Consider the following 72089-nt stretch of genomic DNA (forward strand, 5'->3'; position numbering starts at 1 on the left):
ATTAAGGAAATCACATTATAAGAATTGGCTATTGCTCTTAAATTTCAAGGGAATTAAATCACTTGTAAATAATTTTATTTCCGCGGAAACGTTAAAAAGCTTGGTGATAAACCAAGACAATCCTTAACAGATCATGGAAATGAGATAGGATCTCTAAGGCATGTAATATTTTTATCATTGTCAAACCAAATAAATCGCTACAGAATGCAAGAAATGTATGACCTACCGCCCTCCCAAGGAGCCTTTGCAAGCTGATGGAACGATTTATTCATCAAAAATCATGGAGGTCGTCATAAAAAAACGAGAAGATGAATTTTTATCAGACTACCTATAGAAATCAACATTATACGGAAGTCCAATTATTCTATCTCAATCAATCTATCATCGATGGTTTCCAAGAACAACTACCAAAATGGTCATCGCTGTTTTTTATATGACTTCTGCATCTAGAAATAGGGCCGCCGAGTGGGTATTAGGTGCCCTTCTTCAAACTGAAAATTTGGCGCCCCTTTATGGAGTTTTGTTGCACATTTATAAAGTGCTGCAAATTATATGTGAAATACTCTCTTATAGTATTCAAAATTTGACTTTCGAATTGAAAAGTTTAAAAATTATAATATTAATACACGTTTGTTTATTGTTTTTTATTATTTTTATTATTTCATTAATTATAATAACCCGTTAATTTTTTTCCTAATTCTTTACAATGTTTTAAAATTTCGTTTTCACTCCAGTGTTTGTAAATTAGGTATATAGTGAACCTTGAAGAAAATGTAATTTTCTTTTAATTAAATGAATCTTTCAGTAATTGAAGAAATAGCAGTGTCTAATATTATATTGTAAAATTCAACCTTAAATTTTTGTCTTGTATTGTTGATTGGTTCGTCCGTTTGTTCATCTTGAAATAGTTTCTTTTTAAACCTGTTTCGACTTTGTGGAAAATCAGTATCTACCCCCAAATCATCAGCAATGATACTTGCATTGGCAATTGCATGTTCATCCGCTTCACCTGATCTACGATTATTTAGTTCTGATATAAGATTTTCTATATTATCAGTCACGATTTGTAAATCACTTTTAGAATTTTGCGTTATTTCATTTACCACAGTTACTAAATTTAAAATATCGTGCCAGATGTTAATGGAATAAAAGAATTTAAACCAGAAAACCTTCTGAATCAAATTGTTTGCTTCAGTTCTTGATTCCATGTCTCTTGTTTTATCTTGAATATTTATTAACGCTCTCAAAATTCCCTTCAAATCGTTCTTCAATGGTCTTAAAGCTTGAATTTTATTTTCCAATCTGGTGTTGGAGAGTGCCTTTTAAGTTAGATTTTCAACATACTGCTACAAAATAGACCAACGTTTAACAGATGAAGAAAAGTACTTGTAAAGCTCCTGCACTACTCCGAAGAAATTAACTGTTTCGAAGCAAATTTTAGCTGCGTCATTTACAACTAAGTTTAGAGAATCAGAAGAGCATTGGATATACAGTGCCTTGAAATATTTTCAATAATTATTTGTTGCAGTCCCTTGTGCTTTCCTCTCATATTGGCACCATTATCGTAAGATTGGCCTAGTAAATCTGATAAATTTAGTTCTAACGATTATAAATGTCCATTTATGAATTCAAACAGACCTTGTCCAGTAGTGTCGTCGACAGATTGAAATCGTAAAAAATGTTCTTCAGTTTGGGCTTTATTGCTTTCCTCGTTTTTATAAGCAAATCGAATTACAACAGTCAACTGTTCGGTATTACTGACATCCGGTGTAATATCCAGAATTAGTGAGTAATATTTTGACGATTTAATCATATGTAATAAATGCTTTCTAACTCCGTCTAAAGATATCCCACTACTTTACTTATGATAAAGCACTAATTTAAGAAATGTTTATTTAATTTCTTCGTAATAATAACAAATATTTACACCAATAGTAAGCAGGCATATTTGGCACCAAGATTGAATATACATTTATGGAAAAAGGCATTTACATCGCATCCTTATTACGGGAGGAAGATTATTTCAGTGGTTATAGGAACAGCAGTATTACAGTAATATCTAGGATATATTAAATTTAACAGATGTGTTAATTTTCTTTCTACTACGATCTCGAATCAATGTGTATGAAGGAAAGGCGAGGAAGTTATACTTCACACTGCAGACACACCTTCTTATACACCAGCTGAACATTCGCATTTATACCGTTAGGGAAGCCTTACTTGTCATTTTTGTTTCTATTCCAGTACACCTGAAATAATATACATCCTAAGCATAAATTTCTTGTCTAACCAAAATTCTTGTCGTTTTCCCAAAGTTAAGTATAGTTGATTTAAATGGATTTCTTGTTAATATTTTGAAAGTTAGAGCTTCATTGAAAGACTTCGTGAAGCTCTGCTAAAAGCCTTTGACAGTATTTTTAAAAGAATATTAATTACTCTTATTCGCATAGTTAATAACATCCTCATAAATTGAGCTAGATCAATTAGGTTATGATTGTGCACAAATGAAAGTAAATTAAGCTAACAAATCATTTAAATGCAGGAGTTAGGTATTTAATTATCTATTGATTTTATAGAAAACGTAATTACAATATATGTATATTATCCTAAAACTGAAAGACAAATTGTTTCGTTTTCGATTATTCACGGAAGATTAAACCGTAAACACTTTAATTCTGATTAAATAGGCTTGCATAACTAATTAATGTATCTATATACACATGTCAGCAACATTGCTTTCGTGTCTGAGGTTTCACAAAGTCGATGAGGATCACTACAGAGCGTTTTACACGGGAGCATTAAAAAAGATTAATGAAATTTGTGTAATCAATTGATTATAACGTCTGAAAAACTTTTCAAGTTTTATGTCAACATATGAACGCTTTGAGCTCTCTCCTCATTGGCATGAGAAGAACAGATCTGCTATTATGCTTGAGCTGTTGTTGCATGTCCTCTGGATGAGAAAATCTGCTATCTGTGCACCACGATCAATGCCCGTAAGAGAAGCACAAGTAATATAACTTAAATAAATGTTGTTGAGTTAGATGGACATACAAAACCCTTTTAGGAAATACTTTGGAATCACGTGTTGCTATAAGTGAACAGCATGTCATCAGCTTAAAGTCTCACTGCATAGATTATAGGATTATTTGCATCAGTTTCATAGAATCACGTACTGTGCCAGATATAGAAATGTTTCATAGAATATGTGCATGTATCAATATTGTTGCGTGCGTACGGGTTCGTTACGAAATGAATGCACAAGTCTGATGAAAAAAATGAACAAAAATGTATTATTATCACAACAAAAATGCTTAAATTTCCTCAAATTATCATGCAGTATTACAATATCTCACAGTAGTTATCTTCTAACTACTCAAATGTCCAATAGAACGTAATTCAAAACAGCTAAAGAAAGCTAATCCGCGAATTCGCTACAATCAACAAGAGCAGTTTTCTAAACAACAACAAACTAAGCAACTACTACAAACTGAGATGTTTTCCTCCTTTTATAAGATTTTAAAATCACGAGCTAGAATTTTCCAGTACTTTCTCGAAATCAAAAAGAGATATCTTTTTATTTAATGCACGCGCTCTTGTATTTTCAATTTTCCGGCTTAGCTTTCTTTTAATATACGTCACGCGCTGCACTACGCGAGAAATAAAACCATTTAATTTATTATTGAACTATCATTAGCTTTTTAAATACCAAATTCGTAACAATATAATAATAATACTTGGCAGGAATATTTACAAACTATCGGGTCAGTCCATAAGTTCGTGCGCATTAAGAGTATGCGTGGAATTCACTATGACGCATTTACCAAAACAATACAATTACAATGAACCTCAACCTGTTGAAATTTTTCATTATTTGACTAACATATTATTCAGTTCATCACCAAATTTCGTAAATATCGAACGCGTTTAAGTACCCATAGAAGATGAATATACATAATCAGTACAAATGTGCCGTGCTACATTTTTTTTATTTTTTATTTTCGTGTGGTGAATCTGCCAGGTTTGCAGCGATAAAAAGTAATAGTGTACATGGTGAACACACTATTAGCACTATTAGTCTAAGGACTGTTCATAAATGGTTTAAAAAATTTAAAGTTGGAAAAAGCAGCATTGATGATGAACCCCGTTTCAGGACGTTTTGAACTGTTAGAACCAAATCAAACGATTAATTCAGAAGTTTATAATGAACAACTTTGCAGTCTAAACTCAGAAAGTGTTGTTTCATCATGATAATGCTAGACCGCATACGGCTCGAATAATGCTGCAAAAAATGAGTGAATTTAATTGGGAGCTTTTGCCACATCCTGCTTACTTCCCAGATATTATCTCAAATGATTTTCACTTATTTCGTGCTTTAGAATCTTTTTTACAGTGAAACAAATTAAATTCTAAACAGGATGTACACAATGAACGTTCAAGTTTTTGTTGCATCAAAACCAGAATCTTTCTACAGCAATGGCATAAAGCTGCTTGTAAGATGACGAGAGATTGTAGGTAATGGAGGAAAATATATAATTGGTTAAAATGTTAAATTGTCTCTTTTATATTATTTAAAATACCAAAAAATGCGCACTAATTAAAGTACTGACCCAATATTTACAATATAATGGTATGGACAACGTGAGGGAAATACATGCTTTGCAGATTAAACGTTATCTGAGACTGAACAACGTACTTTGTAGTAGACAGTTCAGTATTAAGAGTAAAGTTCTTTCCGATATATTATCAAAGATACTAAATATTATCAACATTAGCTTTATGTGCAATTGCTTTGAGGGTTTTGGTTACACCCTTTTCATTTTCTGCTAGTCATGCTCTCAAGGTCTGAAGTTTATTTTCCGAGGGTTCTGAAATATATGTAATGTCTCAAATTGCCTACTTTACCGCAGAAGCACTAGTCTTAATCCCTAAGGCCGGCTGCTATCGAAGGAAAGAATACAGAATGAAATGTATGGAACTTTGCCGTTGCCATTGCAGGCTTGTACTCCAAAGCTATGTGAATAGAGTAAGTTGGGAAAATCTCTCCTTTAACACTGTCAGTAACTTAAGTTTACCAGCCGACAGTTGGTGGCGCTTCGGTATTCTGAAATTTCCGGTTTCAATCTTTAAAGTAAGTTATTTAGTGGTTAATTCAACATACTGCAGCTATCGGATATAAGTAGCAATGTAAATTTCAATATTTAGCTGTCAATACATTTGATTTAAAGTATAACCAGTAGAAATTTCTTGCAAGTATCAACATTTAGACTTCAGATAAGAACTAAATGTAACTTTTTCTTTTGCATTATTATTATTATTATTGTTTATGTAAGCTATGATAAGTATTCAGTAAATGGAATTTACAATTTAGTCAATTTTTCTATTCTGTTTTGTTAAAAATATTTTAAAATTTTCTTTAAAAAATGCCATGGATTTCAACTGCTTTCAGATCGAGCATTCGACCCGCATACAATTTGACTTCGAGACGACAGTCTTAAATCATACTTAAAAGCAAAGTAATTTGATTCTCAGATAAAATAACAGTTCATTACTAATTGTATATTCAGAATACTATACCCATTATGTGCTGTTTAGTTGACATGCAGCGTACTATTAATTACACTTTACTCATCGTTTAACCATCTAAGCTTAGGGCCCACCAGCGACCGAGCGGTAAAAGTCGCTGAATACTGGTAGTTCGGTCCGAGGCTCAAATCTCGCGAATGGGCTGGCTGCATGGCCGTTTTCATACTTTTCCCTTTGTGCAACTCGTAGTCTCTCTACGATAAGAAAAGCTCTCGCCAGTTAGTCTGCAGCTGTCTGTTGCCGTAGAAACGAGCCTTGACCCATTTTGTGTACGGATGTCTTCAAACCAAATGATAAACTGTTTTCCCATCAGCCAACAGGCGCCAAAACCAAAATAACAGTAAAGCAACCATTGATTCGCCCCTATTTCAAATATACTAGCACTGTTGCTAGCGACTGCCACCCGCCAGACACTGTGGCGGGATCTGTTCTTCTCGTAGACAGACAGTATACGAGCCAGTTTCACTTACAAAGTCCTCTACGAAGGCATCCTTCCCCCTAGGCAGATAGCCCTCGAGGCTTTGCCATCACAGCATAAATAAAAAAATCTTATGTGTACACCACATGACTTCCTTGTACGGAATATTAAATTATGCGCATTTTTTCTTGCATTTCGTTTAAACTTATTGGATTGAATTAAACCTACTTCGCCGACAGCGCATAAACCACAATAAAATAAATGCATTCTTTAAAATTCACTTTGTTTACCATAGCGACACTCTGGTCGCTAGGTTTACTTAACAGTATTATATTTCATTCATATTCTAACTCAGAATGAACAAAATTCATGTCATTTAAAGAATGATCTAATCGTACTATAACTCAGAATGCACTAAATTTATATCATTTAAAGAACTATCTAATCGTACTATAGCTCAGAATGCACAAAATTTATATCATTTAAAGAATTATCTAATCGTTGCCACATGTTCTATTCAAATACTATAATAAAGCTAGAACGATGTATAAAAGAAATTAAGTAAACAAAGCAAAAAAGAAACAGTTTTTCACTGAAGATTGAGTATTTTACATTCAATTAATTCAGTTCTCACTTCGCGACAAGGCAAAAATATATAAAATTTCAAATCTGTATTAAAAATTACGAAGGAAATCTTAAACACTTATTTCCTCGAAAAAATTCCAGAAAGCATTAAGCATGATTTAATTGGCAAAACAAAATCTGTTGAGGAATATACAAATATATTACTTTAGAATTAGCCACTGAACCTTGAAAACTGCTCCTTTTCACTTCCTTGTACGAAATAAAGGAATTACTTTACTTTTATTTTAATTTTAAAACCTAAAATGGATTCAGAAGAGATTTTCTCAAGATATCTGTACGTACGTATGTATGTATCTCGCATAACTCAAAAACACGTACCCTCAGAACATTGAAATTTTGATATAGTAGCTATAATATGTAGTTGTGCACCTGGCTTTTTGGTTAAAATCAGACGCACCAAAAGTATATATATAGTATATATATGTGTGATGTACCAGCTTTAGTCGTAGCTTAAATTATCAGACGATAAGTTTAAAAAAAAAAAACAGGATCCATTTATTATTATTCAGGAGAAATAGCAGTTACAAAATCAGATATCCGGAGTAAATAAAAAGAATTACTAATAACTTTTTGTATGAAGGTTACTGCATCGTGACATTTAAGAAAAAGCCCCGATATTCTTTTGCGAGTCCTTTTATAGCCTCTGGAAAGGCGGAGCTTCCAAGAAATGACGTCAGCCTCGTCAGCCAATCCAGTTCGCTTTAAATATTTTCAGAACATTCTATAACTGTACGTGTAGAAAAGGCGGGAAAAACAACTTGACTACGGGGCTGTAGATTTAATTCCACGTACTTTCAAATAAGAGAACGTCGCCATTAAAAATGAAAAGAACATACAGTTAGAAATTTAAGTGTATTCTTGACTATGGAATTTTATTATTACATATATATATATACTTGCTCTGTTACTCGGCTCCGTGAGCTCAGGTTTTTTTATATATATATTAGTAAACTGTGCATTTTTTTCTTTAAAGATGATTGAATTACGTTGTTCTTATCTTCCGGTTATGCTTTTATGCCTGTGGGTAATTTGCATGCAATAGTTTAGAATTATCAACAATTTAAAAGTTTTAATTTAGAAATCATACAACAAAACTCAGCGTTCTATTTTCAAATTTTCACAGGACTGTTTTCGATGTTTTTACGGAAACATCATCCTCAGCTGCAAAAGAGCTAATGAATGCGCTTATTATTCGTAAACACATTAGCAATTAAATCAGCCCCACGGAAGCACTCTAAGAGCTCGCCGTGGATGTATGCCCTTTTTGCATTAAAATTGCGCCCACGGCGCCAGAGTCCCTAGTCGGCATCAGCATTCATTTGCGCTTTTGCAGATGAGGATGATTGCTCGGTAAACCCATCGAAACTAGTCCTGTGAAAATTTGAAAATATAACGCTGATGTTTGTTATTTGACTTCTAAATTAATACTTGTTCGGGTGTTATTGTATTTTAGTTTAAAAGTTGTTTAAGTCTTTCTAAGCCTAATTCTTTTCACCATTGCTACCATATTTTTTTACTTATTAAACTTTAAAGAAGAGTAAATTAAGTAAGCTTCTGCACCTTTAATGCCTTTTTGCCGAGTGCGACTAAAAGGAACTTTCAGTTTTGTACACGTAAAAATCTGCGTTCTTACTCGCTGGCCGAATTGCTTGTTTTTGCATTGAAAGTCTAATTTTAATTGTAAAAATTGTTTTTTAATTTCTTAAACTGTATTTGACGTTTTATATTTTTCTATAGTCTTCAATTTTCGATAAAGATATTTTGAGGTTTTATGTACTTTTTGCCTTGCCACGAAGTGAGAACTGAATTAATTGAATTAGGAACTATATCTCTAATGAAATTCAAGGAAATAAGTTTAAATGAAATGCAGGAAAAAATGCGTATAATTTAACATTCCGTGCAAGGAAGTCATGTGGTATACACATCAGTCTTTTAATTTATAGATTATTCTGAAATCCAATAGTTTCACGAGGAGTTATTATCTCAAGTTTAAATATTATAAACCAACTTTTACTATTCAGGAGAGTAATATTCGTTAAAAAAGAAAAGTAATGAAAGAGATTTCTCGCACTTAGATGGAAAAAAAATTGCTTTTATCTTTTACGTTTCCAGAAAAACATTTTCTAGTTTTCCACTATTTATTTCATGATTTTGCTGTCCAAAATAGGAAGCCTTAGAATCTCTCATCAATCAAACACATGAACATTCGTAACATCTTGAGATTGCAAGAGAATTGTGGATTGCCGTCGGGCGTGAGAAATTCGCTGCAAGTGTCGTAAATAAAAATTTATGACAACTTATCTGATCATATATAACTGCTGCACACTCTTTTGACTACATTTAGTACTCCATTTAACTCTGATCTTGAAGAATTTTGAGGTTTTCGTAAAAACCTAGGATTTCGGTATTATGGTGTACTAGTAGGTATTGCTTACTAGTTAATGTATTTTAATAATGCCCATATATATACATGCAATTATTTATAGCATCGGTAACAAAATTCGGTATCTGTATGCCTGTATTAGTGATGTCTTCATCAATATATTTAGAACTAGTTTATGCACTTTTTTAAAAAGAGTGTTTTACAGACATGTACTTATGTACAAATCTATAGTGTCTGGTTTGCTACATGTGATTATAGCAAAGCTTCGAGGGTTATCTGCCTAATTGGAGGGATGTCTTCGTCGAGGATTTTCTAAGGTGAATTGGCTCGTATACACGTTTCGCATGGAGAAAACTACGAAAACGCCCATGCAGCCAGCCCTTTCGCGGAGACTGAACCTCGGATCGAACAGCCAGTGTTCAGCGACTTTCCCGCTCGGCCGCTGGTGGGCTGTGTAGGGTCTTGACCGAAATTCGTTAACATGAAGAATTCTTCATTTGAATGATTAATCGGTTTGCAACAATGATAACGTTTCGTAGGCAGTACATTTGCTCCCATTTCCCCCCCTCTATTATAATCTTTATAGTTTGTCTTTCAATATTTATTTAGGCAGTACATTTGCTCCCATTTCCCCCCCCCTCTATTATAATCTTTATAGTTTGTCTTTCAATATTTATTACTTTTGTTCATTTTGTCTTGCAAAGACAGACTTTAGGGAACATGACCTAAGATTATTAGAAATAATTATAATCGTCAACAGGAATTAAACAGGCGAACAAGGTATATTTAATTATAGAAACTTTATGGCAAAGCACTCGAGGACTCGACTTAACTTTATGGTAAATCCCATGAGGGATGCCTTCATGGCCTGCTTAAGAGAAGGGATGCCTTCGTGGCCTGCTTAAGAGAAGGGATGCCTTCGTGGCCTTTCTAAGACAAGGGATGCCTTCGTGGATTTCTAAGAAAAAAAGGCTCGTATAAACGTTACACATTGATAGTTAGAAATAATTATAATATTAATTACAGTTATAAATAATTATAATCGTCGACAGGAATTAAACAGGCCGACAAGGTATATTTAATTATAGAAAGTTTGTGGCAAAGCATTCGAGGATATGCCTTCGTGGTGCAATGGCCAGCAAACTCGGCGCGTATTCAAAAGGCCCAAGGTTCGAGTTCCGGCTTGGATGCTGTTCATTTTTCATGTGTCCTGCTTCGAAACAACATAATGTCTCTGCAAATTGAAGAGTTAATTGTTAATCTTTTTAAGCAATTTTAAGTGCAATTTCTATTAACGATTTTACGTATACCAAATACACGAAAATGTCCAACTTTTGTGAATAAGTGTCTAATGTTAGTATATTAAGCAACGAGCACTGACACATATTGTCGTAAAATGGTTTGTTCAATGTAAAACTTTCCAAAAAAGAGTTCTTACTTCAAAAACTCTCATAAAATGTATGTCTAGTAAACAACCAGAGGCACATCACTAATTCGTAATATTATTTGCATGGATTAAAAATGAAGCATATTTCCAGTTGAAAATTTGTTTATTTATGAGAATTAGATTATGATCCTGAAGCAATAAAATTCCGTATGAATATTATAAAATATTTTTTTGCTTTGAAAATTTGAAATATATATGATCCTGAAGTAATAAAATTTCGTATGAATATTGTAGCGTTGCGCGCCTCCAACTTGCACGCAACCAAGAGGTGACTGTGAAAACTGGATAAAAGACAGAGTCTTGTTAAGGGTTTAAGCCCCTTTTTATTCAACGTAATAAATTACAAGTGCGTGCTCTTGACGCTCATAAACTGCGCCAACTCGGCGGTCAAATAAAAATAATAACCTGAAAAGAAACTAAAGACAAGACTCTAACTACGAGGCTCTCTAAAAGTAACTAATCTCACCGCGTTTTACAATACCCCTGCGAATTCAGCAAACTTGAAGATCACGTTGAACGATTAACAATACTTCCAGGCAAGTACACAGGCCAAAACGCGGGGTTCTTCAATTTCTGGCTAACTACCTCCGCGCTCGTGAAGTATGAACAGCACACCTTGAACTCGTTTCCTTTCTATTTATTTCAGAATACTTCCGCTGATAATTTGAATCCTTGCGCGTTCTACTAAAATTTACATACTCTGGCATTGGCAGTTCCAGGGAAAAAGTAAGGCTTGACAGGAAAGGTAGTTTAAACTTAAAATAAATGTTAGTTGAAATAAATATAAACCGTACATTTGCCGCTGCCAGAATTTGGAAAACTTGGAAGTAGGTCCTATAAATAACCTGTTGTAAGTTTCTATAATTCTGAACTAACTCTCGAGAACCTCGTTTACACAAAAAAAAAATCTTATGTAACAAATTGTATACTAAAATTCTGTGTATACTTATAACTCTCTCTTCTTACAGCAACTTTTCCTGGACTTCATCAATCAATCTTGGTCTTTTCCTTCCAGCATCTGGAAGGAATAAGTATCAGTATCTTTCTAAATACATTATAATTTACACTTTCTTGACACAATAAATTGTTGTTTTTAAACGATTCGTATTCCTTAGTTATTGCTTAATTCACATTCATTCAATTTTTCAAGCATTAATTTAACTTTACCCTGGCTCTCCACCATGTGTGGTGTCAAACGGGAATATTCGTGTTTTAGTCTTACAACACTTCCCCTAACCACCATGATTTGTTAGAATTAGAGGACCAAATAGACACACCTTACTCAACATTCTACAACTCATTGAGCTACTTTCACATTCTTAAAAATTCAAGTGTAGGTGGAGAACCCTACAAAACACATTCATTCTAACTTCCCCCTCATTCATCTTTAAACATGCAGGCTTCCGCTCTAAAGCATGACTTTATCTACAGTTTAATACTTAAATTTTGAATTCATTCCTTTTGAGAATTTTACTTTTAGCATCTAAAATTTTATGCTTCTAGACTAAATTCTACTTTTACATAACATTCAAGTACAAAATTTTAATACATATGATTTTTACAATTTACCATAAAATGAATAAGAGAAATAAATTTTTACTTTACTCATTCTTTGCCAAGCTGGCGGCACTGAAACTAAAATTCTTATTAATACAAGAATACGAAGTTATTTTTATCTTCGGCCAAATTTTGGCTTTAACATAACAGAATTAGTCTTTCGACCAACAGAAAATGCTTGTTCTTAGCTTTTATACATAAAGAAAATAATACTTTCGCCTTAGCTAAATAAAGTAAAACAAAACTAAGTCTCAACCGAGACATATTGACTTTCGTCAAAACATAGAACTCCTTACTTATGCATAACATTTCGGAACAAAAGAGAAAAAAAAATTATAGAAGATTTTAACTTATCTTTGAGTTTTCGATGCTTGAAACTCCGTCATTCTTTTGTGGCAATATTGTTCCCAAGTTAGAGGTTTCATGGACGTCAATCTTCTCCTTACTGACCTCCGAGTGTCGTCCACATTAGTTTTTCTTTTGCGTCCTCTGCATGCTGGCCTCTTGGCGGAGTAATCGTCTGGTTGTTATCGTTTCCGTTTTTCCATGGGACGGCTGGTCTTGACGTCCTCCGGCCTGGAGTCCTTCTTGAATTTCTTCTGTTCCTGGTATTTTTGTTCCTCCTGTTGCCGTTTAAGTTTCCGGAACGGCGGCCTTGCTGGCATCTGACTCTCTGGCCCTGGGCGCGTTCTCCTTGATGTATAATTTCTCCTGCGATCCGTTGTAGGTGGTGTTTTGCTCTTTACCACGCTTTCTTTACGCAGTGCATCTGTATTCTTGTTTTTCTTAAATGCTGGAGTTTGAAAGTTTTTTCGTATCCGAGCTTTTAAGCGCCTGATCAATCAGTTTTTGCACATCTTTCTGTTTAAACTCTTGCTCTCTTTGTTGCACAAAGAATAATTTATCTAAAGGCGTAATTAACTTTCTGCCTAAAAATAATTCTGCTGGGGTTTTTCCCGTAGTATCGTGATTTGACGTTCTTAAAGCATAAGCTAATTCATTTATGTAGCCATCCCAGCGCTTGTGATGTATGCTCACGTAACTGCGAATTGTTTTTACTATGTTTTTATTCGCTCTTTCTGCTATGTTGCCTGTGGTCTATACGGAACCATTTTGATATGGCGTATGCCAAGTCCATTGCATATGTTTTCAAATATTTGACTAATGAATTGTTTTCCGTTATCGCTAATGACTTTTATCGGTGCACCGTATTTTAAAATGTATCTGTGTAAGAATGCATCTGCGACGGTTTTGGCTGACGCGCGTTTAAGTGGAACAATTTCTGTCCATTTTGAAAAATTATCTACTATTACTAAAAGAAAACGATTTTTATTTAACTCGCTCTGCGGGAAGGGACCAAGAAGATCTATGCCTAAAATTTTATTCGGAAATGTAGCGCGAATGCTATTTAAGTACCCGGCCGGGCTGTAATTAATATCATTTATTAACTGACATTGATTGCAGGACCTGACATACGCCGTTACTATTTTGTATAATTGCGGGAAATATACCGCCTCGTGTACCCTTTTTAAAGTCTTTCCGACCCCTAAATGACCCGCTGTTTTCGCGTCGTGTAATTCCTTCAAAATGCTTAATCGAAGCGAGGCTGGGATGACTGGTTTGTACTCAAGATTTTCGTTTGTTGTTTTCGTATAAAATAATAAATTATCTATTATTTCATAGTTTTCTGCTCTATTTCTTATCGCATCGATATCTGTGTGCTCAAAGCTTTCGGGGTCTTTCAAATATGCATAGATATTTCCAAATTCAGGATCAGCTTTCAGTTCAGTGATAATCGTATCTCTAAAATCTAAAATTTTTGAAGTCAACACAGCGCATTTAAGTTCATTTCCTTCATCGTCCAGTTTTATACGAGAAAGTGCGTCAGCTACATTGTTTTCCTTACCCGGTTTATATTTTATTCTGATATTATCTTCTTGGAGTTTTAAAGCCCATCTTATTAACCTGGGCGTTAGGTTTTTCCCCGAGTAAAGTCTACCAACAGCCGCATGATCCGATAAGATTGTTACTGGCGCTTTGCCGAAATAAACTCGAAATTTGTGTACAGCCATTAATACGGCTAATGTTTCTCTTTCTGTAGCTGTATAATTCCTTTGTGTCTGATTCAATGTTTTACTAAAAATGCCAGAGGATGGCTATTTTGCATAAGAACCGCACCCACCGCATAGTCTGACGCATCTGCTGCAATTTCCAGGTTTTCGTCCCCCTCCGGGAATTTTAAAACAGGGACATTGATGAGCGCTTCTTTTAATCTTTCAAAAGCTGTGTTTGATTCCGCTGTCCACATAAATTTACCTCGCTTTCTTTTGATTACTAAGAGTGGTTCAACAATATTAGCGAAATCTTTTATGAAAGACCGATAGTAAGAACATAACCCAAGGAAAGAAGGAAGTTTCTTGGCGGTGTTGGGCGGTGGGAAATTCGTGATGGCTTTTATTTTTGAATCTTGCGTTTCTATACCCTTTTGCGAAATTTTATAACCGAAATATTTAAGTTCTTTAATTGCGAACTTGCATTTTGAGGCGTTAATTGTAAGACCGGCCTCTTTTAATAATTTAAAAACTTGTTCTAGATCATTAATGTGTTGTTCCAACGTACAACTCGTTATAATTATATCATCTAGATAAATTAAAGTTGATTTTCCTAGGACAGGCTTTAGAACAATGTCCATAGCTCTCTGGAATGTTGATGGGGCCCCACACAACCCAAAGGGCATGCGTAAAAATGCATAAGTGCCCGATTTTGTTATAAACGCGGTTTTATGTTCGTCTTCGGGTCTCATAGCTATTTGATAGTAGCCAGACGTTAAGTCCAAAGTAGACATGTATCTTGTCGATTTGATCTGTCTAATGATTTCCTCTATAACCGGCAAAGGGTAAATTGGAAATTTAGTAATACTATTTAGTTTTCTGTAATCGATAGCAAACCTCCAAGCCCTTTTATCCGAAGGAGGAAACTCGTTCTTTTTCCTACATAGTATGACTGGACTCGCGTACTCACTATTTATGGGCGTTATTACTTAATTCTTTAACATCTCCTGAATATGTTCTTCGATGATTACGTCTTTTTGTTTGTCGTATCGATAAGGTTTAGTCCTACAAGGTTTTTCGGCAGTTACTTGCATCTTATGCGTAACTATCTGACAATTTCCCGGTTTTTCTGAAAACAAATTAGAAAAATTACTCACCACTTGCTGTATTGCTTACCTTCCATGGTCATTTAGATGGCTAAGGTCCACTTGCGGTGTCTCCACAGGTTCCACCACCCTCTGATCCATCTCCAGTACCACGGAACTGTCTTGAAAATTGAATTTGGCCCTCGCGGCCCTTAAAAACTCCATACCTAAAATAAGAGAATTTTGCAGATTTTTCACTACAAAAATTAATACTTTGAGGCTTTCCTCTTTTATCTGTATGTTTAATGATACTTTCCCGATGCAGTGACATGTTTTTCCTTGCGCCGCTATAATTTCCGTATTTTTGGTTTTAAATAATCGTACCCTATAAAAATTCTTTTTGAAGAAATTTTCGCTCATAAAATTCCCTTCTGCTCCTGTATCGATGAGGGCTTCTACTGGTACATCGCCAACCAGGACTTGTATAATTGGTAGATGTGAGTTTTTTACGATGACCGTATTTAAATGTCTTTTTGAGGGTTTTTTAAAACTTCCGGGGTCTGGACCCTCCCTTTCACAGGCCCCTCTACTCGTTTAAAGCTTTCCTTTCAAGTTGTGCCTTCTGGGTACGCGGATGTTTATCTTCGAATTTTCTTTTTGGGCCTTGACCTTCGAGTTTCGATGAGTTAGCTTGATAGCTCTTTCCCCCATAAGAGCGATTTCCATTTCTGGTTTCCTCATTTGAAGATTTCCTTCGGGTACTTTGAGAATACTTTGCCCCTCTAGCTTTTTTCGCTATTCTGCGATTTTGAAACTTCACCGCCAATTCGAAGAGCTCCTGCAATGTGCTTGGGTTTCTAATTTCGAAGTAGTCTTGAACAGCGGGTAACAATCTTGGTAAGATTATTTCAATAATCTCCGCATCGGGTTTCTTCCCATACAGCATATCCGTCAGCTTAATTTTTCGTAGAATAAAGTCCGTCAATTCTTCTATATCCCGTTGATAGAAACTATATAGTTCGGCTTCCAGCCTTGCACGGTCTTTCACTATGGGGAAGGCCTTTACTAACGACTTTTTGAAATTTTCGAATGTATATGTCTGGCTTCCAAATTCCCCTAATAAAAATTTGCCTATATTTTTCCACCATAGCGCGGCCTGTCCTCTTAGTGCGGATGTGGCGATGGCAACTTTTTGTCTTTCAGGAACAGGGTAGAGCTGAAAGTGGTTTTCTAGACCTTCTAGAAATACCGCCACCGAATTTTTTCCGTCGAAATGGACGTTTGGCTTGATTGACGCTCTCAACGTCTGGACCAGACATCCAAATCCTTCCAATTGGCTTGTCATTTCTTGGTGTTGTCCAGCGGCTTCCATCCAATTTTCGGCCATTTCAGTTCGATAGGAGTTCGGGCGTCAATGTAGCGTTGCGCGCCTCCAACTTGCACGCAACCAAGAGGTGACTGTGAAAACTGGATAAAAGACAGAGTCTTGTTAAGGATTTAAGTCCCTTTTTATTCAACGTAATAAATTACAAGTGCGTGCTCTTGACGCTCACAAACTGCGCCAACTCGGCAGTCAAATAAAAATAATAACCTAAAAAGAAACTAAAGACAAGACTGTAACTACGAGGCTCTCTAAAAGTAACTAATCTCACCGCGTTTTACAATACCCCTGCGAATTCAGCAAACTTGAAGATCACGTTGAACGATTAACAATACTTCCAGGCAAGCACACAGGCCGAAATGCGGGGTTCTTCAATTTCTGGCTAACTACCTCCGCGCTCGCGAAGTAAGAACAGCACACCTTGAACTCGTTTCCTTTCTATTTAACTCAGAATACTTCCGCTGATAATTTGAATCCTTGCGCGTTCTACTAAAATTTACATACTCTGGCATTGGCAGTTCCAGGGGAAAAGTAAGGCTTGACAGGAAAGGTAGTTTAAACTTAAAATAAATGTTAGTTAAAATAAATATAAACCTACAATATTATAAAATAGTTTTTGCTTTGAAAATTTGAAATATATATTTCCGTGAAAATGTTATGTAGAGAAATTACCGGATAGCGTTATAAAAATTAGGTGAATGATTTTATGATTTATGGAAATTTAAAATTTATTTTGATTCTGAATTATTTAATTTAAGGTTTTAATTTTGGGGAAAAACAGATGCTTCTGAAATATTATTTAGTTTAAAAGAGTATTATTTATTTTCCTCTATTTGTAAATCTTGTACAAACTTTATTCATTGTGAAAGAAGCAGGGAAACGGAGGCAATTTTCGCCAAGTCATGATTTCGCGCGCTTTAGAATGTTCGAGAAAGAATTTTGATTGTTAGTTGACCTTAAGAGAGGAAAGTACGTGACGGAAAGGTCAAAGGTTGCTACTTGTCTTTCAATGTAAGTCATTCAGGTTTTTGGCGATTGAGGGTCCGGTTGTTGGCTAAGTGAAGAAGGGCGCGCATGCGCGATCACCCTTATTTGCGCATTCTGGAGTTGAAAACGAAGATTTTGCCATAATTAAGGGGGCGATAAGTGAAGCCATAGTGGGAGCCCGTTTGATGAAGGAGAAGAAGGAAATTTGAGTTGGACACACTTACTTTTGGCTGACTCTCGGACTGACTCGCTGACTTTTGGGCTTGCTGGACAAAATGTAAGTGACTCCGAGAGGTGTTTTTCGGCGGGGAGCGGCAAAAATGCTCCCCGGCCGCGTTTTGGTTAAGAGGGAGACTCTCTTACACTCTTTCTCTGGACTCACTTACTCTTGGACTCGCTGACTTTCGGGTTTGCTGAACTTGTGGACGTTCCTCTTGAAAACTGGCTTGAAGAAAATTGGAGTTGGATTCTCTCCCTTACTGACTGGTGGGTGGAACTTACTTGGGACGTTACCCGTTAAGCTTGCTCTTGGGATGAGTAAGAACAGGCGAGCAGTAATTTTCTAGCAACAACGTTTCTGACGGGCGAAATTTGAACGAGTTACCTGCGTGTTGACATAGGACTTTCAGGACTAAGCGGATAGCCGTCCTGGGCAGCAGTGCTCCTGTTTCTGTTCTACAGTAGTGAAGTGGAGTCTACATTTTTAGAACCAGTGTCAAGATGAGCCCGGCCGACATCAACGCGGGATAAGATAAGAGTCCTCCGCTTCAAGATGTCCCTTCAAGATAAGTTTTATTTTTTTTTGGTGTGTTGGAACTTTAGGCAAGTTTTATCAAAAACGTCCTTAGCAGTAAAAACAACGTCGAATCTAAAATTTAACTCTCAGGCCATAAATTGTTTCCCTTCCCTTTCTTTTAAATCACCAGACAAACCTTAAGTTTTTTTTATGAATTTAAATGAACAGACTCTCAGATGAGGTTAAGATTTTTCTTATTGTGTTGTAATTGAATAAACTGATATTTAATCTGGACCCTCTTACAGTATGTTTTCTTTAAATATTTAATATGAACTTTTCCTTTATATCTTGTATATGTTTTATGTTTTCGATCCTCTCACGGCGCGGTCCCGGAATGCATTTTTTTTCACAACGCAAAAATGCTGTACACGTTTCACTATACGATCACTCCCTTTAACGGCAAGTAGTTTCATATTTAACATTTTTATATGAATTTAAGATATAACATTGGTGCCGTGAAGTAAGATTCATAACATTATTTCCCGGCGTGAACTTAAGCTATTTAACAAAAATGATTTCGCCATACCAAATATAACAAAATTATAAATTTAAGAACATTATTTACTAGTGAATCATATAAGAATATCCTGAATGACATTAAAGTAAAAATAAAAGTCTTGAATTATACTTATTTAATTATTAGCTGACCCTTCAACGAGTAGTATAAAAATTAATTTTTGGTATTGGAAAATCTAAAAATGCCTGAAATTTGAAATTAAATATCTCGTTCAGTTTTTGGTTTTAAACATATGTGCATCTTTTGTGATTAAGAAGATTATAAAATCTTTATGAAATATATTAAAGGACAAATTAAGCTGACCATAATTTCAGTTTTGCATTTTTTACAAATTTAAAAACAATTAAATGCCATAACATGATCGTTATGCCACCCAACAGGTATAGCGGTTAGCATCGCAGACTGCCACGCCGAAGGGCGCCCCTTAGGAACCTTAAAGTTTTGAATCCCGGAGAGGGCATGGATGTTTGTAAATGTATAGTGCCTGTGGGGTATGGGGGCACTCTAAAAATGCGGCTAGCCGAAAGCCCTCCCGAGAGGTTCTGGTAGGCGAAGAGGGATGGGTGACCCTCGGACCCGTCTCCCACGGAATGATCATTTAATTGGGGACGGAACTGAGTTAAATCGTTCTGTCACCTGTAAGGTGCTCAACGCTATCGCCAACGACTGGCGTAAACTTGCGCCCCTTGCCGCGAGGAATTTAGTGGCATTGGGCTTATAAGTGAGCATTAGTAACAATAACAATATAGTTCAGACAAGTGAGCATTAGTAACAATAACAACAACAACAACAGGATTGTTATTATCAATTAACAATCACTTTTGCACTCCGAAATTCTGCACTCAGAAATCCGTGTCTCCAATCAACAGTTATGAAATAAACGCCGCGCAGGGACTTTTGTCTATATGTTGTATTTTTAAGCCCTCCATGTAGAAAGTGTCATATTTCACCACAGTGGTGCCATCTATACTAGGCTAAACTTATGCTTAACGTATATATCATAATTTAGTTTTAGTTACTTAATTACGATTATTTCATATACTGTGCCACCCATACGGTATAGTGTTTAGAGAAGCCTAACTGCTGAAGGCCCAGGGTCGAATCGCGGAGAAGGTAAGGGTGTAAAATCGTCTGTTTCTTCATAGGAGGTAACGATGACCGCCTATTAGGTGCCTTCAAAATAAAATGACCGCCTCTTCTGGTCTTAGTAGTGGCCAAAGCCGTTATAGGTAAGTGCCTGCCATTGGAAAAAAAAGCATTTCATGTACTGTTTGCTCAACTGAGGGAACTAAATCATGATTACCAGTCGAGTATTTCACTCAAAGTATCATTTCGTTTACAAGCAACGTATTTTACATTTTACAAAACCTTTTAGATTTGTTACCGCATGTAAAAGTATTTTTCCTGCTACATTTCCAACAAAGCGGAAAAGTCAGGTTCCAGAGGACGCTTGAGCAGTTTCGGCTTCTTTAGTACAGGTGACAGGTAACGGAAGGTGGGGCACCACTTTGCCGTCATCTTTGATAATCTAATATCTTGGAATCCAGAACTCAACCCTATAAAGCACATCTGGGACGCTCTGGGGAGGGCAATTGCTACTCCAACCCCTCTCCGAGAACCATACAGGAATTGAAAACAGCGTTATTGAATGAGTGGGACCAATTGCCACAAGCACTGATAAACTGCCTTATTTCCAGTATGACATGACGCTACGACGCCTGTATGGCTGTAAGAGAGGACCTATTAAGCCCTTTCTTTTGTGTCTTCTGCAACCACTGTTTCAGACCTTCAGACTCCCATGAGTGTTACGCACGAACATGTGTGTCTATTATAACTGATGAATGTTTATTTTGTTTGTATTATAGCAAACTACGTATGTTCACACCAAATTTTATTAAAATCTATCCGGTAGTTCTGGAGATCGTACATCAAAGTTGCAAATTTTCTTAATTTATTTCACCAGTTTATAACTGCTCATTTCAAGACCTTAATTTTAATAAAAAAAACCTTGTTTTATATACCATCACTTATAAATTAAATTGTCTTGATTATTATTACCTTTGTTGCTTAACTCCTCTAAATATATCTTCCATTCAAAAAGCAGATTTAACATACTCATGAAACGTTCTTAAATGACTTTCATACCAGTTTATTGTTTTTTCTGCATTCTGATGTGAAAATTCTGTAACTTGGCAGCTTTCTTGTTTAATATTATCACATTACTTATCAGAATTCTAATGTTTTATTACAGTTTCTTTTGACAACAGTCATTAAAGAGTACAACTAAATCGCAGCTACAGACATACATAGCTTTGAGATTCAACCTCTTCAGTATTTAATCTCACAGCAGAAATTGCTTTCTGACAATAAAATCGAAGTTATACATTGTCACTAACGTGTAATTAACAAATGTTCATCTGATTACCATTACGTTACATAAAGAAAATTTATTCCATGCATAATTATCATTTTCATTCATATTTCATGACACTTAACTTTTAAAATCTGTAGACGTGGTGTGTGCCAGGATCTGTGAAAGTAACCTTCTCCCCTATCCCCCACAAAAACAGGTTTTGCTTTAAATTTTTTCATCACGAGCATCTAAACCATTAAGATTTTTTATATTTTAATTTATGGTAATTTTTCATTTATGATTCTTTAAAAGTATTATCAAACATGACATATTGTAATATTTATGTACCTATACAATAAAGAAAATTTTCCAAAGCTATGCAAATTGTTCAATAAATTCCAAAACAAATTCCATATTTCTTAAGATTAATCATATCGCTTGGTAACGTTATGTAGAAACGTAAACATTTCATATAAAACCTGTTGGGAAAAAAACCATAAGCTTAAATTAAGATACACAAAGCCTTAATGGAGGACATATTTAAATCAAAAGACAAATTTTGTGCAACTGCTACATAAGAAAATTAATCACTTAAGAAATATTTTATTTAATATATTATTTAAAACAGAAAAATTATCTTGTAGCCCCTTCGTGCGGCGTCATTTTCAGTCTCTGTCGCCTGCCGTCTTATCGCTCAGTTCCCGGTCGTCTTGCATTTCTGAAAGTTGTAATTCCGTTCATTTCGCAAAATGACAACAAATTGATTCACTGGTACAAGGTAGATTACAGTTTTGATCATTTTGCGATAAATCTCCCTAAATGATACATATGCAATTCGCAATCAGTGTATTTATTATGATTCATTTAAAGTGCACACTATCTGCATCGCTCTAACATAAGTATAATATGAGATATCTTGGCAGAGTAAAATTAATTTTAGAATTTCTTGCATTTTATTCTTGTATCTTGTAGGCACCAAATGTTTCAAAGATTAAATTTTGATCATTTTTATTTATTGTTATTATGTATTTATTATCTAAAATATATGTCAATCTTTTGTTACCTCTTCATTAATTATCTTATATTTTTGCTCCAAGAATCGGACGCGACTTTCCAAATTTCCAAAAATTGTCAAATTTTATTACTACTTCCTTTGTACGAAATAAAAATGAACTATTGTAATCGAAAAGTATTTCAGGTATCATATTTCAAAGAAAATAACCATTTCTACCTCTACCGAATGCAATTTTACAACGTTTTTGCGCGTTATCTGGACGTAAGGACAGAATAAAGGGCAGTTATTCCCAAAAAAAATCCTAAAACTGATTTAAAACGGATTCCGAAAAGATTTTTTCGTGGCATCTGGGCTTAACGTATCTCACATAACTCAAAAACGCGTAGCCTCAGAACGCAGAAATTTTGTATATAAGACTGCTTTAACATGTTGATGCGCACCTCCCATTTTGGTTGCAATCTGGCCGCACCAAAAAGTCTCGCCACTCTGCTACTCGGCTAAGTGAGCTCAGTTTCTTTATTCTTATATGTTTATAAATTGTGCATTTCTTGCTTTAAAAATGACTGAATTACATTGTTCTTCTCTTCCGGTTAAGATTTTTATACCTTTAGTAAATATGATTGCAAGATTTGTAGAATTACCCACAATTTAAAAGTTGTTTAAGTGCGTCTAAGCCTAATTATTAGCATAGCCATATTTGGAGGACCATAGCAGCCATATTTGTTTAAATTTGAAACTTAGCAGAATAGTGGATTTGTTGCCAATATAGAGAAACTAAGCTGAGCGATAACTACGATAACAACTTTTAATATTGTGAATTAAATCATGCTTAACCCATTCTGGAATTTATTCCAGGAAATGAGTGTCTAAGATTTACTTCGTAATTTGTAATATACGTAGATATTTTGAGTTTTTATATATTTTTGCCTTGTCGCGAAGTGAGAACTGAATTAGTTGAATGCGAAGTATTGAATTGTTTGTGAAAATCTGTTTCTTTTTTTTTTATTATTTTTTTATGTATCGTTTTAGATTTATTATAGTATTTCAATAGAACTGTGGCAACGATTAGATAATTTTTCAGATGATAAAATTTTTGTGCATTCTAATTTGTAAAATGACTGAGCTGTGAACCTGTTAATTGAAACTAGCGCCAGAGTGTCAAAAATTTGCGTATAATTTAATATTCCGTACAACGAAGTCATGTGTTGTGCACATCAGATTTTTTTTAACAATTTTGTTACTTTTATCAATTGAGTATTAGCTACCAATGTCTTACTTTACTAATACATTACTAATACTTACTTTACTAATACTTACATACTAATAGATTACTTTATTCTGGACAAGTATATTAGTATATATCTTTTTCCAAACAAATTGGAAGTTCAAGGTTGGAAGACTTTCCTTGTGAGTAGAAAGTCATGTCTTCACCATGCTTGCAATTTTATATTTTTTGTTATGAAAAAAACACACTACAGATGTTTTTTATTAAAAGGGTATCTTGGTGAAAACTCTTCTGTGATGAACAAGATCATATCTGTGGTCAAGTATAAGGAATTCGAGTTATGTACGTAGGCTTTTTTTTCTAAAGCTAGCCATGAAATATTTATTTAACCATGGCTTGGTTGGATAAATATCCAATCCGTGGTTGGATATTTATCCAGCCTCTCAGGTTCTCAGGATTCTCAGGATTCAACCAAGGTTCTCAGAAGCTCCAGATCTCCTGAGAACAGAAACGTGGGATAATTATTAGTATTTTCCGCTTTCTGATAATTGAATCAAGGATAACTGAAATTGTCAATACTATAATTATCACATTCAATTATTATTATTAGTCCAAAAACTGTTATTAAACTCTAAATGGGATTTTGCATTGGTTCACTATAAACGGCGGATCATTTTTTCCTATTGTTATAACCAAATATTGTCACCCTAGTAATAGTATAATAAATAATCTGCATATATCCATTCATGTTACTCGCATTGTTAAAAAACGACAGAACTTAGAGCCAACAAATTTTGAATAATGTAGTCATCCAACCGAGCATGTGCACTTGTAGGCCCGAATTTTGATTTTCGATTCTTTCTATTATTTATTTCACATCCTGTAAAACGTAAATGAATTTTTGATGAACACACTCAAGAACACTGTTAGTGTTAATCAAAACACCGTTGGAGAATCGGGGGGGGGGAGGCTGCCAGTTACAATGTAATAATTCGAAGAAAAATTTGCTTTTTTAAAACGATTTGAAAATCTATAAAACTTTTTAAAAGAGTTCCATTTCAGCTATGTACAGCAATAAAAAGTAAAACATTAAAAAAATCTTCGATAAATAGAAAAAAAGTATTCATATAAATTATTAACTAAACATATCATGAATTAAAGGCATTCTTTATTTGAATCGATTAGAATAAAAAGTAAAAACAAAATACTAACAACTGCCTTTAATGAATTTAAATCAATAAAGCCAATATTGATTTAATATATTTAATTCTATATCTATGATTTTTAATCAACAATCAACTATGATTGTTTTTAATCAACAATCATAGATATAGAAATATTAATAGATGAATCCCATTCTCCAAACAAATATTTTTGATTCAAAAATTATTTGGGGCATCGTTTAACAGAGTGGCGAAAATATGCGTTTAATCTGCAGTTAGGAATCATTAATTTGAATTAGTCGAAAACAAGATGCAGCGAAGTGCAAAATTATCTGATTCCCAAAAAGGTGTAATCTTCGGATATCACAGAAATGACCCATCTTTGAGGGGCATATCTAGGCAGCTAAATTACCAAGTGGATTCTGTGATTCTGGAGCGACGACTTAAGATGTTATAATCTGTACTTTGGATGGCAGGGTCTGTATAGACTGGAGGAAGCATCCTGTCATAATTTGTTGTGCTGGCAGTAAAATTCGGAGGAGGTGGAATTACGGTTTGGGGAGGGGGTGTTTCTTTGGGTATGAAATGGGACCTGTGGTCCAAATTCATCGTAAGGCCAAAGCCGACGACTTCGGCAATATTTTGGGTGAAAGCCAGCTTCATAAGTTGAGGAAGTTTTTCGAACCCATGTTACTTTCAGGGCGAGAAGGCCAGCTGCCATGTTGTGAGCACCACCACGGTTTAGTATGGTGACAATGGGGTTAACCGAATGGACTTGGGCTGTTCAGAGCTCACACCTGAACCCTAAAGAGAACTTCTGAGACAAGTTAGATCGCCGAACTAAGGCGTATAGAAACTCTCCAACACTGGTGAAGGAATTTATATGTCTCCTCGAAGTCGAGGGTAAGAACATAACAGTACCCCATCATCCAAGGACTTGCGGAAAGCATCCTAGGAGGGTTGAGGCTATAAATAACGTTCAACGGGGCTTTATGACTTATTGAATATGAACAAATTTCGTCTCTCTTTTCTATCGCAAGTAATCACATACAACACGCATATACATATGCAAGTGTGCATGTGTATAAATTTTCTTTTATCATTACCTATGATAACGCGTTAAAAAATAAATTACATTTTTAGGCATCAGAATATTCTTAGCTGTATTGTGGCGAATTTATCTAAGTGTGTGGGGGGAAAGGGGGTAAATATGGTTATTTTTTGAGACACTAAAAGAATTTAAGGAGCAGTAGATATAATAGCATAGAAAAAATTGCATGCATTGTGCATTACACACATGGGTATAAAGTAATTAAATATTACTGATTTGTTACCTCTACCGGCCGTCGAGTAGTTAAAACCGATAAATTTTGGTAGTTTGACTCGTCCACCAATCCAACCAAACGGCTCCATATGTGATTGATTTTACTGGTTTTCCCCACATGTAACATAAATTCTATTTCACTACGGATATAAGAGAAGTAAAGAGTACATATGACAAAACTGTTCCAATTAGTGCTAGGCAATTTAATTATGCAAAGGTATGTAGTAGAATTAGAAATTCCATATTTTACCACAAGCTATCGACTGGTCATAACCATTAAATGTTGATAGTTTGCTTCAAACTCCAATCAAGGCAAACGAGGTTGCTACATGGTTGATTATTGTGATTTTCTCCATATGTAACAGGAATGCAAGCCAATTTCCCTTAGAAAGTCCTCCACGAAAATTCCCCGATACTTTGGAAAATAGTCTCATGTGTTGTATCGTCTAAACATTTCCTAACCTGAGTTTACAAATTGTGTCAATTTTAATGTATTATTTTTTTAATCCAGTTTCAGTTAGCAAAATGAATTTAATATAATAAGTCTAATCTAAATGTTGCAATCAAATTAAGGAAATATTCAGATAGATGACATTTTACCAAATCAAAATGGTATGCAATATAGATTTTTTACGTCAAGCGCCTAAAACTCAACATTTAAAATGATATCAACAGTTACTGAATCTTAAGAAAGAAAAAAATTCTCGTCATGACTGTGGTTTATTTAAATTAAGGAAACACGAATTTGAAAAAAAAAAAAAAAATTGAAAGGAGACTTGGGAATTCGTTGTCATGGCCTATTTTCTGAACACTGTGTTGTTTTAAATCCAACAATTTGCAGAGATTGAGTAACACTTGGATATTTGCAACAATTTTCATCTGTTACACAACAAACAACTCAACAAAGCGTTTCATTTCTCTTATTTGAGATTTTTCTTGCGAATTTCTTGCTTTGAGACTTTCGTGCGATTTTATACGTATTTGAAAAACGTGTGAAATTTTGGTTATATTGCGAATTACCATCTTAAGATGCGTTTGAATATGCATTCATCACTCCCATTTACCATCATGTATTTTCTCGGGAGTTTATTACTTACCGTACCTTTTAGCACTGCGAAGAGTGTCTCTGGTAAGTCTTCATTCAGGAATAATTTTATGAAATTTAGTTGATCTGAAACATTATTTTCTACCCTTTGCACACTTAAAGACAAAAGTTAAGATCAGTCTACGGGCTTAATTTTGTTATCAGGGCTCACATATTTTGAAAATGAAATTCTTATTTTTAATTGAATTCATTTTTTTCAACTTAAATTTTAGTATTTTGAAATTTTGCATTAATAAGTAATGTGTTATGTGTTAAAATTAATAATAAGAAAATTCAAATTGGATTTTAAGGCAACGATCCAAAATTAATGTTTTACCTCTAAAATTAATTATGGAAATCAGTTTCATACGAATATTTGTTTGAATTCTATCATTGTGTGTCTGAGTAGAGTACGTCGAGTTAAATAAAGATGAGTGCATATTTTCTTATTTAAAATACGCTTATTTCTTGCACTAAGTAAATGTTCCGTTATTTGATAACATATTATAGATCATAATTAAAGGAATAAATTTAAATGACGGGAGTTGTTCATTCAAAATGTGAAATGTCTGTTTGAGCGCGCGAGTATCAAGAGTTGTAAAAATATTCAATTAACATCCTCTCACATTTAGTAAATTCACCATGTATTACCATAATCCTCTTCCACTGTAAAATATGATTAAATTTTACTATTAAATTTGATATACGATAAATAAATTTCATACAATTTATAAGTTTTTCCCAAACTTAAGATTTATATATTAACGGAATTAATGTAATTATTTACTTCATGTATTTATATTAACGTTCTGTTTTCTTAGTGATTATTCTTATGTGATTGTTCTCGTACAAATATTCCTCGCGAAAAACTATAAACCGCATGTTTCACGAACAGGAACGGAATCGTTATATGCCGAAGTGAAAATATAGCAAAATTAGGCAAACCAGAAACCTTATTTTGGCATAGATATTAAACAAAACTTTAAGTATATTTTATTTAAAGTGTATACCAAAAAAGGTGGAGTTTTAAGCTTTACATTGAAGTGTTTCTCTTGACGTTTGAAAATACCTTGTTCATTCAAAATAAAATTCAACGATTTATTTTTTATGCTACTTGCACGCAACCAAAACCAAATTGGTAAAATCCTAGTATACGGTGCAGCCTTGGCGCGATTTTGAAAATTATCGCCAACACCAAAAATGATCCAAAGAACGTCTATATACACTATATACTATGTGTGTATATACATAATATATACTATATATATTCTTTGAATTACCCGTTTCCTACTCATCTTATATGTCCCGTTTTTATTGCTCATCATAAAGTCGCCAAAAGTAGCCAAATCTCGTGTGCACCGGATACTAGGATTAAACCAACCAAATTTGACAATAGGTGATGCGAAATTGTAAGCTTTCATGCTTTTTTATTTGCATTTCATTTGGCTATTTTGGCATTATCCCAACCACATTGGCGGAATTTGCGGATTATTTGAAGAAGAAATCAATGATGATTACTAATTGTATAAAGTTATTTATTTCAAATCATACATATTCTTAAATATATATTTTAATTTTTGTTCGATGTTTATAACGGAAAGCAATTTATAATTAATTACATGTAATTATATTACATAACAAATATAATATAACAAATTCTATTTGTAAAGTAATATCTCGCATGAATTTATTCAATCTAACACATTTTTACAGGCAATACACTTAAAAATGGTATATGTAAGCAACCTCCGGCATGTATCTGTTCCCATTTTCACACTGTTATAGGCTATTTCAAACTCTTCCAAGCAAAATTTAACATTCGTTTATTCTTTGCTCGAGCACTATGTAAATGTGTTTGCTGTGGTAAATGGCAAACGAGTCTTCTTGAGCCAATTATCGCTTCGAATGCCGACGTGTTCGCTACATTTTTTCATGTTAAATTTATCTAATTTTTTTTAAATATAACATCCTCAAATACGAATATGAATATTCCCGCTTTTGTGCCAAAATATATTCCTGCAAAAATTTCCCAGAAATTTTCTTCATTTGAAGGTTTTCAGACAAGCGCATATTTCAAAATTCAACTGAAGACCACAATTATTCCAGTTTGCCTTTAGAGCATCTACTACAACCACAACAGCATGTACATAAATCGCGACGTTGATTATTGAAACTTACAGTTGTTGATATTTTTATCTGTAGAATTTTTATTCACATGATTTCTGCATTTCGGCGACTTCTACCAATGTGGTTGCTATAACACCAAAGTATCTACGCTTGTTTGCATTTAAAAGAATATATTAAAAACAAATCGATGCATTCTATAAAGCAGTATTGTAAAGAAATTTTTCATGTATGTAGTTTGAGATATGAAGTAGTAAAAATTATTTCGAAATGAAGGACCGATTGTGAGAGAGCTATTTCTTTCACAGATTTGGTTCAGTTTATTTAATTATGACAAAGCACTTAAATGCTATCTGCCGCAGTGAACAAATCTGATGGGATATAAGAAAATTTGAACGATTTCAAATTTCCACTTAAAATATCTAAAATTATTGCGAATATTAATACTCCGTCGAGAATTCATGCCAAAATGTGTATATAGTGTGTATTCAAAATCTCAGGCTGATATTGAACACAAGCCACTCCGAGTAACGCATGAGGAATAAACAAGAAAAACTAGCACTCACACTATGTGAACTGAATGCAATACTTATCGCATGCATAGATGCCGCTCTAAACATTGAGCATCTACGTGTAAGGTTAAAGAAGAGAGTATCTGAGCTGCACATTACACTCAGGGAATAGCAGTATATACGCGAAAACAAGAACTGCGCTTAAGAAACGTGAGAATAACTTTCTCCTTTTCCATCCGATTCTTTATTTTTGAAACAATACGTATTTTATGTTATTATAAAATACATTCTGCATGAAAACAGTACAATAGACCCCTTGCTCTATTGAGTTTCTCAAGTATCGAAGGCGGAATTCGGGATATATATAAAATTTATATATAGCATTATTCTGACATAGGAATTTTGACCGAAAATCGGACTGTTCCTTAAATTTTTAATAACCGACTTTTTTTTTTTTATGTTTCGATTCTACGATTCAAGTTATGTGAAAATGCCAAGTTTTTTCAAAAATCATACGAGTAATTTTAAAAACTAACTCTCAAAATTTTAGGTCCTCAATTTTAATCGTATTTGACATATATTCATGAATTTATCGTTTTTTCTTAAACTTCCTTGATTTCTTCTTTAAGAGCTCTAAATCTAGATTCGAGACAAATAAAATTCGCTGATATTTTCTGATTTACGTTTTAAAATTATATTTTAAATTTTTTTTAATCTTTTGGAAACATGTTTCAATAATAAACTCCAAACCGTTTAACATCACTTTTAAATAGATATATTTCTAGGTTAAGAGTTTTTTATTCAAAATTTCCGAGGATATACTTATATTTATTAAGTATATCCTCGGAAAGCCACGTTTGAATTTGGTGTATTTCGTTATACGCTATGTTAACGGCAAAAGAAGTATACGCGCTTTGTTAAAATTACTTGAATGGATGAACGATGGCCCATTTTTTTCTCTTCTGTATAAGGAGGGGGGCAGCAAAATAGTTTAGCACAAATTAAGAATTTCGCCAAAAGAATTGTAGAAATGAAATATGAAAAAAATCGATATGCAATTCTTGAAAAAGGTCAGATTTTGAGCCAAAATACTTCTATTAATACAATACTACATATAAATGTAGTGTATTAAAACAATATACATATAAATTAAACACTACTACGTATAAAACAATAGTGTTACTATATTATAACAATACTACATATAAAACAATAGCGTTTATGGGTGTCTATCTAAAGTTGCGCTTGGGAGACTTGATATACGCAAAATAAATTTCGTCAATCAAAGTAGCAGAACGGGAGATACAAAGCTATATTTTAATTTTCTTCTGTGCAGAGTTTGCCTAGTGTTTATGGGTGACACCTAATGATAACAACTCATCAAATATAGCCATAAGATAAAGAGCAACAAAAATAACTTGTGACTTAGTCCATCATAATAGCAGAATGATGGCAAGCTCTGTTACTAAACAATCTTTGCTTTAAAATATTGTTCTGTTCAGGAAAGCTATACGTTTGAATGAAATTAAATTCCTTGTTTGTTATAGGTCCTTACTTATTTATGTTCAAATCGGAAAATTATTACGAATTTATCCAATATAGAAAAGCATCTAGGGTTAAGAAATATTCAGGAAATTCGTAATCTTAACCTGGACCCTGAGCAAACCTAGTTCGTTCTCTGTAGTAGTATAAATAATTTATATTATACCTACATTTCTTAGTTCCAAAACGTGGCCAAATTATTATTTTAAAAAAAATATTTGATCCATTAATAATTTTCACACAGTTTGATTTTATGGTTTTAATTTCAGTAAAAGTTCTATTTCTTAACCTACTTCACGGGTGCTTCATTAAAATAACAGAAAGGTAATATTAATTAACTTTAGGTGTGATTGATTGACCAATCGATCTCCTCCATTAATATATTTGCTTTATTTAATTATGACAAATAACTCGAGCGCTTTCTGCCTATTATCTTTTTATCTTAATCCATAAATGTACTTAAGTGTATATATAATGTTGTATGAACTTGTATATATATATACAATTTATTTACTAAAAAATATTGATTAATTGATATTATCTCCTAAGTTTAATTATAGTAGAATTATCTTAAAAGAGTGAATCCATACTAGTAAGTTATATTTTGAAAGATGTTTTCAAGTAACTTGAAATCACTAAATGTTAAAACTGTTTTAACGGGGACTGGAATTAAATCATGAATAACAGAATTTCAATTGTAAAACGGAATAAATTAAAGGCAAGAATTAAAGTAAATGCATGTAATTATTGTCATTGATCGGAAATTATATGACTTTTCAAGGGGAACAAACCAACTCCCGTTCAATGACGTTCTCCCGTTCTTTAATTCTTGCCTTTAATTTATTCCTTTTTTCAATAGAAATTTTGTTATTCATGATTTAATTCCAGTCCCTGTTAAAACATTTTTAACATTTTACTTTCAAGTTACTTCAAAACATCTTTCAAAATGTAACTTACTAGTATGGATTTACTCTTTTAAGATAATCCTACTATAATTAAACTTAGGAGATAATATAATCAATTAATCAATATTTTTTTAGTAAATAAATTATTATTAACTTACTTTGCAGCAATTGCGCAAGTAGTAGTAACTTGTATTCGCACTAAATGAATTTAAGATCATAATAACATATATATATATATATATGTTTATATAACATTGTAAATATACATTAAAACTATTTTTACATGAATTTCAGATGTACATTCTGATGCTGGTTCCCCTCCTATATTAATTTCAGAACCTACCGGAACAATAAAGTCAATCTCAAGCTTATTTCCAAATTTCGTAACTTCTGAAAGAGGCTCAATACCCTATACCATGACTACTGATATTCCACATTCACTGGCAAAAACTACAATCCCAAAGAAGCGCTCAAATTTGTTTCATAAATTTCCCATCAACGAATACGGAGCTTCCGCAAAAGATTTTCTGAAAGTCTATATCTCTTCTAAAGAATTTTTTCACCGTTATTCAACTTTTCGAAATTTTCACGAATATTTTATTCGTATGAAAGAAGCCGAAAAACAACGAAAGCTATCTCTGGAAAATAAAATAAAGGAAACACAAATGGAGATGTTTTATACAGGGTGGATTTTATTTGGAGTTTTTAGTCTCATTTTCATAGTTTTCATTTGCTGTTTTATTTTACTGATTCACTACCTAAAAAAGCGATGGCCCGTTATGTCAGTAAAAGCTGGAAGAAGAGAATTACAAAATAACGACATTCGACAAGATTTAGAGGAGGGGAATTAAAAATACAACAATCTTAACAAGCATTGGAGGAGGAAGAAGGAGGTGTTAGAGGAGGGAAATACAAACGAAAACCACATTCAACAAGCATTGGTGGAGTGGAACTTAGAAAGCAACAACATTTAACAGGCGTTTCAGAAGGGGCCGTTGGAGGAGCGAAATTCAAAAAGCCACAACATTCAATAAGCAATTCAGGAGTGGAACACAGGAAACAACAATATTTAACAAGCGGGTGGAGAAAGGGTTGATGGAGGAGGGAAATTCATAAAGTAACTTTCTATAGCAGGAACAAGGGCGATCAACAGAAAGGAGGAAGCCGGACTCCCATCAATCTACAGTGAAATATATGGAAAATACAGCCTTAGAAAAAACCTACTAAACCCATCTAATATACAAACAATGGACGAAAGAAATTACCTTCATTTAAGCCATTAATGCTCACCAAGAGATGTAAATGGATAGGCATGGTGATTAACAACAATATGAATTTTAACTAATAGGAAAACGAAAAAACTGAACAACGCCGATCAGTTGAACAAACAGCAAACTTTTATAGAAAGACAGAAGCAAATTCCAATGATACAAAGAATATAAATAAGGATAATATGAAATAGAACTTTTTAAATAAGAAAGGACCATGTTCACGAGCAATTCCAGGGACCTTTCAAGCCCATATAACAATTAAACGTACCCTGAGCAGACGAAAACAATCGAATTCGATTTGTACTAGGGTTTCGAAAAGATCAGTAAAATGCAAATAACTGGAGTGAATCTGAAGAATAGGATACTTTACCAAGAGAAATTTCTGATAATAAGAAATAGAGTTTTTAATAATCTTGATTTAAGACCATCGCTCTGAAGAAAGTTTTCATTTTCTTATAGAATGAATGACTTTAATATCAATACAAATTCTTGAATTCTCCGGACCTCTGGAAGAACGAACAAAAAATATAAGTGGGCTTGTGGATGGTGATTAAAATAATATTCGGGTTTTGTTCCAGAAATATGCAATGAAGGAATACGAAATCACATGCATGCGGATGCAATTTCGTTGTCTCAGTAATCTTGTCGAAAATGCCATCATTCGCTTCTGTAAATAAGACGTATGTACTCAAAATGTTCAGATTCGAGACGAAGCCTCTAATAATGAAGAAGGTTTCTATTCTAAAACTTTTGCACTCAAGTGATGGGAAATAAATCTCGAGATTAAGATCCTGCTTTATCTAAATAGGATTATCACGGTATTTCTAAAAAAAGACTTTAGTCGGTGCCTTCTTAAATTTGCATGATTTTCATATTGCGTCAAATATAATCCGACGTACAACTGCGTCTTATGAAAAAACGGAAAAGTAACTTCCGTCCGGTATTCGGAAGATTATTGGCTCATATAGTACGTATTCACCTCTTTTGAAACCATCTCCAGATGCGAAAAAAGGAAACCGGTCAATCTTCGTGGTATCAATTTCCTTTAAGCTCCTGCTTGTAAATGCGCTAAAATAACTTAACCATGCTATCGATGCAAATATATCTTTTGCATGATTTGTGAAACATATAAGGAATGAAAAAGATGAAACTTGCCTGGCTTCATTTCTTAAATTAATTGAAGAACGCAAAATAGCCTGCATAATTCTTCAAAAACTGAAGTTATGACAGTATGTCCTTCAAAAATGGCTTAAACAAAGAAGTTTTAGTTTCTTGCATTCTAGCTAAGGGGATACTCGTTTAAGATAATTTCTGTCTGTTCTCCTCTTGTCTTGGTTTCCCAGTGAAGCAGATAGTTACATTTCCTTTTAGATCGTACAAACTGGTTTCTGTATTCTGACTGATTCTTCGCAGCAAAACAATAGAATGTTTGTTGCCTACTTCTATATTTTTCCATGAGATACTACCACTATGACTTCTTTCGGGAAATGGATATGAACGGGAATTTTTGATAATTATACATACAATGAATCTGAAAGTAATTTGTCAAAAAAAAACTGAACCTGATATTTTAAAATTGAAATATCAAGTATCTGATGATATAAAAAGAAATAAAATCTCTAATTTACCTCTTTCGAAAGGAAATTATCTGTACCCGACTTGATAAATGGCGACAATGTCGCTAACAAATGCATTGATAATTTAAGTCTACCAGAACCGTTTAAGTCAGTCGTGTACTATTTTTGGATTATCATAGCACTTTCCAAATACAAAATTGGAGTAGTCGAAAATGAAAAGTCGCCTTATGCGCTACAGTATTTCTATAATACAACCATGGATTGTAATAATAACTATATTATAAATTAAGGAGAACAAACCTTCGAATGGAAAAATTGGCCCTTTTAATAGCATGAATATAAAAGCAGGAAGACAAGCTGTGTCGGACATATGATATATTCAATGCATAATTTATCACGTATGTTAGCAGGTGTGCTAAATTATAAACATATTGCATGGAATTCCAGAACCTATATTTTAATCTCTTTATGTTATATACCTACATGGTTCAAAATACAGGCGTCGTCATCGGCAACGAAGCTCAAGAACATTTTTCTCTATTTGCAATTTAATATTTTTTTTGCTTCAGTATGCAGAAAATTCCGTACATAATAATTCCTTCTCAGCTGTGATCAGGCAAATGGCCTCTGGTTATTCACTGTTTGCGGATTCCAGTACCAAATGTTTCTCGTAGTGAGTTCTGGATATTATAAAGCGAGTTCTGGATATTATAATCTATAATAATAATAACATTCCAGTAACTGCTTCAATTCATCAGAAATACCTTGTTCTAGGGAGACACAGGTAAGCTTCAAAATACTCTACACCGCACCAAAGCTACTTAACGAAGAATAAGCACGAAACCATAATTCTGTGTCTTATTTTGGCCAAGATTAATATGAAAACAGATTACTCAAAATTTGCAAAGAACATTTGGTCTAAATGATGAAGTTTGCATTTGACACACAAAAATCTGAGACAACGAGAAAATGCTCAACCTTTTAAAACGACAAATGGTGCCAAAAATGTCGAAATCAAACTCATAAGAATTATCCCATGTTTGGAAGTTTCAAAATCATTGAAAACGTTATAAAGCGAATTCGGCCCGATGAGAATAATTCCCTGTAATGAGCACTAAGTCCAATTATCCTACTCATATTGCAGATGCCTTCGCCAATATACTTTAAAACCAATTCTAAAATAACGTTACTTCAGTAATGAACCTATGAGAAATTAATGACGAATTTCTATCTTCAAGCTGAAAGTAGCTATTTCATATGACAAGAACTTCCATAACATAATTTCTGCAGTTTTCAGCAAAATTCTGCAGGTTACAACAGAATTTCACATCATTGCAAGCAATATGAACCCAAGGAATCATTCATTATGGCTAAAGCAAAAAAAGGAAAAATGAAACAACATTGAATTCGTTACTGCAAGGATGAGAATATAGACTTCTGGAATAAGGCGATAATCTTAAGCGAAGAAAACGGATGAAAATATAAAATTTCTTTTCAGAACCATTACAGAGAGCAGAAGGTAAAATGCTTGCCATAAGCAACAAACATGAGCCGCTTTGTATGTCTCTAGGTTCGAGTAAGAGCTCTAAGTTTCGGAAAATAAATAAATTACTTAACAACTCAATCACTCCAGTTGTTTAGCTATCTTGAAATATCCTTCATGGCAACTAGGTCAACAGCAGATACTAATGAGAAAGTCGCCAATGAACTTGCAATGCACTTGTTGCTAAAACTGACCATCAGGAAGACGATAAGAAAATGAAAGGTTCAGCTAAAATTGCTCCTGGAAGCGATAGAGCACAAGCATAGTGACCTATTTATTAAGGAAATCACATTATAAGAATTGGCTATTGCTCTTAAATTTCAAGGGAATTAAATCACTTGTAAATAATTTTATTTCCGCGGAAACGTTAAAAAGCTTGGTGATAAACCAAGACAATCCTTAACAGATCATGGAAATGTGATAGGATCTCTAAGGCATGTAATATTTTTATCATTGTCAAACCAAATAAATCGCTACAGAATGCAAGAAATGTATGACCTACCGCCCTCCCAAGGAGCCTTTGCAAGCTGATGGAACGATTTATTCATCAAAAATCATGGAGGTCGTCATAAAAAAACGAGAAGATGAATTTTTATCAGACTACCTATAGAAATCAACATTATACGGAAGTCCAATTATTCTATCTCAATCAATCTATCATCGATGGTTTCCAAGAACAACTACCAAAATGGTCATCGCTGTTTTTTATATGACTTCTGCATCTAGAAATAGGGCCGCCGAGTGGGTATTAGGTGCCCTTCTTAAAACTGAAAATTTGGCGCCCCTTTATGGAGTTTTGTTGCACATTTATAAAGTGTTGCAAATTATATGTGAAATACTCTCTTATAGTATTCAAAATTTGACTTTCGAATTGAAAAGTTTAAAAATTATAATATTAATACACGTTTGTCTTATTGTTTTTTATTATTTTTATTATTTCATTAATTATAATAACCCGTTAATTTTTTTCCTAATTCTTTACAATGTTTTAAAATTTCGTTGTCACTGCAGTGTTTGTAAATTAGGTATATAGTGAACCTTGAAGAAAATGTAATTTTCTTTTAATTAAATGAATCTTTCAGTAATTGAAGAAATAGCAGTGTCTAATATTATATTGTAAAATTCAACCTTAAATTTTTGTCTTGTATTGTTGATTGGTTCGTCCGTTTGTTCATCTTGAAATAGTTTCTTTTTAAACCTGTTTCGACTTTGTGGAAAATCAGTATCTACCCCCAAATCATCAGCAATGATACTTGCATTGGCAATTGCATGTTCATCCCCTTCATCTGATCTACGATTATTTAGTTCTGATATAAGATTTTCTATATTATCAGTCACGCTTTGTAAATCACATTTAGAATTTTGCGTTATTTCATTTACCACAGTTACTAAATTTAAAATATCGTGCCAGATGTTAATGGAATAAAAGAATTTAAACCAGAAAACCTTCTGAATCAAATTTTTTGCTTCAGTTCTTGATTCCATGTCTCTTGTTTGATCTTGAATATTTATTAACGCTCTCAAAATTCCCTTCAAATCGTTCTTCAGTGGTCTTAAAGCTTGAATTTTATTTTCCAATTTGGTGTTGGAGAGTGCCTTTTAAGTTAGATTTTCAACATACTGCTACAAAATAGACCAACGTTTAACAGATGAAGAAAAGTAGTTGTAAAGCTCCTGCACTAGTCCGAAGAAATTAACTGTTTCGAAGCAAATTTTAGCTGCGTCATTTACAACTAAGTTTAGAGAATCGGAAGAGCATTGGATATACAGTGCCTTGAAATATTTTCAATAATTTTTTGTTGCAGTCCCTTGTGCTTTCCTCTCATATTGGCACCATTATCGTAAGATTGGCCTAGTAAAGATGATAAATTTAGTTCTAACGATTTTAAATGTCCATTTATGAATTCAAACAGACCTTGTCCAGTAGTGTCGTCGACAGATTGAAATCGTAAAAAAATGTTCTTCAGTTTGGGCTTTATTGCTTTCCTCGTTTTTATAAGCAAATCGAATTACAACAGTCAACTGTTCGGTATTACTGACATCCGGTGTAATATCCAGAATTAGTGAGTAATATTTTGACGATTTAATCATATGTAATAAATGCTTTCTAATTCCGTCTAAAGATATCCCACTACTTTACTTATGACAAAGCACTAATTTAAGAAATGTTTATTTAATTTCTTCGTAATAATAACAAATATTTACACCAATAGTAAGCAGGCATATTTGGCACCAAGATTGAATATACATTTATGGAAAAAGGCATTTACATCGCATCCTTATTACGGGAGGAAGATTATTTCAGTGGTTATAGGAACAGCAGTATTACAGTAATATCTAGGATATATTAAATTTAACAGATGTGTTAATTTTCTTTCTACTACGATCTCGAATCAATGTGTATGAAGGAAAGGCGAGGAAGTTATACTTCACACTGCAGACACACCTTCTTATACACCAGCTGAACATTCGCATTTATACCGTTAGGGAAGCCTTACTTGTCATTTTTGTTTCTATTCCAGTACACCTGAAATAATATACATCCTAAGCATAAATTTCTTGTCTAACCAAAATTCTTGTCGTTTTCCCAAAGTTAAGTATAGTTGATTTAAATGGATTTCTTGTTAATATTTTGAAAGTTAGAGCTTCATTGAAAGACTTCGTGAAGCTCTGCTAAAAGCCTTTGACAGTATTTTTAAAAGAATATTAATTACTCTTATTCGCATAGTTAATAACATCCTCATAAATTGAGCTAGATCAATTAGGTTATGATTGTGCACAAATGAAAGTAAATTAAGCTAACAAATCATTTAAATGCAGGAGTTAGGTATTTAATTATCTATTGATTTTATAGAAAACGTAATTACAATATATGTATATTATCCTAAAACTGAAAGACAAATTGTTTCGTTTTCGATTATTCACGGAAGATTAAACCGTAAACACTTTAATTCTGATTAAATAGGCTTGCATAACTAATTAATGTATCTATATATACATGTCAGCAACATTGCTTTCGTGTCTGAGGTTTCACAAAGTCGATGAGGATCACTACAGAGCGTTTTACACGGGAGCATTAAAAAAGATTAATGAAATTTGTGTAATCAATTGATTATAACGTCTGAAAAACTTTTCAAGTTTTATGTCAACATATGAACGCTTTGAGCTCTCTCCTCATTGGCATGAGAAGAACAGATCTGCTATTATGCTTGAGCTGTTGTTGCATGTCCTCTGGATGAGAAAATCTGCTATCTGTGCACCACGATCAATGCCCGTAAGAGAAGCACAAGTAATATAACTTAAATAAATGTTGTTGAGTTAGATGGACATACAAAACCCTTTTAGGAAATACTTTGGAATCACGTGTTGCTATAAGTGAACAGCATGTCATCAGCTTAAAGTCTCACTGCATAGATTATAGGATTATTTGCATCAGTTTCATAGAATCACGTACTGTGCCAGATATAGAAATGTTTCATAGAATATGTGCATGTATCAATATTGTTGCGTGCGTACGGGTTCGTTACGAAATGAATGCACAAGTCTGATGAAAAAAATGAACAAAAATTTATTATTATCACAACAAAAATGCTTAAATTTCCTCAAATTATCATGCAGTATTACAATATCTCACAGTAGTTATCTTCTAACTACTCAAATGTCCAATAGAACGTAATTCAAAACAGCTAAAGAAAGCTAATCCGCGAATTCGCTACAATCAACAAGAGCAGTTTTCTAAACAACAACAAACTAAGCAACTACTACAAACTGAGATGTTTTCCTCCTTTTATAAGATTTTAAAATCACGAGCTAGAATTTTCCAGTACTTTCTCGAAATCAAAAAGAGATATCTATTTATTTAATGCACGCGCTCTTGTATTTTCAATTTTCCGGCTTAGCTTTCTTTTAATATTCGTCACGCGCTGCACTACGCGAGAAATAAAACCATTTAATTTATTATTGAACTATAATTAGCTTTTTAAATACCAAATTCGTAACAATATAATAATAATACTTGGCAGGAATATTTACAAACTATCGGGTCAGTCCATAAGTTCGTGCGCATTAAGAGTATGCGTGGAATTCACTATGACGCATTTACCAAAACAATGCAATTCTTAACCTGTTGAAATTTTTCATTATTTGACTAACATATTATTCAGTTCATCACCAACTTTCGTAAATATCGAACGCGTTTTAGTACCCATAGAAGATGAATATAGATAATCAGTACAAATCTGCTGTGCTACATTTTTTTTTTTTATTTTCGTGTGGTGAATCTGCCAGGTTTGCAGCGATAAAAAGTAATAGTGTACCTTGTGAACACACTATTAGCACTATTAGTCTAAGGACTGTTCATAAATGGTTTAAAAAATTTAAAGTTGGAAAAAGCAGAATTGATGATGAACCCCGTTTCAGGACGTTTTGAACTGTTAGAACCAAATCAAACGATTAATTCAGAAGTTTATAATGAACAACTTTGCAGTCTAAACTCAGAAAGTGTTGTTTCATCATGATAATGCTAGACCGCATACGGCTCGAATAATGCTGCAAAAAATGAGTGAATTTAATTGGGAGCTTTTGCCACATCCTGCTTACTTCCCAGATATTATCTCAAATGATTTTCACTTATTTCGTGCTTTAGAATCTTTTTTACTGTGAAACAAATTAAATTCTAAACAGGATGTACACAATGAACGTTCAAGTTTTTGTTGCATCAAAACCAGAATCTTTCTACAGCAATGGCATAAAGCTGCTTGTAAGATGACGAGAGATTGTAGGTAATGGAGGAAAATATATAATTGGTTAAAATGTTAAATTGTGTTTTTTATATTATTTAAAATACCAAAAAATGCGCACTAATTAAAGTACTGACCCAATATTTACAATATAATGGTATCGACAACGTGAGGGAAATACATGCCTTGCAGATTAAACGTTATCTGAGACTGAACAACGTACTTAGTAGTAGACAGTTCAGTATTAAGAGTAAAGTTCTTTCCGATATATTACCAACGATACTAAATATTATCAACATTAGCTTTATGTGCAATTGCTTTGAGAGTTTTGGTTACACCCTTTTCATTTTCTGCTAGTCATGCTCTCAAGGCCTGAAGTTTATTTTCAGAGGGTTCTGAAAGATAAGTAATGTCTCAAATTGCCTACTTTACCGCAGAAGCACTAGTCTTAATCCCTAAGGTCGGCTGCTAGTAAAGGAAAGAATACAGAATGAAACGTAAGGAGCTTTGCCGTTGCCATTGCAGGCTTGTACTCCAGGGTGTGTGAATAGAGTAAGTTGGGAAAATCCCTCCCTTAACACTGTCAGTAACTTACGTTTACCAGCCGACAGTTGGTGGCGCTTCGGTATTCCAAAATTTTCGGTTTCAGTCTTAAAAGTAAGTTATTTAGCGGTTAATTCAACATACTGCAACTATCGGATATAAATACTCGTACCAATGTAAATTTCAATATTTAGCTGTTAATACATTTGATTTAAAGTATAACCAGTAGACATTTCTTGCAGGTATCAACACCTAGACTTCAGATAAGAACTAAATGTAACTTTTAATTTTTCTTTTGCATTATTTTTATTATTATTATTGTTCATGTAAGCTATGATAAGTATTCAGTAAATGGAATTTACAATTTAGTCAATTTTTCTATTCTGTTTTGTTAAAAATATTTTAAAATTTTCTTTAAGAAATGCCATGGCCTTCAACTGCTTTCAGATCGAGCATTAGACCCGCATACAATTTGACTTCGAGACTACAATCTTAAATCATACTGAAAAGCAAAGTAATTTGATTCTCAGATAAAATAACAGTTCATTACTAATTGTATATTCAGAATACTATACCCATTATGTTCTGTTTAGTTGACATGCAGCGTACTATTAATTACACTTTACTCATCGTTTAACCATCTAAGCTTAGGGCCCACCAGCGACCGAGCGGTAAAAGTCGCTGAATACTGGTAGTTCGGTCCGAGGCTCAAATCTCGCGAATGGGCTGGCTGCATGGCCGTTTTCATAGTTTTCCCTTTGTGCAACTCGTAGTCTCTCTACGATAAGAAAAGCTCTCGCCAGTTAGTCTGCAGCTGTCTGTTGCCGTAGAAACGAGCCTTGACCCATTTTCTGTACGGATGTCTTCAAACCAAATGATAAACTGTTTTCCCATCAGCCAACAGGCGCCAAAACCAAAATAACAGTAAAGCAACCATTGGTTTGCCCCTATTTCAAATATACTAGCACTGTTGCTAGCGACTGCCACCCGCCAGACACTGTGGCGGGAACTATTCTTTTCGTAGACAGACAGTATACCAGCCAGTTTCACTTACAAAGTCCTCTACGAAGGCATCCTTCCCCCTAGGCAGATAGCCCTCGAGGCTTTGCCATCACAGCATAAATAAAAAAATATGATGTGTACACCACATGACTTCCTTGTGCGGAATATTAAATTATGCGCATTTTTTCTTGCATTTCGTTTAAACTTATTGGATTGAATTAAACCTACTTCGCCGACAGCTCATAAACCACAAAAGAATAAATGCATTCTTTAAAATTCACTCTGTTTACCATAGCGACACTGTTGTCACTAGGTTTACTTAACAGTATTATATTTCGTTCATATTCTAACTCAGAATGAACAAACTTTATGTCATTTAAAGAATGATCTAATCGTACTATAAATCAGAATGCACTAAATTTATATCATTTAAAGAACTATCTAATCGTACTATAGCTCAGAATGCACAAAATTTATATCATTTAAAAAATTATCTAATCGTTGCCACATGTTCTATTCAAATACTATAATAAAGCTAGAACGATGTATAAAAGAAATTAAGTAAACAAAGCAAAAAAGAAACAGTTTTTCACAGAAGATTGAGTATTTTACATTCAATTAATTCAGTTCTCACTTCGCGACAAGGCAAAAATATATAAAATTTCAAATCTGTATTAAAAATTACGAAGTAAATCTTAAACACTTATTTCCTCGAAAAAATTCCAGAAAGCATTAAGCATGATTTAATTGGCAAAACAAAATCTGTTGAGGAATATACAAATATATTACTTTAGAATTAGCCACTGAACCTTGAAAACTGCTCCTTTTCACTTCCTTGTACGAAGTAAAGGAATTACTTTACTTTTATTTTAATTTTAAAACCTAAAATGGATTCAGAAGAGATTTTCTCAAAATATCTGTACGTACGTATGTATGTATCTCGCATAACTCAAAAACACGTACCCTCAGAACATTGAAATTTTGATATAGTAGCTATAATATGTAGTTGTGCACCTGCCTTTTTGGTTAAAATCAGACGCACCAAAAGTATATATATAGTATATATATATATGTGATGTACCAGCTTTAGTCGTAGCTTAAATTGTCAGACGATAAGTTTAAAAAAAAAAAAAAAACAGGATCCATTTATTATTATTCAGGAGAAATAGCAGTTACAAAATCAGATATCCGGAGTAAATAAAAAGAATTACTAATAACTTTTTGTATGAAGGTTACTGCATCGTGACATTTAAGATAAAGCCCCGATATTCTTTTGCGAGTCCTTTTATAGCCTCTGGAAAGGCGGAGCTTCCAAGAAATGACGTCAGCCTCGTCAGCCAATCCAGTTCGCTTTAAATATTTTCAGAACATTCTATAACTGTACGTGTAGAAAAGGCGGGAAAAACAACTTGACTACGGGGCTGTAGATTTAATTCCACGTACTTTCAAATAAGAGAACGTCGCCATTAAAAATGAAAAGAACATACAGTTAGAAATTTAAGTGTATTCTTGACTATGGAATTTTATTATTACATATATATATATACTTGCTCTGTTACTCGGCTCCGTGAGCTCAGTTTTTTTTTATATATATTAGTAAACTGTGCATTTTTTTTTTAAAGATGATTGAATTACGTTGTTCTTATCTTCCGGTTATGCTTTTATGCCTGTGGGTAATCTGCATGCAATAGTTTACAATTATCAACAATTTAAAAGTTTTAATTTAGAAATCATACAACAAAACTCAGCGTTCTATTTTCAAATTTTCACAGGACTGTTTTCGATGTTTTTACGGAAACATCATCCTCAGCTGCAAAAGAGCTAATGAATGCGCTTATTATTCGTAAACACATTAGCAATTAAATCAGCCCCACGGAAGCACTCTAAGAGCTCGCCGTGGATGTATGCCCTTCTTGCATTAAAATTGCGCCCACGGCGCCAGAGTCCCTAGTCGGCATCAGCATTTATTTGCGCTTTTGCAGATGAGGATGATTGCTCGGTAAACCCATCGAAACTAGTCCTGTGAAAATTTGAAAATATAACGCTGATGTTTGTTATTTGACTTCTAAATTAATACTTGTTCGGGTGTTATTGTATTTTAGTTTAAAAGTTGTTTAAGTCTTTCTAAGCCTAATTCTTTTCACCATTGCTACCATATTTTTTTACTTATTAAACTTTAAAGAAGAGTAAATTAAGTAAGCTTCTGCACCTTTAATGCCTTTTTGCCGAGTGCGACTAAAAGGAACTTTCAGTTTTGTACACGTAAAAATCTGCGTTCTTACTCGCTGGCCGAATTGCTTGTTTTTGCATTGAAAGTCTAATTTTAATTGTAAAAATTGTTTTTTAATTTCTTAAACTGTATTTGACGTTTTATATTTTTCTATAGTCTTCAATTTTCGATAAAGATATTTTGAGGTTTTATGTACTTTTTGCCTTGCCACGAAGTGAGAACTGAATTAATTGAATTAGGAACTATATCTCTAATGAAATTCAAGGAAATAAGTTTAAATGAAATGCAGGAAAAAATGCGTATAATTTAACATTCCGTGCAAGGAAGTCATGTGGTATACACATCAGTCTTTTAATTTATAGATTATTCAGAAATCCAATAGTTTCACGAGGAGTTATTATCTCAAGTTTAAATATTATGAACCAACTTTTACTATTCAGGAGAGTAATATTCGTTAAAAAAGAAAAGTAATAAAAGAGATTTCTCGCACTTAGATGAAAAAAAAATTGCTTTTATCTCTTACGTTTCCAGAAAAACATTTTCTAGTTTTCCACTATTTATTTCATGATTTTGCTGTCCAAAATAGGAAACCTTAGAATCTCTCGTCAATCAAACACATGAACATTCGTAACATCTTGAGATTGCAAGAGAATTGTGAATTGCCGTCGCGCGTGAGAAATTCGCTGCAAGTGTCGTAAATAAAAATTTATGACAACTTATCTGATCATATATAACTGCTGCACACTCTTTTGGCTACATTTAGTACTCCATTTAACTCTGATCTTGAAGAATTTTGAGGTTTTCGTAAAAACCTAGGATTTTGGTATTATGGTGTACTAGTAGGTATTGCTTACTAGTTAATGTATTTTAATAATGCCCATATATATACATGCAATTATTTATAGCATCGGTAACAAAATTCGGTATCTGTATGCCTGTATTAGTGATGTCTTCATCAATATATTTAGAACTAGTTTATGCACTTTTTTAACCCTTTGCGACACGCATATTTAAAATATATTTTAATCTTTAAAAAAATGCCTTAGAATAAGTCAGATGGACTTACTTAAGTGCCTTTAAGGCTTGAAAAAAATTCTGCGCTTTTATTTTTTACGGTGGAAGGTGGGATACCGTTTGTCCCACCATGCAACTAGCACATGTCTTATAGCATATTGGTGTATAGCAGGAAAAAAAATCATATGTGGAATGAATAAACAAAATAAAGCGTGCATTCTAAAATATTCATAATAAACACACTAAAATGCATTTTGTACTTTTTGCATATATGCATGACTTGTAAAATTTTGCATATGCACATTTTGCATATAGTATATATTTAATATTTTTAAATTTTAGGAACAAAAGAAAATATTTTCTTGAATATTATTTTAAGATTAAAATTTGATACTCGTACATATGATACTAAATAAAATATTAAAATTGGCACTTGATTCAAAAACATTTATATATGATTAAAATTGAAAAAAAATAATTTTTCATGAAACTTTGAAAAACATGTTGTTCATTCTTTTGTAAGCATAGAGGCACTTCACATGTTTCACACATCCAAAATGTTCGTCGTTCTTCTTTCGATATGCTGCAATATGCACATCTTCTCCTGCTCGTTCTCTTTGGCGTTTTACTTACATTTTTTAGTCTTTTTTCTGGTTGTACGAACGGGATTTTAGTTTTTATTTGAACTGGGGATTTCAGTTTTCTTTTCAGCTCTTTCTTGCCTGCAAGTGCCATTAGACCTTCTATAACTGAGAGAAGAAAATCTTTCATTGTTTTTACATCATGATCAGGTTCGCGAACAAACTTGAATAAATGTGTTTACTATACTCGCATCTAAAAAGTAAAAAAAAAATCATGTGCCACCATTTCTTGCTTTTGCGGTCTATTTCATATAGTCTGTCAGTTGATCAATCAGTCGACATATCCCATATTCTTATTGCATGGAATAATGCTGTTTGGGCACAGTAGGTTTTTTTTTTTTTTTTTTTTTTTTTTTTTTTTTTTTTGTCTTTCTATCTCGCTCTTTTCTATTAATTTCTTTCATCTCAGTTGCCTTTTCCAAGCAAGACAGGATAGAAACGGATCTTTTATCCTTCCATTTTATGCAATAAATTGAATCATCGCTAACTGAAAAGTCTATATATTCTCTTGACATAAATTTGTCTTTTAAAATTTGGGTAGATACTTCCGATCCATATTTACAGTGCCACATGCATAGTTGGGTCTGTGTCTTTAAAAAGCGAAACAAATTATAACTACTTCCCTTTCTTCTTCAGCAATAACTTCAACCTCAGTTATTCTCTCTGGGATTTCAATTTCATCTGAATCAGAACTGACATCTGAAGCATTTGAGTCGCAATCGGATGGCAATTCAGCAAAAAGATCCAAAGCTTCCTGAGTTGTTAATTTTTTTTCTAGACATTTTAGCACATCAGAGCATACAACGGATGTAAGAGAGCGCACAATCACGAAAAAAGTAGATGTGAAAAAGAAAAGAAAAAATAATTGTGAGTGCTGCCATCTATTGAGCGAAAATTCAAGTGTGTGGTGGGACAAATTTTAACCCACTTATTTCAACTGCAAAACTAATGTTATAAAATATTGAATCCAATTAAGATTTTTGAAAATAAAATACCTTTGAATATTCAAAAGAATCATACATATCATAAATTGTATACCAAAATTTTTAAAATATGGAAAAATGCGACATACATGGATATCACTCTTGTGATTCTATTTTGAATATTTTTTGCTTATAAACTTAAGCCCTGGTATAGTAGTAACATATACTGAGAAAAATAATAACTAAAATAGATTATTTTTAAAAGATTAGAAAATTTCTAACGGAAATTGTTAACTGAGAAAATAAATATTAATTAGGTGGGACATATATTGATCCACCATGCCGCAAAGGGTTAAAAAGAGTGTTTTACAGACATGTACTTATGTACAAATCTATAGTGTCTGGTATGCTACATGTGATTATAGCAAAGCTTCGAAGGGTTATCTGCCTAATTGGAGGGATGTCTTCGTCGAGGATTTTCTAAGGTGAATTGGCTCGTATACACGTTTCACATGGAGAAAACTACGAAAACGCCCATGCAGCCAGCCCTTTCGCGGAGATTGAACCTCGGATCGAACAGCCAGTGTTCAGCGACTTTCCTGCTCGGCCGCTGGTGGGCTGTGTAGGGTCTTGACCGAAATTCGTTAACATGAACAATTCTTCATTTGAATGATTAATCGGTTTGCAACAATGATAACGTTTCGTAGGCAGTACATTTGCTCCCATTTCCCCCCCTCTATTATAATCTTTATAGTTTGTCTTTCAATATTTATTACTTTTGTTCATTTTGTCTTGCAAAGACAGACTTTAGGGAACATGACCTAAGATAATTAGAAATAATTATAATCGTCAACAGGAATTAAACAGGCGAATAAGGTATATTTAATTATAGAAACTTTATGGCAAAGCACTCGAGGACTCGACTTAACTTTATGGTAAATCCCATGAGGGATGCCTTCATGGCCTGCTTAAGAGAAGGGATGCCTTCGTGGCCTGCTTAAGAGAAGGGATGCCTTCGTGGCCTACCTAAGACAAGGGATGCCTTCGTGGCCTTTCTAAGACAAGGGATGCCTTTGTGGATTTCTAAGAAAAAAAGGCTCGTATAAACGTTACACATTGATAGTTAGAAATAATTATAATATTAATTACAGTTATAAATAATTATAATCGTCGACAGGAATTAAACAGGCCGACAAGGTATATTTAATTATAGAAAGTTTGTGGCAAAGCATTCGAGGATATGCCTTCGTGGTGCAATGGCCAGCAAACTCGGCGCGTATTCAAAACGCCCAAGGTTCGAGTTCCGGCTTGGATGCTGTTCATTTTTCATGTGTTCGTCTTCGAAACAACATAATGTCTCTGCAAATTGAAGAGTTAATTATTAATCTTTTTAAGCAATTTTAAGTGCAATTTCTATTTACGATTTTACGTATACCAAATACACGAAAATGTCCAACTTTTGTGAATAAGCGTCTAATATTAGTATATTAAGCAACGAGCACTGACACATATTGTCGTAAAATGGTTTGTTCAATGTAAAACTTTCCAAAAAAGAGTTCTTACTTCAAAAACTCTCATAAAATGTAAGTCTAGTAAACAACCAGAGGCACATCACTAATTCGTAATATTATTTGCATGGATTAAAAATGAAGCATATTTCCAGTTGAAAATTTGTTTATTTATGAGAATTAGATTATGATCCTGAAGCAATAAAATTCCGTATGAATATTATAAAATATTTTTTTGCTTTGAAAATTTGAAATATATATGATCCTGAAGTAATAAAATTTCGTATGAATATTGTAGCGTTGCGCGCCTCCAACTTGCACGCAACCAAGAGGTGACTGTGAAAACTGGATAAAAGACAGAGTCTTGTTAAGAGTTTAAGCCCCTTTTTATTCAACGTAATAAATTACAAGTGCGTGCTCTTGACGCTCACAAACTGCGCCAACTCGGCGGTCAAATAAAAATAATAACCTGAAAAGAAACTAAAGACAAGACTCTAACTACGAGGCTCTCTAAAAGTAACTAATCTCACCGCGTTTTACAATACCGCTGCGAATTCAGCAAACTTGAAGATCACGTTGAACGATTAACAATACTTCCAGGCAAGCACACAGGCCAAAACGCGGGGTTCTTCAATTTCTGGCGAACTACCTCCGCGCTCGTGAAGTAAGAACAGCACACATTGAACTCGTTTCCCTTCTATTTATTTCAGAATACTTCCGCTGATAATTTGAATCCTTGCGCGTTCTACTAAAATTTACATACTCTGGCATTGGCAGTTCCAGGGGAAAAGTAAGGCTTGACAGGAAAGGTAGTTTAAACTTAAAATAAATGTTAGTTAAAATAAATATAAACCCTACATTTGCCGCTGCCAGAATTTGGGTAACTTGGAAGCAGGTCCTGTAAACAACCTGTTCTAAGTTTCTATAATTCTGAACTAACTCTCGAGAACCTCGTTTACACAAAAAAAAAATCTTATGTAACAAATTGTATACTAAAATTCTGTGTATACTTATAACTCTCTCTTCTTACAGCAACTTTTCCTGGACTTCATCAATCAATCTTGGTCTTTTCCTTCCAGCATCTGGAAGGAATAAGTATCAGTATCTTTCTAAATACATTATAATTTACACTTTCTTGACACAATAAATTGTTGTTTTTAAACGATTCGTATTCCTTAGTTATTGCTTAATTCACATTCATTCAATTTTTCAAGCATTAATTTAACTTTACCCTGGCTCTCCAACATGTGTGGTGTCAAACGGGAATATTCGTGTTTTAGTCTTACAACACTTCCCCTAACCACCATGATTTGTTAGAATTCAAGGACCAAATAGACACACCTAACTCGACATTCTACAACTCAATGAGCTACTTTCACATTCTTAAAAATTCAAGTGTAGGTGGAGAACCCTACAAAACACATTCATTCTAACTTCCCCCTCATTCATCTTTAAACATGCAGGCTTCCGCTCTAAAGCATGACTTTATCTACAGTTTAATACTTAAATTTTGAATTCATTCCTTTTGAGCATTTTACTTTTAGCATCTAAAATTTTATGCTTCTAGACTAAATTCTACTTTTACATAACATTCAAGTATTTACGTACATTTACAAAATTTTAATACATATGATTTTTACAATTTACCATAAAATGAATAAGAGAAATAAATTTTTACTTTACTCATTCTTCGCCAAGCTGGCGGCACTGAAACTAAAATTCTTGTTAATACAAGAATACGAAGTTATTTTTATCTTCGGCCAAATTTTGGCTTTAACATAACAGAATTAGTCTTTCGACCAACAGAAAATGCTTGTTCTTAGCTTTTATACTTAAAGAAAATAATACTTTCGCCTTAGCTAAATAAAGTAAAACAAAACTAAGTCTCAACCGAGACATATTGACTTTCGTCAAAACATAGAACTACGTACTTATGCATAACATTTCGGAACAAAAGAGAAAAAAAAAATTATAGAAGATTTTAACTTATCTTTGAGTTTTCGATGCTTGAAACTCCGTCATTCTTTTGTGGCAATATTGTTCCCAAGTTAGAGGTTTCATGGACGTCAATCTTCTCCTTACTGACCTCCGAGTGTCGTCCACATTAGTTTTTCTTTTGCGTCCTCTGCATGCTGGCCTCTTGGCGGAGTAATCGTCTGGTTGTTGTCGTTTCCATTTTCCATGGGACGGCTGGTCTTGACGTCCTCCGGCCTGGAGTCCTTCTTGAATTTCTTCTGTTCCTGGTATTTTTGTTCCTCCTGTTGCCGTTTAAGTTTCCGGAACGGCGGCCTTGCTGGCATCTGACTCTCTGGCCCTGGGCGCGTTCTCCTTGATGTATAATTTCTCCTGCGATCCGTTGTAGGTGGTGTTTTGCTCTTTACCACGGTTTCTTTACGCGGTGCATCTGTATTCTTACTTTTCTTAAATGCTGGAGTTTGAAAGTTTTTCTTTTTTCTTTTTGGTACCGTCGTCCGAGTTGTAGAAGGGCTAGGTCTCTCTTCAATTCTCTGCTTCTTGGGTGGTGGAACAGTTGTTGTTATCTCTGGACCTTCTACTTCGTTTAGACTTGAGTCCTGCAAGAAACTTTTAAGGATTTCAAAATCATTTGGATTATAGTATTTTTTCACCTGGTCGGGACTTGCTTTACAGACCTCCCCTCTCTCGTTCTTAAGATATAATACGACACCTTTGATTTCCTGAATTACATAGGGGCCTTCAAATTTTGGAGCTAGCTTTGCCGTAAAATTGTCTGGGGCACTTGATAAAGAAAATTTCCGCTTCAATACTTTATCCCCAACTTTAAAATCTGCTTCACGGCGTTTTCTATCATAATGTGTTTTTTGCTTATTTCTTGCCGTATCCGAGCTTTTAAGCGCCTGATCAATCAGTTTTTGCACATCTTTCTGTTTAAACTCTTACTCTCTTTGTTGCACAAAGAATAATTTATCTAAAGGCGTAATTAACTTTCTGCCTAAAAATAATTCTGCTGGGGTTTTTCCCGTAGTATCGTGATTTGCCGTTCTTAAAGCATAAGCTAATTCATTTATGTAGCCATCCCAGCGCTTGTGATGTATGCTCACGTAACTGCGAATTATTTTTACTATGTTTTTATTCGCTCTTTCTGCTATGTTTGCCTGTGGTCTATACGGAACCATTTTGATATGGCGTATGCCAAGTCCATTGCATATGTTTTCAAATATTTGACTAATGAATTGTTTTCCGTTATCGCTAATGACTTTTATCGGTGCACCTATTTTAAAATGTATCTGTGTAAGAATGCATCTGCGACTGTTTTGGCTGACGCGCGTTTAAGTGGAACAATTTCTGTCCATTTTGAAAAATGATCTACTATTACTAAAAGAAAACGATTTTTATTTAACTCGCTCTGGGGGAAGGGACCAAGAAGATCTATGCCTAAAATTTCATTCGGAAATGTAGCGCGAATGCTATTTAAGTACCCGGCCGGGCTGTAATTAATATCATTTATTAACTGACATTGATTGCAGGACCTGACATACGCCGTTACTATTTTGTATAATTGCGGGAAATATACCGCCTCGTGTACCCTTTTTAAAGTCTTTCTGACCCCTAAATGACCCGCTGTTTTCGCGTCGTGTAATTCCTTCAAAATGCTTAATCGAAGCGAGGCTGGGATGACTGGTTTGTACTCAAGATTTTCGTTTGTTGTTTTCGTATAAAATAATAAATTATCTATTATTTCATAGTTTTCTGCTCTATTTCTTATCGCATCGATATCTGTGTGCTCAAAGCTTTCGGGGTCTTTCAAATATGCATAGATATTTCCAAATTCAGGATCAGCTTTCAGTTCAGTGATAATCGTATCTCTAGAATCTAAAATTTTTGAAGTCAACACAGCGCATTTAAGTTCATTTCCTTCATCGTCCAATTTTATACGAGAAAGTGCATCAGCTACATTGTTTTCCTTACCCGGTTTATATTTTATTCTGATATTATCTTCTTGGAGTTTTAAAGCCCATCTTATTAACCTGGGCGTTAGGTTTTTCCCCAAGTAAAGTCTACCAACAGCCGCATGATCCGAAAAGATTGTTACTGGCGCTTTGCCGAAATAAACTCGAAATTTGTGTACAGCCATTAATACGGCTAATGTTTCTCTTTCTGTAGCTGTATAATTCCTTTGTGTCTGATTCAATGTTTTACTAAAAAATGCCAGAGGATGGCTATTTTGCATAAGAACCGCACCCACCGCATAGTCTGACGCATCTGCTGCAATTTCCAGGTTTTCGTCCCCCTCCGGGAATTTTAAAACAGGGACATTGATGAGCGCTTCTTTTAATCTTTCAAAAGCTGTGTTTGCTTCCGCTGTCCACGTAAATTTACCTCGCTTTCTTTTGATTACTAAGAGTGGTTCAACAATATTAGCGAAATCTTTTATGAAAGACCGATAGTAAGAACATAACGCAAGGAAAGAAGGAAGTTTCTTGGAGGTGTTGGGCGGTGGGAAATTCTTGATGGCTTTTGTTTTTGAATCTTGCGTTTCTATACCCTTTTGCGAAATTTTATAACCGAAATATTTAAGTTCTTTAATTGCGAACTTGCATTTTGAGGCGTTAATTGTAAGACCGGCCTCTTTTAATAATTTAAAAACTTGTTCTAGATCATTAATGTGTTGTTCCAACGTACAACTCGTTATAATTATATCATCTAGATAAATTAAAGTTGATTTTCCTAGGACAGGCTTTAAAACAATGTCCATAGCTCTCTGGAATATTGACGGGGCCCCACACAACCCAAAGGGCATGCGTAAAAATGCATAAGTGCCCGATTTTGTTATAAACGCGGTTTTATGTTCGTCTTCGGGTCTCATAGCTATTTGATAGTAGCCAGACGTTAAGTCCAAAGTAGACATGTATCTTGTCGGTTTGATCTGTCTAATGATTTCCTCTATAACCGGCAAAGGGTAAATTGGAAATTTAGTAATACTATTTAGTTTTCTGTAATCGATAGCAAACCTCCAAGCCCTTTTATCCGAATCTTTTTCCTACATAGTACGACTGGACTCGCGTACTCACTATTTATGGGCGTTATTATTTTATTCTTTAACATCTCCTGAATATGTTCTTCGATGATTACGACTTTTTGTTTGTCGTACCGATAAGGTTTAGTCCTACAAGGTTTTTCGGCAGTTACTTGTATCTTATGCGTAACTATCTGACAATTTCCCGGTTTTTCTGAAAACAAATTAGAAAAATTACTCACCACTTGCTGTATTGCTTACCTTCCATGGTTATTCAGATGTCTAAAGTCCACTTGCGGTGTCTCCACAGGTTCCACCACCCTCTGATCCATCTCCAGTACCACGGAACTGTCTTGAAAATTCAATTTGGCCCTCGCGGCCCTTAAAAACTCCATACCTAAAATAAGAGAATTTTGCAGATTTTTCACTACAAAAATTAATACTTTGAGGCTTTCCTCTTTTATCTGTATGTTTAATGATACTTTCCCGATGCAGTGACATGTTTTTCCTTGCGCCGCTATAATTTCCGTATTTTTGGTTTTAAATAATCGTACCCTATAAAAATTCTTTTTGAAGAAATTTTCGCTCATAAAATTCCCTTCTGCTCCTGTATCGATGAGGGCTTCTACTGGTACATCGCCAACCAGGACTTGTATAATTGGTAGATGTGAGTTTTTTACGATGACCGTATTTAAATGTCTTTTTGAGGGTTTTTTAAAACTTCCGGGGTCTGGACCCTCCCTTTCACAGGCCCCTCTACTCGTTTAAAGCTTTCCTTTCAAGTTGTGCCTTCTGGGTACGCGGATGTTTATCTTCGAATTTTCTTTTTGGGCCTTGACCTTCGAGTTTCGATGAGTTAGCTTGATAGCTCTTTCCCCCATAAGAGCGATTTCCATTTCTGGTTTCCTCATTTGAAGATTTCCTTCGGGTACTTTGAGAATACTTTGCCCCTCTAGCTTTTTTCGCTATTCTGCGATTTTGAAACTTCACCGCCAATTCGAAGAGCTCCTGCAATGTGCTTGGGTTTCTAATTTCGAAGTAGTCTTGAACAGCGGGTAACAATCTTGGTAAGATTATTTCAATAATCTCCGCATCGGGTTTCTTCCCATACAGCATATCCGTCAGCTTAATTTTTCGTAGAATAAAGTCCGTCAATTCTTCTATATCCCGTTGATAGAAACTATATAGTTCGGCTTCCAGCCTTGCACGGTCTTTCACTATGGGGAAGGCCTTTACTAACGACTTTTTGAAATTTTCGAATGTATATGTCTGGCTTCCAAATTCCCCTAATAAAAATTTGCCTATATTTTTCCACCATAGCGCGGCCTGTCCTCTTAGTGCGGATGTGGCGATGGCAACTTTTTGTCTTTCAGGAACAGGGTAGAGCTGAAAGTGGTTTTCTAGACCTTCTAGAAATACCGCCACCGAATTTTTTCCGTCGAAATGGACGTTTGGCTTGATTGACGCTCTCAACGTCTGGACCAGACATCCAAATCCTTCCAATTGGCTTGTCATTTCTTGGTGTTGTCCAGCGGCTTCCATCCAATTTTCGGCCATTTCAGTTCGATAGGAGTTCGGGCGTCAATGTAGCGTTGCGCGCCTCCAACTTGCACGCAACCAAGAGGTGACTGTGAAAACTGGATAAAAGACAGAGTCTTGTTAAGGATTTAAGTCCCTTTTTATTCAACGTAATAAATTACAAGTGCGTGCTCTTGACGCTCACAAACTGCGCCAACTCGGCAGTCAAATAAAAATAATAACCTAAAAAGAAACTAAAGACAAGACTGTAACTACGAGGCTCTCTAAAAGTAACTAATCTCACCGCGTTTTACAATACCCCTGCGAATTCAGCAAACTTGAAGATCACGTTGAACGATTAACAATACTTCCAGGCAAGCACACAGGCCGAAATGCGGGGTTCTTCAATTTCTGGCTAACTACCTCCGCGCTCGCGAAGTAAGAACAGCACACCTTGAACTCGTTTCCTTTCTATTTAACTCAGAATACTTCCGCTGATAATTTGAATCCTTGCGCGTTCTACTAAAATTTACATACTCTGGCATTGGCAGTTCCAGGGGAAAAGTAAGGCTTGACAGGAAAGGTAGTTTAAACTTAAAATAAATGTTAGTTAAAATAAATATAAACCTACAATATTATAAAATAGTTTTTGCTTTGAAAATTTGAAATATATATTTCCGTGAAAATGTTATGTAGAGAAATTACCGGATAGCGTTATAAAAATTAGGTGAATGATTTTATGATTTATGGAAATTTAAAATTTATTTTGATTCTGAATTATTTAATTTAAGGTTTTAATTTTGGGGAAAAACAGATGCTTCTGAAATATTATTTAGTTTAAAAGAGTATTATTTATTTTCCTCTATTTGTAAATCTTGTACAAACTTTATTCATTGTGAAAGAAGCAGGGAAACGGAGGCAATTTTCGCCAAGTCATGATTTCGCGCGCTTTAGAATGTTCGAGAAAGAATTTTGATTGTTAGTTGACCTTAAGAGAGGAAAGTACGTGACGGAAAGGTCAAAGGTTGCTACTTGTCTTTCAATGTAAGTCATTCAGGTTTTTGGCGATTGAGGGTCCGGTTGTTGGCTAAGTGAAGAAGGGCGCGCATGCGCGATCACCCTTATTTGCGCATTCTGGAGTTGAAAACGAAGATTTTGCCATAATTAAGGGGGCGATAAGTGAAGCCATAGTGGGAGCCCGTTTGATGAAGGAGAAGAAGGAAATTTGAGTTGGACACACTTACTTTTGGCTGACTCTCGGACTGACTCGCTGACTTTTGGGCTTGCTGGACAAAATGTAAGTGACTCCGAGAGGTGTTTTTCGGCGGGGAGCGGCAAAAATGCTCCCCGGCCGCGTTTTGGTTAAGAGGGAGACTCTCTTACACTCTTTCTCTGGACTCACTTACTCTTGGACTCGCTGACTTTCGGGTTTGCTGAACTTGTGGACGTTCCTCTTGAAAACTGGCTTGAAGAAAATTGGAGTTGGATTCTCTCCCTTACTGACTGGTGGGTGGAACTTACTTGGGACGTTACCCGTTAAGCTTGCTCTTGGGATGAGTAAGAACAGGCGAGCAGTAATTTTCTAGCAACAACGTTTCTGACGGGCGAAATTTGAACGAGTTACCTGCGTGTTGACATAGGACTTTCAGGACTAAGCGGATAGCCGTCCTGGGCAGCAGTGCTCCTGTTTCTGTTCTACAGTAGTGAAGTGGAGTCTACATTTTTAGAACCAGTGTCAAGATGAGCCCGGCCGACATCAACGCGGGATAAGATAAGAGTCCTCCGCTTCAAGATGTCCCTTCAAGATAAGTTTTATTTTTTTTTGGTGTGTTGGAACTTTAGGCAAGTTTTATCAAAAACGTCCTTAGCAGTAAAAACAACGTCGAATCTAAAATTTAACTCTCAGGCCATAAATTGTTTCCCTTCCCTTTCTTTTAAATCACCAGACAAACCTTAAGTTTTTTTTATGAATTTAAATGAACAGACTCTCAGATGAGGTTAAGATTTTTCTTATTGTGTTGTAATTGAATAAACTGATATTTAATCTGGACCCTCTTACAGTATGTTTTCTTTAAATATTTAATATGAACTTTTCCTTTATATCTTGTATATGTTTTATGTTTTCGATCCTCTCACGGCGCGGTCCCGGAATGCATTTTTTTTCACAACGCAAAAATGCTGTACACGTTTCACTATACGATCACTCCCTTTAACGGCAAGTAGTTTCATATTTAACATTTTTATATGAATTTAAGATATAACATTGGTGCCGTGAAGTAAGATTCATAACATTATTTCCCGGCGTGAACTTAAGCTATTTAACAAAAATGATTTCGCCATACCAAATATAACAAAATTATAAATTTAAGAACATTATTTACTAGTGAATCATATAAGAATATCCTGAATGACATTAAAGTAAAAATAAAAGTCTTGAATTATACTTATTTAATTATTAGCTGACCCTTCAACGAGTAGTATAAAAATTAATTTTTGGTATTGGAAAATCTAAAAATGCCTGAAATTTGAAATTAAATATCTCGGTCAGTTTTTGGTTTTAAACATATGTGCATCTTTTGTGATTAAGAAGATTATAAAATCTTTATGAAATATATTAAAGGACAAATTAAGCTGACCATAATTTCAGTTTTGCATTTTTTACAAATTTAAAAACAATTAAATGCCATAACATGATCGTTATGCCGCCCAACAGGTATAGCGGTTAGCATCGCAGACTGCCACGCCGAAGGGCGCCCCTTAGGAACCTTAAAGTTTTGAATCCCGGAGAGGGCATGGATGTTTGTAAATATATAGTGCCTGTGGGGTATGGGGGCACTCTAAAAATGCGGCTAGCCGAAAGCCCTCCCGAGAGGTTCTGGTAGGCGAAGAGGGATGGGTGACCCTCGGACCCGTCTCCCACGGAATGATCATCTAAATTTGGGACGGAACTGAGTTAAATCATTCTGTCACCTGTAAGGAGCTCAACGCTATCGCCAACGACTGGCGTAAACTTGCGCCCCTTCCCGCGAGGAATTTAGTGGCATTGGGCTTATAAGTGAGCATTAGTAACAATAACAATATAGTTCAGACAAGTGAGCATTAGTAACAATAACAACAACAACAACACGATTGTTATTATCAATTAACAATCACTTTTGCACTCCGAAATTCTGCACTCAGAAATCCGTGTCTCCAATCAACAGTTATGAAATAAACGCCGCGCAGGGACTTTTGTCTATATGTTGTATTTTTAAGCCCTCCATGTAGAAAGTGTCATATTTCACCACAGTGGTGCCATCTATACTAGGCTAAACTTATGCTTAACGTATATATCATAATTTAGTTTTAGTTACTTAATTACGATTATTTCATATACTGTGCCACCCATACGGTATAGTGTTTAGAGAAGCCTAACTGCTGAAGGCCCAGGGTCGAATCGCGGAGAAGGTAAGGGTGTAAAATCGTCTGTTTCTTCATAGGAGGTAACGATGACCGCCTATTAGGTGCCTTCAAAATAAAATGACCGCCTCTTCTGGTCTTAGTAGTGGCCAAAGCCGTTATAGGTAAGTGCCTGCCATTGGAAAAAAAAGCATTTCATGTACTGTTTGCTCAACTGAGGGAACTAAATCATGATTACCAGTCGAGTATTTCACTCAAAGTATCATTTCGTTTACAAGCAACGTATTTTACATTTTACAAAACCTTTTAGATTTGTTACCGCATGTAAAAGTATTTTTCCTGCTACATTTCCAACAAAGCGGAAAAGTCAGGTTCCAGAGGACGCTTGAGCAGTTTCGGCTTCTTTAGTACAGGTGACAGGTAACGGAAGGTGAGGCACCACTTTGCCGTCATCTTTGATAATCTAATATCTTGGAATCCAGAACTCAACCCTATAAAGGACATCTGGGACGCTCTGGGGAGGGCAATTGCTACTCCAACCCCTCTCCGAGAACCATACAGGAATTGAAAACAGCGTTATTGAATGAGTGGGACCAATTGCCACAAGCACTGATAAACTGCCTTATTTCCAGTATGACATGACGCTACGACGCCTGTATGGCTGTAAGAGAGGACCTATTAAGCCCTTTCTTTTGTGTCTTCTGCAACCGCTGTTTCCGACCTTCAGACTCCCATGAGTGTTACACACGAACATGTGTGTCTATTATAACTGATGAATGTTTGTTTTGTTTGTATTATAGCAAACTACGTATGTTCACACCAAATTTTATTAAAATCTATCCGGTAGTTCTGGAGATCGTACATCAAAGTTGCAAATTTTCTTAATTTATTTCACCAGTTTATAACTGCTCATTTCAAGACCTTAATTTTAATAAAAAAACCTTGTTTTATATACCATCACTTATAAATTAAATTGTCTTGATTATTATTACCTTTGTTGCTTAACTCCTCTAAATATATCTTCCATTCAAAAAGCAGATTTAACATACTCATGAAACGTTCTTAAATCACTTTCATACAAGTTTATTGTTTTTTCTGCATTCTGATGTGAAAATTCTGTAACTTTGCAGCTTTCATGTTTAATATTATCACATTACTTATCAGAATTCTAATGTTTTATTACAGTTTCTTTTGCCAACAGTCATTAAATAGTACAACTAAATCGCAGCTACAGGCATACATAGCTTTGAGATTCAACCTCTTCAGTATTTAAACTCACAGCAGAAATTGCTTTCTGACAATAAAATCGAAGTTATACATTGTCACTAACGTGTAATTAACAAATGTTCATCTGATTACCATTACGTTACATAAAGAAAATTTATTCCATGCATAATTATCATTTTCATTCATATTTCATGACACTTAACTTTTAAAATCTGTAGACGTGGTGTGTGCCAGGATCTGTGAAGGTAACCTTCTCCCCTATCCCCCACAAAAACAGGTTTTGCTTTAAATTTTTTCATCACAAGCATCTAAACCATAAAGATTTTTAAAATTTTCATTTATGGTAATTTTCATTTATGATATTTTAAAAGTATTATCAAACATGACATATTGTTATATTTATGTACCTATACAATAAAGAAAATTTTCCAAAGCTATGCAAATTGTTCAATAAATTCCAAAACAAATTCCATATTTCTTAAGATTAATCATATCGCTTGGTAACGTTATGTAGAAACGTAAACATTTCATATAAAACAAGTTGGGAAAAAAACCATAAGCTTAAATTAAGATACACAAAGCCTTAATGGAGGGCATATTTAAATCAAAAGACAAATTTTGATTTAAATCATTTTGATTATTTCAAAGAAAATAACCATTTCTACCTCTACCGAATGCAATTTAACAACGTTTTTGCGCGTTATCTGGACGTAAGGACAGAATAAAGGACAGTTATTCCCAAAAAAAAATCCTGAAACTGATTTAAAACGGATTCCAAAAAGATTTTTTCGTGGCATCTGGGCTTAACGTATCTCACATAACTCAAACGCGTAGCCTCAGAACGCAGAAATTTTGTATATAAGACTGCTTTAACATGTTGATGCGCACCTCCCATTTTGGTTGCAATCTGGCCGCAGCAAAAAGTCTCGCCACTCTGCTACTCGGCTCAGTGAGCTCAGTTTCTTTATACTTATATGTTTATAAATTGTGCATTTCTTGCTTTAAAAATGAATGAATTACATTGTTCTTCTCTTCCGGTTAAGATTTTTATACCTTTAGTAAATATGATTGCAAGATTTGTTGAATTACCCACAATTTAAAATTTGTTTAAGTGCGTCTAAGCCTAATTATTAGCATAGCCATATTTGGAGGACCATAGCAGCCATATTTGTTTAAATTTGAAACTTAGCAGAATAGTGGATTTGTTGCCAATATAGAGAAACTAAGCTGAGCGATAACTACGATAACAACTTTTAATATTGTGAATTAAATCATGCTTAACCCATTCTGGAATTTATTCCAGGAAATGAGTGTCTAAGATTTACTTCGTAATTTGTAATATACGTAGATATTTTGAGTTTTTATATATTTTTGCCTTGTCGCGAAGTGAGAACTGAATTAGTTGAATGCGAAGTATTGAATTGTTTGTGAAAATCTGTTTCTTTTTTTTAAGTATTTTTTTATGTATCGTTTTAGATTTATTATAGTATTTCAATAGAACTGTGGCAACGATTAGATAATTTTTCAGATGATAAAATTTTTGTGCATTCTAATTCGTAAAATGACTGAGCTGTGAACCTGTTAATTGAAACTAGCGCCAGAGTGTCAAAAATTTGCGTATAATTTAATATTCCGTACAACGAAGTCATGTGTTGTACACATCAGATTTTTTTTAACAATTTTGTTACTTTTATCAATTGAGTATTAGCTACCAATGTCTTACTTTACTAATACATTACTAATACTTACTTTACTAATACTTACATACTAATAGATTACTTTATTCTGGACAAGTATATTAGTATATATCTTTTTCCAAACAAATTGGAAGTTCAAGGTTGGAAGACTTTCCTTGTGAGTAGAAAGTCATGTCTTCACCATGCTTGCAATTTTATATTTTTCGTTATGAAAAAAACACACTACAGCTGTTTTTTATTAAAAGGGTATCTTGGTGAAAACTCTTCTGTGATGAACAAGATCATATCTGTGGTCAGGTATAAGGAATTCGAGTTATGTACGTAGGCTTATTTTTCTAAAGCTAGCCATGAAATATTTATTTAACCATGGCTTGGTTGGATAAATATCCAATCCGTGGTTGGATATTTATCCAGCCTCTCAGGTTCTCAGGATTCTCAGGATTCAACCAAGGGTCTCAGAAGCTCCAGATCTCCTGAGAACAGAAACGTGGGATAATTATTAGTATTTTCCGCTTTCTGATAATTGAATCAAGGATAACTGAAATTGGCAATACTATAATTATCACATTCAATTATTATTATTAGTCCAAAAACTGTTATTAAACTCTAAATGAGATTTTGCATTGGTTCACTATAAACGGCGGATCATTTTTTCCTATTGTTATAACCAAATATTGTCACGCTAGTAATAATATAATAAATAATCTGCATATATCCATTCATGTTACTCGCATTGTTAAAAAACGACAGAACTTAGAGCCAACAAATTTTGAATAATGTAGTCATCCAACCGAGCATGTGCACTTGTAGGCCCGAATTTTGATTTTCGATTCTTTCTATTATTTATTTTACATCCTGTAAAACGTAAATGAATTTTTGATGAACACACTCAAGAACACTGTTAGTGTTAATCAAAACACCGTTGGAGAATCGGGGGGGGGGAGGCTGCCAGTTACAATGTAATAATTCGAAGAAAAATTTGCTTTTTTAAAACGATTTGAAAAGCTATAAAACTTTTTAAAAGAGTTCCAGTTCAGCTATGTACAGCAATAAAAAATATGACATTAAAAAAATCTTTGATAAATAGAAAAAAAGTATTCATATAAATTATTAATTAAACATATCATGAATTAAAGGCATTCTTTATTTGAATCGATTAGAATAAAAAGTAAAAACAAAATACTAAGAACTGCCTTTAATGAATTTAAATCAATAAAGCCAATATTGATTTAATATATTTAATTCTATATCTATGATTTTTAATCAACAATCAACTATGATTGCTTTTAATCAACAATCATAGATATAGAAATATTAATAGATGAATCCCATTCTCCAAACAAATATTTTTGATTCAAAAATTATTTGGGGCATCGTTTAACAGAGTGGCAAAAATATGCGTTTAATCTGCAGTTAGGAATCATTAATTTGAATTAGTCGAAAACAAGATGCAGCGAAGTGCAAAATTATCTGATTCCCGAAAAGGTGTAATCTTCGGATATCACAGAAATGACCTATCTTTGAGGGGCATATCTAGGCAGCTAAATTACCAAGTGCATTCTGAGATTCTGGAGCGACGACTTAAGGTCTTATAAACTGTACTTTGGATGGCAGGGTCTGTATAGACTGGAGGAAGCATCCTGTCATAATTTGTTGTGCTGGCAGTAAAATTCGGAGGAGTTGGAATTACGGTTTGGGGAGGGGGTGTTTCTTTGGGTATGAAATGGGACCTGTGGTCCAAATTCATCGTAAGGCCAAAGCCGACGCCTTCGGCAATATTTTGGGTGAAAGCGAGCTTCATAAGTTGAGGAAGTTTTTCGAACCGATGTTACTTTCAGGGCGAGAAGGCCAGCTGCCATGTTGTGAGCACCACCACGGTTTAGTATGGTGACAATGGGGTTAACCGAATGGACGTGGGCTGTTCAGAGCTCACACCTGAACCCTAAAGAGAACTTCTGAGACAAGTTAGATCGCCGAACTAAGGCGTATAGAAACTCTCCAACACTGGTGAAGGAATTTATATGTCTCCTCGAAGTCGAGGGTAAGAACATAACAGTACCCCATCATCCAAGGACTTGCGGAAAGCATCCTAGGAGGGTTGAGGCTATAAATAACGTTCAACGGGGCTTTATGACTTATTGAATATGAACAAATTTCGTCTCTCTTTTCTATCGCAAGTAATCACATACAACACGCATATACATATGCAAGTGTGCATGTGTATAAATTTTCTTTTATCATTACCTATGATAACGCGTTAAAAAATAAATTACATTTTTAGGCATCAGAATATTCTTAGCTGTATTGAGACGAATTTAACTAAGTGTGTGGGGGGAAAGGAGGTAAATATGGTTATTTTTTGAGACACTAAAAGAATCTAAGGAGCAGTAGATATAATAGCATAGAAAAAATTGCATGCATTGTGCATTACACACATGGGTATAAAGTAATTAAATATTACTGATTTGTTACCTCTACCGGCCGTCGAGTAGTTAAAACCGATAAACTTTGGTAGTTTGACTCGTCCACCAATCCAACCAAACGGCTCCATATATGATTGATTTTACTGGTTTTCCCCACGTGTAACATAAATTCTATTTCACTACGGATATAAGAGAAGTAAAGAGTACATATGACAAAACTGTTCCAATTAGTGCTAGGCAATTTAATTATGCAAAGGTATGTAGTAGAATTAGAAATTCCATATTTTACCACAAGCTATCGACTGGTCATAAACATTACATGTTGATAGTTTGCTTCAAACTCCAATCAAGGCAAACGAGGTTGCTACATGGTTGATTATTGTGATTTTCTCCATATGTAACAGGAATGCAAGCCAATTTCCCTTAGAAAGTCCTCCACGAAAATTCCCCGATACTTTGGAAAATAGTCTCATGTGTTGTATCGTCTAAACATTTCCTAACCGGAGTTTACAAATTGTGTCAATTTTAATGTATTATTTTTTAATCCAGTTTCAGTTAGCAAAATGAATTTAATATAATAAGTCTAATCTAAATGTTGCAATCAAATTAAGGAAATATTCAGATAGATGACATTTTACCAAATCAAAATGGTATGCAATATAGATTTTTTACGTCAAGCGCCTAAAACTCAACATTTAAAATGATATCAACAGTTACTGAATCTTAAGAAAGAAAAAAATTCTCGTCATGACTGTGGTTTATTTAAATTAAGGAAAAACGAATTTGAGAAAAATAGAAAATTTGAAAGGAGACTTGGGAATTCGTTGTCATGGCCTATTTTCTGAACACTGTGTTGTTTTAAATCCAACAATTTGCAGAGATTGAGTAACACTTGGATATTTGCAACAATTTTCATCTGTTACACAACAAACAACTCAACAAAGCGTTTCATTTCTCTTATTTGAGATTTTTCTTGCGAATTTCTTGCTTTGAGACTTTCGTGCGATTTTATACGTATTTGAAAAACGTGTGAAGTTTTGATTATATTGCGAATTACCATCTTAAGATGCGTTTGAATATGCATTCATCACTCCCATTTACCATCATGTATTTTCTCGGGAGTTTATTACTTACCGTACCTTTTAGCACTGCGAAGAGTGTCTCTGGTAAGTCTTCATTCAGGAATAATTTTATGAAATTTAGTTGCTCTGAAACATTATTTTCTACCCTTTGCACACTTAAAGACAAAAGTTAAGATCAGTCTACGGGCTTAATTTTGTTATCAGGGCTCACATATTTTGAAAATGAAATTTTTATTTTTAATTCAATTCATTTTTTTCAACTTAAATTTTAGTATTTTGAAATTTTGCATTAATAAGTAATGTGTTATGTGTTAAAATTAATAATAAGAAAATTCAAATTTGATTTTAAGGCAACGATCCAAAATTAATGTTTTACCTCTAAAATTAATTATGGAAATCAGTTTCATACGAATATTTGTTTGAATTCTATCATTGTGTGTCTGAGTAGAGTACGTCGAGTTAAATAAAGATGAGTGCATATTTTCTTATTTAAAATACGCTTATTTCTTGCACTAAGTAAATGTTCCGTTATTTGATAACATATTATAGATCATAATTAAAGGAATAAATTTAAATGACGGGAGTTGTTCATTCAAAATGTGAAATGTCTGTTTGAGCGCGCGAGTATCAAGAGTTGTAAAAATATTCAATTAACATCGTCTCACATTTAATAAATTCACCATGTATTACCATAATCCTCTTCCACTGTAAAATATGATTAAATTTTACTATTAAATTTGATATACGATAAATAAATTTCATACAATTTATAAGTTTTTCCCAAACTTAAGATTTATATATTAACAGAATTAATGTAATTATTTACTTCATGTATTTATATTAACGTTCTGTTTTCTTAGTGATTATTCTTATGTGATTGTTCTCGTATAAATATTCCTCGCGAAAAACTATAAACCGTATGTTTCACGAACAGGAACGGAATCGTTATAAGCCGAAGTGAAAATATAGCAAAATTAGGCAAACCAGAAACCTTATTTTGGCATAGATATTAAACAAAACTTTAAGTATATTTTATTTAAAGTGTATACCAAAAAAGGTGGAGTTTTAAGCTTTACATTGAAGTGTTTCTCTTGACGTTTGAAAATACCTTGTTCATTCAAAATAAAATTCAACGATTTTTTTTTTATGCTACTTGCACGCAACCAAAACGAAATTAGTAAAATCCTAGTATACGGTGCAGCCTTGGCGCGATTTTGAAAATTATCGCCAACACCAAAAATGATCCAAACAACGTCTATATACAATATATACTATGTGTGTATATACATAATATATACTATATATATTCTTTGAATTACCCGTTTCCTACTCATCGTATATGTCCCGTTTTTATTGCTCATCATAAAGTCGCCAAAAGTAGCCAAATCCCGTGTGCACCGGATACTAGGATTAAACCAACCAAATTTGACAATAGGTGATGCGAAATTGTAAGCTTTCATGCTTTTTTATTTGCATTTCATTTGGCTATTTTGGCATTATACCAACCACATTGGCGGAATTTGCGGATTATTTGAAGAAGAAATCAATGGTGATTACTAATTGTATAAAATTATTTATTTCAAATCATACATATTCTTAAATATATTTTAATTTTTTTCGATGTTTATAACGGAAAGAAATTTATAATTAATTACATGTCATTATATTACATAACAAATATAATATAACAAATTCTATTTGTAAAGTAATATCTCGCATGAATTTATTCAATCAAACACATTTTTACAGGCAATACACTTAAAAATGGTATATGTAAGCAACCTCCGGCATGTATCTGTTCCCATTTTCACACTGTTATAGGCTATTTCAAGCTCTTCCAAGCAAAATTTAACATTCGTTTATTCTTTGCTCGAGCACTATGTAAATCTGTTTGCTGTGGTAAATGGCAAACGAGTCTTCTTGAGCCAATTATCGCTTCGAATGCCGACGTGTTCGCTACATTTTTTCATGTTAAATTTATCTAATTTTTTTTTAAATATTACATCATCAAATACGAATATGAATATTCCCGCTTTTGTGCCAAAATATATTCCTGCAAAAATTTCCCAGAAATTTTCTTCATTTGAAGGTTTTCAGACAAGCGCATATTTCAAAATTCAACTGAAGACCACAATTATTCCAGTTTGCCTTTAGATCATCTAATACAACCACAACAGCATGTACATAAATCGCGACGTTGATTATTGAAACTTACAGTTGTTGATATTTTTATCTGTAGAATTTTTATTCACATGATTTCTGCATTTCGGCGACTTCTACCAATGTGGTTGCTATAACACCAAAGTATCTACGCTTGTTTGCATTTAAAAGAATATATTATAAACAAATCGATGCATTCTATAAAGCAGTATTGTAAAGAAATTTTTCATGTATGTAGTTTGAGATATGAAGTAGTAAAAATTATTTCGAAATGAAGGACCGATTGTGAGAGAGCTATTTCTTTCACAGATTTGGTTCAGTTTATTTAATTATGACAAAGCATTTAAATGCTATCTGCCGCAGTGAAGGGATACCTTCGTGGAAGAGGCCCAACAGCGGCCGAGCGGTAAAGTCTCTGAACAATGGTAGTTCGGTCCGAGGTTCGAATTCCCCGAACGGGCTGGCTACATGGGCGATTTCAGGGTTTTCCCAATGTATAACGCGTATACGAGTCAGTTTCCCTTAGAAAGTTCTCCACGAAGACATCCCTCCTCTGAGGCAGATAGCCCTAATGTGCTTTGTCATAATAAAATAAACTACACAAAACCTTCGTGGAAGCTTTTCTAAGGGAAACTGGCTCAAATACCTCTCTTGTGACAGTACTGAACAAATCTCATGGGATACAACAAAATTTGAACGATTTCAAATTTCCACTTAAAATATCTAAAATTATTGCGAATATTAATACTCCGTCGAGAATTCATGCCAAAATGTGTATATAGTGTGTATTCAAAGTCTCAGGCTGATATTGAACACAAGCCACTCCGAGTAACGCATGAGGAATAAACAAGAAAATCTAGCACTCACACTATGTGAACTGAATGCAATACTTATCGCATGCATAGATGCCGCTCTAAACATTGAGCATCTACGTGTAAGGTTAAAGAAGAGAGTATCTGAGCTGCACATTACACTCAGGGAATAGCAGTATATACGCGAAAACAAGAACTGCGCTTAAGAAACGTGAGAATAACTTTCTCCTTTTCCATCCGATTCTTTATTTTTGAAACAATACGTATTTTATGTTATTATAAAATACATTCTGCATGAAAACAGTACAATAGACCCCTTGCTCTATTGCGTTTCTCAAGTATCGAAGGCGGAATTCGGGCTATATATAAAATTTATATATAGCATTATTCTGACATAGGAATTTTGACCGAAAATCGGACTGTTCCTTAAATTTTTAATAACCGACTTTTTTTTTATGTTTCGATTCTACGATTCAAGTTATGTGAAAATGCCAAGTTTTTCAAAAATCATACGAGTAATTTTAAAAACTAACTCTCAAAATTTTAGGTCCTCAATTTTAATCGTATTTGGCATATATTCATGAATTTATCGTTTTTTCTTAAACTTCCTTGATTTCTTCTTTAAGAGCTCTAAATCTAGATTCGAGACAAATAAAATTCGCTGATATTTTCTGATTTACGTTTTAAATTTATATTTTAAATTTTTTGTAATCTTTTGGAAGCATGTTTCAATAATAAACTCCAAACCGTTTAACATCACTTTTAAATAGATATATTTCTAGGTTAAGAGTTTTTTATTCAAAATTTCCGAGGTATCCTCGGAAAGGCACGTTTGAATTTGGTGTAATTCGTTATACGCTATGTTAACGGCAAAAGAAGTTTACGCGCTTTGTTAAAATTACTTGAATGGATGAACGATGGCCCATTTTTTTCTCTTCTGTATAAGGAGGGGGGCAGCAAAATAGTTTAGCACAAATTAAGAATTTCGCCAAATGAATTAATCCTGGCGCAAACTGAAAACATCAGCGCCAAATGAAATTTTTAAGTTTCTTGGTATGTTTTCACCAAATTTTAAAAAATTTAATATTTAGGCATAATTTGAATTGTAGAAATGAAATATGAAAAAAATCGATATGCAATTCTTGAAAAAGGTCAGATTTTGAGCCAAAATACTTCTATTAATACAATACTACATATAAATGTAGTGTATTAAAACAATATACATATAAATTAAACACTACTACATATAAAACAATAGTGTTACTATATTAAAACAATACTACATATAAAACAATAGCGTTTATGGGTGTCTATCTAAAGTTGCGCTTGGGAGACTTGAAATACGCAAAATAAATTTCGTCAATCAAAGTAGCAGAACGGGAGATACAAAGCTATATTTTAATTTTCTTCTGTGCAGAGTTTGCCTAGTGTTTATGGGTGACACCTAATGATAACAACTCATCAAATATAGCCATAAGATAAAGAGCAACAAAAATAACTTGTGACTTAGTCCATCATAATAGCAGAATGATGGCAAGCTCTGTTACTAAACAATCTTTGCTTTAAAATATTGTTCTGTTCAGGAAAGCTATACGTTTGAATGAAATTAAATTCCTTGTTTGTTATAGGTCATTACTTATTTATGTTCAAATCGGAAAATTATTACGAATTTATCCAATATAGAAAAGCATCTAGGGTTAACAAATATTCAGGAAATTCGTAATCTTAACCTGGACCCTGAGCAAACCTAGTTCGTTCTCTGTAGTAGTATAAATAATTTATATTATACCTACATTTTTTAGTTCCGAAACGTGGCCAAATTATTATTTTAAAAAAAATATTTGATCCATTAATAATTTTCACACAGTTTGATTTTATGGTTTTAATTTCAGTAAAAGTTCTATTTCTTAACCTACTTCACGGGTGCTTCATTAAAATAACAGAAAGGTAATATTAATTAACTTTAGGTGTGATTGATTGACCAATCGATCTCCTCCATTAATAGATTTGCTTTATTTAATTATGACAAATAACTCGAGCGCTTTCTGCATAAAGGAAAGAATACTCTCATGGAGGGATTTGTAAGGAAAACTAGCTCGTATACATTTTAGACATGTTGAAAGCCACTGAAATTTCCGATGATACCAGCTCTTCCGCCAAGATTTCAACCCTGGATAGAACTACAAATTTTCAGCGATTTTACCATTCGGCCGCGATTGAACCTCCTCTAATTATGAAGTGGTACGAGAGGGTGTCTCCAACTTACTAAACATAACTTTAAAGAGTGATAAATAGTTTCAAACTATATGAAAACTACAGACTTGAAACACTCAGCATGCCATTGATCAGTCCTTTAATTTTTACATATCGTTGTTCTTAATGCTCGCTATTAAATATATTATTGTGATTAGAGGCAGGATGTACGTTTGTTTTTTATCTTAATCCATAAATGTACTTAAGTGTATATATAATGTTGTATGAACTTGTATATATATATATAATTTATTTACTAAAAAATATTGATTAATTGATATTATCTCCTAAGTTTAATTATAGTAGAATTATCTTAAAAGAGTGAATCCATACTAGTAAGTTATATTTTGAAAGATGTTTTCAAGTAACTTGAAATCACTAAATGTTAAAACTGTTTTAACGGGGACTGGAATTAAATCATGAATAACAGAATTTCAATTGTAAAACGGAATAAATTAAAGGCAAGAATTAAAGTAAATGCATGTAATTATTGTCATTGATCGGAAATTATATGACTTTTCAAGGGAAACAAACCAACTCCCATTCAATGACGTTCTTCCGTTCTTTAATTCTTGCCTTTAATTTATTCCTTTTTACAATAGAAATTTTGTTATTCATGATTTAATTCCAGTCCCAGTTAAAACATTTATATATATATATATATATATATATATATATAACATTGTAAATATACATTAAAACTATTTTTACATGAATTTCAGATGTACATTCTGATGCTGGTTCCCCTCCTATATTAATTTCAGAACCTACCGGAACAATAAAGTCAATCTCAAGCTTATTTCCAAATTTTGTAACTTCTGAAAGAGGCTCAATACCATATACCATGACTACTGATATTCCACATTCACTGGCAAAAACTACAATCCCAAGGAAGCGCTCAAATTTGTTTCATAAATTTCCCATCAACGAATACGGAGCTTCCGCAAAAGATTTTCTGAAAGACTATATCTCTTCTAAAGAATTTTTTCACCGTTATTCAACTTTTCGAAATTTTCACGAATATTTTATTCGTATGAAAGAAGCCGAAAAACAGCGAAAGCTATCTCTGGAAAATAAAATAAAGGAAACACAAATGGAGATGTTTTATACAGGGTGGATTTTATTTGGAGTTTTTAGTCTCATTTTCATAGTTTTCATTTGCTGTTTTATTTTACTGATTCACTACCTAAAAAAGCGATGGCCCGTTATGTCAGTAAAAGCTGGAAGAAGAGAATTACAAAATAACGACATTCGACAAGATTTAGAGGAGGGGAATTAAAAATACAACAATCTTAACAAGCATTGGAGGAGGAAGAAGGAGGTGTTAGAGGAGGGAAATACAAACGAAAACCACATTCAACAAGCATTGGTGGAGTGGAACTTAGAAAGCAACAACATTTAACAGGCGTTTCAGAAGGGGCCGTTGGAGAA

Source organism: Stegodyphus dumicola, chromosome 3, assembly GCF_044657685.1.
Source record: "Stegodyphus dumicola isolate Sdum_Otavi_A_Nest chromosome 3, ASM4465768v1".
Taxonomy (NCBI): domain Eukaryota; kingdom Metazoa; phylum Arthropoda; class Arachnida; order Araneae; family Eresidae; genus Stegodyphus; species Stegodyphus dumicola.